The sequence below is a fragment of the Euleptes europaea genome, chromosome 16 (genome assembly GCF_029931775.1).
Source record: "Euleptes europaea isolate rEulEur1 chromosome 16, rEulEur1.hap1, whole genome shotgun sequence".
NCBI lineage: Eukaryota > Metazoa > Chordata > Lepidosauria > Squamata > Sphaerodactylidae > Euleptes > Euleptes europaea.
Genome location: NC_079327.1, coordinates 4,722,536 through 4,794,624, shown reverse-complemented (window position 1 = coordinate 4,794,624; position 72,089 = coordinate 4,722,536).

The window sequence follows — 72,089 nt, the reverse complement described above, 5'->3', positions numbered from 1 at the left end:
ACCAGGTGCCTCCAGGAAGCCCACAAGCAAGACAACTGCAGCAGCACCATCCTGCCTGTGCTCCAAAGCACCTAATATCTTCGACATGCTCAACTGATCCTGGAGAGCATAGTTATGCATCATGACTAGTATTCATTTTGACTAGTAGCCATGGATAGCCCCATCCTCCATAAGCACATAAGAAAGGCCATGCTGGATCAGACCAAGGCCCATCAAGTCCAGCCGTCTGTTCACACAGTGGCCAACCAGGTGCCTCTAAGAAGCCCCCAAACAAGATGACCACAGCAGCAATATCCTACCTGTATTCCAAAACACCCAATATAACAGGCATGCTCTTCTGATCCTGGAGAGAATAGGTATGCATCATGACTAGCATCCATTTTTACTAATAGCCATGAATAGCCCTCTCCTCCATGAACATGTCCACTCCTCTCTTAAGCCTTCCAGGTTGACAGCCATCACCACCTCCTGGGACAGAGAGTTCCACCATTTAACTTAACATGTAATTTAATTTAACTTAACATGTAAATCACTCCCTACATGTAGAAGCTCATAAACAGAGAATAGTCGTTGGCAATATGAAGAATATAATTTGTTTTCCTCACAGAAATTCTGACCCCCTTAAAAAAAAAAATCCTCAAAAATATCTCTTCACAGATGAGATCTGTCTAAAATATTTTCCAGGTTTTTCCCCCAGGTGTTAACAGTGTTGCAACATAGGTGTGTTTTTGGATTATTTGGAAACAGTTTGTGCGGCCCAAAGAAAAGCGAGCGCCGTTTGGCAGAAGGATCTCTAAATTTCGTTCACAGGCATTTCATTCCCTGACTCTGCAGCAGCGCCAATGAGAACATGGACAAACCCGGACAGGTTTTCCTCAAAAGAGCTGCAAAGAATAATGGGGAGGTGGAGGAGGAATTGATTCAAAATCACAGCCAAAGATTAATTGCGTGGCACACGGGCCGGTGGTTAATGGGGCTGGGTCAGTGCCCAAGAACAGCAGCTTTGACAAAAAGAAAAGGAGATTAGTTTTCCCATATTTGTGTCCCTCGGTATAGTGAACACTGTATCCCTGGCTTGGGTGGCCCAGGCTAGCCTGATCTCAGCAAATACTGGAAGCTAAGCAGGGTCAGCCCTGGATAGTATTTAGATGGGGGACCGCCAAGGAAGTCCAGGTTCATGATGCAGTCAATGGCAAACCACATCTGTTCATCTCTTTCTAGCGTGTAGAAGAAGAAGAAGAAGAGTTGGTTTTTATGTGCCGACTTTCTCTATCACTTAACGCAGAATCAAACCGGCTTACAATCACCTTCCCTTCCCCTCCCCACCACAGACACCCTGTGAGGTAGGTGAGACTGAGAGAGCTGTGACTAGCCCAAGGTCACCCAGCAGGCTTTGTGTGTAGGAGTGGGGAAACACATCCAGTTCACCAGATTAGCCTCCGCCGCTCATGTGGAGGGGTGGGGAATCAAACCCGGTTCTCCAAATCAGAGTCCACCTCTCCAAACCACCACTCTTAACCACTACACCACGCCTGGCTCTCTAGTGGTTAAGAGCGGTGGACACTAATCTGGAGAACCGAGTTTGATTCCTCAGTCCTCCACATGAGTGGCTGACTCTAGTTTGGTGAATTGGATTGGTTTCCCCATTCCTGCACATGAAGCTAGCTGGGTGACCTTGGGCTAGTCACAGTTCTCTTAGAGGTCTCTCAGCCTCACCTACCTCACAAGGTGCCTGTTGTGGGGAGAGGAAGGGAAGGTGATTGTAAGCCAGTTTGGGACTCCTTAAAGGTAGAGAAAATCAGGGTATAAAAAACCAACTCTTCTTCTCTTCTCCATCGGGGTCTTCATAAGTTGATTGCAATTTTCCTGTTGCCTATAATGAAGTAGGCCCTGACCATCAGATCTCAGAAGCTAAGCCCAGTTGGTCCGGGCTAGTACTTGGATGGGAGACCATCAAGGAACGCCAGGGTCGCTATGCAGTGGCAGGCTATGGCAGACCACCTCTGAACGTCTCTTCCCTTGGAAACCCTACAGGGTCGCCATAAGTTGTCTGCAACACACAAAGCTGCCTTACACTGAATCAGGCCCTTGGTCCATCAAAGTCAGTATTGTCTACTCAGACCGGCAGCGGCTCTCCAGGGTCTCAGGCAGAGGTCTTTCACATCACCTACTTGCCCAGTCCCTTTCAACTGGAGATGCTGGGGACTGAACCTGGGACTGTCTGCATGCCAAGCAGATGCTCTACCACTGAGCCACAGCCCCTCCCCAGTGATAGCATGTTCCATCAAGTGTCTGGAGCAGCACCCAGAATGCCCTGTCTGCAGTTTGGAAAAGGACTTGGCAATCCAAAATGGCCTCCAATCAGTAAGCTTCCCATGGTTTTAAAAAATGAAACAAATCTAAATGGAAACTGCAGGCTTAAGCAGACAAACTTTGCTTTGGAGAGCAACGTCTGTACACTCTGGGTTGGATCCCATGACTCTGTTCAGCTAACAGCCATTGTTATGAGGTTTCTTTTCATCAGAAGAAGGCTGCTTATGCAGGAGGAAAGCTCTGCTGTAAGCAGAACAGAGTCATAGAATCATCATAGAGTTGAAAGGGACCACCAGGGTCATCTAGTCCAACCCCCTGCACAATGCAGGAAATTTACAACTACCTCCCCCACCCCCAGTGACCCCCTACTCCATGCCCAGAAGATGGTCAAGATTCCCTCCCTCTCATCAGCTGCTTAAGGTCATAGAATCAGCATTGCTGACAGATGGCCATCTAGCCTCTGCTTAAAAACCTCCAGGGAAGGAGAGCTCACCACCTCCCGAGGATGCCTGTTCCATCAAGGAACCACTCTAACTGTTGGAAACTTCTTCAGAGGATTCAGCCTGCCATGCTGGAACTGTTGCCACATAGGAACTGAAATCAACACACAAGGGGGAAAGAAGAAGAAAAAGAGTTGGTTTTTATATGCCGACTTTCTGTACCACTTAAGGAAGAATCAAAATGGCTTACAATCACCTTCCCTTTCCCTCCCAACAGACATCCTGTGAGGTAGGTGGGGCTGAGAGAGGTCAAAGAGAACTGTGACTAGCCCAAGACCAATTACAAGATCACCCAGCTGGCTTCATGTGGAGGAGTGAGGAAACAAATCCAATTCACCAGATTAGCCTCCGCCACTCATGTGGAGGAGTGGGGAATCAAACCCAGTTCTCCAGATCAGACTCCACCGTTTCAAACCACCGCTCTTAAACACTACACCATGCTGGCAATGGTTAGCAAGCCAGTCTTTTGTATGTTTGTCTATACTCCTATACATTCCAGCTTATCAGGTCTGAACCCCCATTCGAGACTGCCCTGTAGTGGTCTTTTGAGAAGTCGGCAGTCCTTTTTTCTGTTGTAGTCAAACACCGTGTTACCGCGTGACCCTGTTTTATAAGCGAAGACGGCAAAGCATGTTTTTTCTCAGGAGTAAGTCTTGTATTTCCCTCCCGACAACACTTCTCTAAACATACTTGGCTGTGTTCCGGTGCCCTGGTGTCAGGATCCCAGCCAGAAGAGGACGGCTTGCTGGATCGGAGGGAGGATGGATTGGCTTGGCAACACTTTTTGAATGGTTTTAATGGAGAGGCATATTGGCAGGACCTTTTGTGTACTAATAATCAAGTTTCTCTGTCCAGATGGATGCTGGAGAGGGCAGCGACTGCGGCTTTTCTTAGCGGGGACAGATGGTCAGTGGAAGGACGGCTGGCAGTCGCGCAATGCATCTGGAGGGTGAGAAGATGCCACCCTTTCCGCACTAGCCTGGCAGTATGAGCAGAAATCCAGACTTCCTAAAGGAATTGTGATTGATGTCCTTCTCATGCTGCGGACCTAAACACAGACAATAGGGAGTACGTCCCGTTGAACTGGCATTTGAGTAAACACAAGTAGGGCTGGCTGTTTGGATGTGCTTTAGAAGAAGAAGAATTTCCCATTTTGGATGATTATTATTAACAACAACAATAATAAGCAACAGGGTGTGCTTGGTTCTGATGGTGATCATTTAATATCCAAACATGCTCCCCTATTCCATATCCCTTTTTCTGTATGCAAGGGAAAGCTTTCCTGCCAATCTGCTGCTTGTCGGACTTCTGGGAGAGAAACGGGGCCAATAAAAATAGCTGCCGTTCCCTTCTTGTGCTAGTATAGCAGGCTTTCTATGCTGCGCTGCTGTGGCCAGCTCCGCTTAACAACTCCTGAGTGACCTCTGCCATAAGCAGCGAGCAAGCTCTTTTATTACAGTAGGCTACGAGATACTGCTGATTGGAATATGCCCTGCTCAGAGTCCCAGGGCTTTTCGGTTTGCTGCCGGGTCAATCCGCCTTCCTTATTTTCAGTGTCTTCCTGGAAGAGAGGTCCTTAGTGGTATCTTCCTCTCCCCCCCCCCCCCCGCCGCCCCATGCCCCTGTTATCAAGGCATTTATAGTGTGTAGCATCCAAGTCTGAGTGAATACCAGAGACCATTTGGTTAGTGCTAGTATTTTTCCTGGAGATAGGGTTGCCAGGTCCCTCTTTGCCACCGGCGGGAGGTTTTTGGGGTGGACACTGAGGAGGGTGGGGTTTGGGGAGGGGAGGGACTTTAATGCCATAGAGTCCAATGGCCAAAGCAGCCATTTTCCTCCAGGGAAACTGATCTCCATCGGCTGGAGATCAGTTGTAATAGCAGGAGATCTCCATCTAGTATCTGGAGGTTGGCAACCCTACCTGGAGAGGAATTAGGGTTGCCATCTCTGGAGTGGGAAATTCCTGGTGGAGCCTGGAATCAGTGGAGTTTGGGGAAGGGGTGGACCGTAGAGTGTTATAATGCCATAGAGTTCATCCTCCAAAGCAGCCATTTTCTCCAGGGGAATGGATCTGTGTAATCTGGAGATCAGTTATAATTCCCGGGAGCTCCAGACCCCACCTGGATGTTGTGTGTGTGTGTTAAGTGCCGTCAAGTCGCTTCCGACTCATGGCGACCCTATGAATGAAAGTCCTCCAAAATGTCCTATCTTTGACAGCCTTGCTCAGATCTTGCAAATTGAAGGCTGTGGATGTTGGCACCCATAAAAGGAAAATAGGTGATATCCCCTTTGAAAGAATGGGGAGCACTTTGTATTCTTTTTGGGGAGTAAACTCTAATGTCTTTCTGAGGCTGTTTTAAACTAAGGATGGACAGGGGCGTGGAAGGAATTTCTTGTGTATTGTCAAGGAAACAGGTAAGGATAGACAAGGGGGATGGAAATGGGCATGGAAGTGTCTGGCAAATTTGTGCTGGGTCCAGTTTATGCCTGTCTTCTTGCTTTTCCAAGTGTGTTCCATGGCTGGTGCCATAAGAACATAAAAAGTGCCATGCTGGATCAGACCAAGGTCCATCAAGTCCAGCAGTCAGTCTACATAGTGGAGGAGGAGAAGGAGGAGAGTTGGTTTTTATATGCCGACTTTCTTTACCATTTAAGGGAGACCCAAACCGGCTTACAATCACCTTCCCTTCCCCTCCCCACAACAGACACCCGGTGAGGTGGGTGGGGCTGAGAGAGCTGTGACTGGCCCAAAGTCACCCAGCTGGCTTCATGTGTAGGAACAGGGAAACAAATCCAGTTCACCAGATTAGCCGCCGCCGCTCATGTGGAGGAGTGGGGAATCAAACCCGGTTCCCCAGATCAGACTCCACTGCTCCAAACCACTGCTCTTAACCACTACACCACGCTGGCTCTCACTCTGACCAACCAGGTGCCTCTAGGAAGCCCACAAACAAGACGACTGCAGCAGCCGCATCCTGCCTGTGCTCCACACCACCTAAGATTATAGGCATGCTCCTCACCTCATATAATAGGCCTGCTCCTCTGATCCGGGAGAGAATAGGCATGCATCATGACTAGTATCCATTTTTACTAGTAGCCATGGATAGCCCTCTCCTCCATGAACATGTCCAGATGGGCCCTGTTAGAATGAGGTGTTTTGCTTGTCCCTATAACCCAGTTTTGTGCCTAGTAAAGTATAACTGTCAGGAATTTGAATGCGGAAAAACTGGCCTAAGCTATTGGGGAGGGAAATAGTATGAGAGGGTATAAAGACAGTCACAAAGAAAAGGAGGGGGAATCAAAAGTGGCGAAATGCTTTTTACTGGAAGAATCTAAGTGTGTATTGACCAAAAACCGTTGCCAGTTTTGAGCAAAGCCTTGATAACTGCAGGCAGAAAGTGGAGTCTGAGTCGCTCTGGACAAAGAATGTACCGTTTCCATATTTCTTCACTTTTTTTTTTTTGCAATAAAGAACGGTGGCTTTGGATTTTCAAAGCCATTTTTCTCAGAGAAAAGTCTTACACAGAATGAGAGAGCAGGAAAATGAACAGCTGAGAGGCTTGCCAGGTGTTGGCAGGAGATGAAGAGAGCTTTCACCTACAGAACAATTATCCGGAGTTCCAGTTTAATTAAAAAAAAAAAAGAATACACCAGTAGAAGAAAGGCCAGTTCGTTTATTTTAATTTTTTAATTTTTTTTGTGCAGAGAAGCCGTCTCTATGAGAAATGGTTCATTGTCCAGTGGGTAGCCAGGTGATGGGAAAGAACAGCACCGCAAAACAGCATGAAGATTAAAAAAGAGGGTGCATAATGTGACAGGGAGAATGGAAATATCAGTTGCTCCCATTGTGGGAAACTTTCCGCCACGTCCCATTTCATTCCCCCCCTTCTAGCTGAGCTTAGGAGTTAGAGCTGAACAAAACAATTGAGATTTCTGCTCTTACGACTCCATTTGCCAAAGTGAAACTTCAGACGCACATTTTGAACGTGAAACTTTCCTTCTGAATACGAATATCGAAGGCTGCCGTATGTTAAATGCCACCATTGGGTAGTGGTACAAAGCGCCATCAAGTCACGGCTGACTTATGGTGACTCTCCCCCCGCCCCCGTGACCATTTTGTATTAGGATCAGCTTAGCATCAGTTGTTCTCCATTTTGTGAGTCTAGCCTGTTACCAAGCAGATAAGACTTGTTCAAGGATGGGACAGCATACCAGCCTAACTGGGACACTTGACTCATCTGTGGGAAGTTGGGAGTGGGGGAATGGTTTCACTCCTTACTCCTAAGAAACTAATTTCTGGCCTAACCCAGTTGAACCATCTAAAGCACTGGTTCCCAACCGGGGGTCCACGGACCCCCAGGGGTCCTCAAGAACTAAATTAAGGTCCGCGAAACAAAGTTATAAACTCATAATAAATTAATATTTTCAATTAAAAGTTCTCTATTATAAAAAAAACATAGTTAAACATTAAACTTAGAATAATATTTGAATAACAGTTATGATTAAAGTTTATTTTCAAATTCTCTGATTTTTATTTTGAACCTTGGGGTCCCTGCACCGAACAAAAAAGTCCTAGTGGTCCCTGGTCAAAAAAAGGTTGGGAACCACTGATCTAGAGACTCCTTGGTAACAACGCTGATTGAACGTCATGAGTCATCTGACTTAGGTTCCCTTGGCCATAAGTTCAGCCGTGCTCATAGTATGGTACCTTCTTTTACCATCTATACTGCTTTTGCACATTACTCTGCTGGTCTACAATGGTCTACTTTTACACATTACTCTGCTGGTCTACAATCATCACAATGCCTCAGTGCCAGCAACAAAGACCTGAACCAGCTTAGTTTGATAGTTACAACATCTGCCATGCAATAGTGTAGTAAGTATATTGAGAAAGACTTTATTTTCTTGCCAGTGTGGCTTAAGAACTCCACCCCCCAGAATCTCCAGGTATTTCCCAACCCAGAGCTACCAACCTTACTCTGTATCCCTGATTGATCAGCAGATAAGACTCCATTGGCCAGGTATGTCAATCTTTCTCCTTTCCCAGGGAGGAGGGGAGGCAAAGAAAATATGGACCAGTTAGCAAACTCTTTCAGGTGGAGAAATTTCATGGCTCCCCCATGAATTAGTGTATGGCCTCTTTAAAGCCTCCATTTCCCTCTCTGTTCAGAACCAGGCCTATACAAGACAGGGAATCCAGGCTGGTTTTATTTTGTTTTTTGAACACCTGCTCATTTCACTCAGGAAGTTTAGCCCGTCCCTTGCAAATGGGAGCCATTTTCTGTTATTAACACAAAAGAGAAGGAAGCAAAGTTATATGTTTTGAATGAAATCTTGCTGCTGCAACTACTGTCAGGCGGGGGGGAAATTGCCTTTCAGCTTTTTCCAGGCAGAAGAAGAAGGGGGTCATAGAAAACGACTCTTTCAGGCGCTCAGTTGAACTGAAAACTGGAGGTTGGATTCCTCTTCCCCCCAAATACAAACTTCATTCTCCGAAGAAAACCAAACCCTTTCATTCCAGTCTGCAGTTCCATGACGGGTGCTTTCACACATCCTGAACAATGCACCCTCAATCCACTTTCGATGCACTTTAATGATCGTTTGTAAGTGGATTGCAAGTAAAATCCAACTGCAAAGTGCACTGAAAGTGCATTATTCGGCATGTGTGAAAGTGACTATAGTCTTGCTCCAGAGTGTATCCTACAGAACAGAGTAACCACGCCTTGGATATCTGACGTTTTGGCAGAAGCCAAGGAAATGGGAAAGCCGGTGTCAGGTCCCAGGGCCAGAGGCAGAGGAGTGTAGTCAATAGCAGTCTGAGTTCAAAGCCGAGGCATCAAGGGAGTCCAGGTATAAATAGCCAAAACGTAATCCAAGAGCGGGGTCCCAGTCCAGTCCAAACTCATAAGTAAGCCAAGGGTTAGAAGCAGGTAAACAGGGCTCCAAGGAATAGTCAAAATCCAGTCCAAAGTCCAAGATACACACAGGGGTCCAAGCAGGTAACTCACAGGTAATATGGAGTGCAAACACAAGTTGTTCCCACATCAGCCTGGCTGCCAGTACTTGCTTAAACAAGCCTAAGAGGACCCAGCTGTTGATTCCTCTGACTCAGTAGTCCTTGCTAGAGGTGCTCATCCTCTTCAGCGCAGACAGCTGACAGGGCTCTTAGAAGGGCTTGCAATCTCGCACTTCTCCTACGCTGGAGGAGGAGGGTTCTGCCCCTTTGGCGCCGCCGCTGCAGCGGTGGTGGGGGGCTGCTGCTGGGCCCCGGGGGAGTCTTCTGCCCTGGGTGGTTGTAGGCCTGGGGCACAGTCATCTGCCTGCGCCTGCTCTGCTTGCTGTGGTTCCTCCCCATCACTGGCAGCACATTCCAGATCTTCTACTCCTGAGGAAGCCTCAGCAGACTGGTCCCTGGTGGACGCTTCAGCAGGCTGACCCATGACAGCCGGTTCTGTGAACGCGCACCTGCCTTTGGCATTCAGAAACTTTGGAGGTCTACCTTAATAATTTAAACGATGCCGGTTTCTCATTAGCAGGGAACAAGCACCTTTTCAGGACTACTTTTATGGGAAGGCGCATAAATCAGGAATTAGCTTCAAGATAAAGTGCGGTTTTGACAAAAGTACATTACAATTAGCATTAACAGTATTGATTGGCCTGTAACACTGTGCCATTTACCCGAGCGATTGGAAAACATCTGCTCCTCTGCAGCTGCTTATTTAGGTGGAGGTTTATGAGTTTTCTATGCTAAGTGTCTTTTGTTAATTCGTATTTTCCCCCTAGAAGTTAGACAGTGGAAGTAACCTGTCCTGTCCCCCATTGAAGGGTTGCCAGTAGCAGAGAGTGATCAATACAAGAACATCAAGGTGGCGTTTTATGTCCTAAAAGTGGTAATAAAAAGGAGGGTGCAACTACTTAAAATGGCTGCTTGCCGCCGTAGAGCTATTGGGAAGGATTTTAAATTCTGTAGAGCTATTGGGAAGGATTTTAAATTCTTAGCAGCAGCTCTTTAAAATTAGGCTTTTAATGTTTGTTTTTAATCTCAAAATCAGGCTCATACTATTGATCCATGAGACGTCTGGCCTAGGGTTGCCACCTGGCTAATTGTTTCAGCTTCTCCCAACACGTTTCACCAGATTAGCCTCCGCCGCTCATGTGGAGGAGTGGGGAATCCAACCCGGTTCTCCAGATCAGACTCCACCACTACAAACCACTCCAAACCAATGCTCTTAACCACTACACCATGCTGGCTCTAATACTGAGAGGCGTCCAGCCCCCACCTGGAGGTTGACAACCCTAAGCTACAAGCCTTATTCAGCATTGAGGTTGCTTGAGGGAAATAGTTTCTCTCAGTCCTGTAAGTGGCTGCTACCAAGAGGACAACCACTCCATTCAATCGGAGAAGGGGGGGCTAGGGGTGGCCATAGGGAAGCCATCCTCCAGGTGGGACCTGGGGATCCCCCAGAATTACTGCTCATCTCCAGACTAGAAGGATCAGTTCCCCTGGAGAAAATGGATGCTTTGGAGGGTGGACTCTGTGGCATTGTACCCCACTAAGGCCCCTGTCCTCCCCAGGCTTCACCCCCAAATCTCCAGCAGTTTCCCAACCTGGATCTCTCAACCTACCCCATGTCCACCACAAGTGGCCATGGGGGGACCTGGCAACCCTACCTATGGATAAAACGCAGTGACTTGTTCCTGGTATGCTAGCCTGGTGAATTTGAACCTGCCTGTGCCTCGTTTCATCCAGACTTCATTGAAAGCCACGCCTTGAGACTCCAAATAGTCTGCCATGGAATTGTTTAGGGCCCACTGGTTTGCTCTCCATCCCTTAACTCAGCACTTCTGGGTGGAGTAACTCCAGAACAGTTGTCGTAAAGGCTGTCTTTCAATCCAGACGTCGAAACAAACTTCTATTCTTATTTATTAATAACAGAAGCATTTACGCCCTGCCTTTCCGTTGTGCGGCACTTCGAGCATCTCATACAATATAAAATCTGCATAACATCATAAAGTCTGACAATAAAAGCGATCACAATAAAATCAAGCAGTAACCGTGGAAAACATCCCCAAATAACAGCAACGTTACCATTCTCGAATGCCTTTGGAAATAAAAAAAGATATTTGCAAAAGGCAAGAAGAGGCATAGCGAGGCATGTTCCCTTGGGGGGGGGGGAGTTGTAGAGCATCATAAAACTGCAGGAGAAAATCACAATAAAGTACAAGATATAGTCCTCCCCCAAGCCCCATAAACCAGAAAAAAGCCATGCCGTTAAATGGGTCAGGCTAGTTCACGGGTAGTCCGCACACCTCTGCTCACTAACTTGGCCTTACAACTCTTTCCTACCCAATTACCCCTGGTAGCAGGAACTTTCAAGTCTCTGTTTTAGGGTTGCCACTGGTGGGAGATTTTTGGGCCGGAGCCTCAGGAGGGTGGGGTTTGGGTTTCCCCCCCATCAAGTTGCAGCCAACTTACAGCAATTCATGACTCAGGTAACTGCCTCCAAAGCCCATGATGCTTTCTCTCTGTTCTCCCCACACTAAGCAAATTTATGCTTTTTTAAAAGACAGATCTTTAAAAAAAAAAAAAAAACCACTTGAAACTGCTACAGGGAGCTTCATGATTATCATAGAATCATAGAGTTGGAAGGAACCACCAGGGTCATCTAGTCCAACCCCCTGCACAATGCAGGAAATTCACAATTGTCTACCTCCCACACACACTCAATGACCCCTACTCCATGCCCAGAAGATGGCCGAGATGCCCTCCCTCTCATCATCTGCTTAAGGTCATAGAATCAGCATTGCTGACAATTCAAACGTCCTCAGAAATATTGGCCAGAGGCCCTGGTACTTGTGCATGTTATTAAGAGACGGAGAGTAGAGTTTGTTCTTTGTAGACTACAGTACCTCATAGGACAGGGGTGTCACACTCCATTTGTTATGAGGGCCAGATTTGACATAAATGTCCCTTGGTCCGACCGGGCCATGTGTACCATAAAATTTAATAAAATTTAACACCCATAACATTTAATGCCAGGTACCGGAAATACAAACTTTACAGAAGACACAGGCAAAGCTAATTAATGCTATTATTTTTTATTTAAAATACAAACATGCTTAAAACAATACCTTACGGTATTTTCTTTTATTTATCAGTCTTTGATAATTGATACCTTGAAACTGGGGGGTGGGATGGGCTGCCTCGTGGGCCGGATAAGAGCCCTCAAGGGGCTGGATCCAGCCCCCGGGCCTTATGTTTGACACCCATGCTGTAGGGTTTTCAAGTCAAGAGACATTCAGAGGTGGTTTGCCATTGCCTGCTCCTGCGTAGCAACTCTGAACTTCTTTGGTGGTCTCCCATCCATATACTAACCATGGCTCACCCGGCTTAGCTTTCAAGATCTGATGAGATTGGGCTATCCAGGTCAGGGCTCCATAATAGAAGAGGGGTTTGGCACAGCTTACAAACACTTCAGACTGTGGTTCTCAGTTTGCTTGTGCATCCCAAACCTCGCTTTGAGTCAAACATAATTCATAACAATACAAGCTTCCTTAGACAAGCTGGAACGTGTCCAGAGGAGGGCAACAAAGATGGTGAGGGGTCTGGAGACCAAGTCCTATGAGGAAACGTTGAAGGAGCTGGGTATGTTTAGCCTGAAGAGGAGAACACTGAGAGGTGATATGATAACCATCTTCAAGTACTTGAAGGGCTGTCATATAGAGGATGGTGCTGAGTTGTTTTTTGTTGCCCCAGAAGGTCAGACCAGGGGGTTGAAATTAAATCAAAATATTTTCTGGCTAAAGATCAGGAAGAATTTTCTAACAGTTAGAGCGGTTCCTCAGTGGAACAGGCTTCCTCGGGAGGTGGCAAGCTCTTCTTCCCTGGAGGTTATAAAGCAGAGGCTAGATGGCCATCTGACAGCAAGGCTGATTCTGTGAACTTAGGCAGATCATGAGAGGGAGGGCAAGATGGTTTGCACCACTGCTCTTTTGTCCCTTTCTTGCACACCCAGGGTAGTTTCAATCACCACATTGGGGTCAGGAGGCAATTTTTCCTCCAGTCCAGATTGGCTAGGGATCCTAGAGGGTTTTTTTTTTTTTTTGCCATCTTCTAGTCATGGAGTAGGGGTCACGGGTGTGTGTGGGGGGGAGGTAGTTGTGAATTTCCTGCATTGTGTAGGGGGTTGGACTAGATGACCCTGGTGGTCCCCTCCAACTCTATGATTCTATGATTCTTAGTCTTGGTTTGGTATATTAGGAATGGCGCTGTTGTTGCTGAGTTGGTCATGAAGGCAATATCTATGTCACTTATCTGACAAGATTTGCAGGGCGTTCCAGTTTATCATAGTATTTTAAAACATGCAAATAGGAGAGAAGGAGAGAGAGAGGACTGATGTCAAAACCGCCTTTCAAACTACGCATTGAAGTATCCTTTCGCCTAGGACCCCTGCATTTGGGGAGGATGGCTGTTCCTCCAGGGGGAAACTCACAGATTGGGTCCCCTAAGTACAATTATCTTTCCCTTCCAGTATAGTTTCTAATGGTCTCTTTCCTGCTTGTTTCAGTGAAACAGTTCAGGAGCAAGAAAACCTCAGGGATATTGTCACAGAAGATGCCTTCCTTGCTGCGTGCATCAATAAAAGGTACTCGATATTGGCTTCCCGTTCTTTAAGAGCCTTTGACGGCGTCTTTACAGTTTTCTGTGGCTCATTTGAATGTGTTTCCATTGCCTGCGTCTGTGTTCTGCTTCATTCATTTAGGAGTCCTCTCTACTTCATGTTTTCAGACTTTCTTACATGTGTGGGAACTTTGTTTCGGTTCCAGCTGTATTGATCTCTTCATGATCCTTCCCCAACCTTCCTCATTTGTCAATTTTTCCCTGCAGTTTGTTTTTCAAGCCATATAAGAGAGAGAGCGCAGGAGAGCAATCTTTGTTCAGACTCTGCCTAAAACCTTCCTCAGCTCTGCTGAAAAGTCTCTGGGATCCAGAACATTTTGCTGCTGCATCCAGTGCTGGATTAGGGCAGTAGTCCTGTACTTCCTTAGGAGTAAATTCTTTCGACTGACATCTGAGCCAAGAACCTGAGCACTGGGTTGTATTGTCCCTATAAGTTTTGTGATGTTCACTGGTGAATTGAAACGGAGGCATCCGCCACGCAGACGTAACCAAAAGGCCACAAAAAAAGGGAGATCTTTGTGCAATTTTCATGTTTGCCTGCTCAGTGTAAAGAGCTCTCTGGTTAGATGTAAAGGGGCCAGAGATAAGGCGATATGCACTTTTATGCATCCTGAATAGTGCACTTTCAATCCCTTTTCAATGCCCTTTAACGATCGTTTGCAAGTGGACTTTGCCATTTCACGCAGGCCATTTATGCAGGGTCAATTTTGATGCTCGCTCCAAGCTGCTTTTTTAAATCTGCCCTTTAAAATGACTATTCACGGTCCCGATGCAAGAGGAGAAAGTCAAACACATTCCACCCCCCACTCGCCGGCTCCTTTGTTCCTTCGTTTTCATAGCCTTTAGCAATGGTCGTTTGCATAGCTAAGCCACGGCTGTGATTTTTCATGGTTCCTTCAGTAAATGCTTCAAGGTGGGGGTGGAAGAAATACAAAGGTCACGTTAAAGGGGCTCTTAAGAAAAGCGAAGCAGGTATGCCCCGGCTTCATAGTGACGGCTGGAATGACGGTTCAGCATGAAGAAATAAAAAAAATATGCGGGGCACTTCAGCCTGGAACACACTGCTAATTACCAAGCATAAAAAGCCGCAGTAAAATCCAGCTGCAAAGCGCATTGAAGTGGATTGGAAGTGCATTATTTGGCATGTGTGAAAGCGCCCAAAATGTTTACTGCTGTCTATTATCCAATGAGCCCTGACCGGGATGGCCCAGGCTAGCCCAATCTCATCAGATCTCAGAAGCTAAGCAGGGCCAGCCCTGGTTAGTACTTGGATGGGAGACCACCAAGGAAGCCCAGGGTCGCTAAACGGAGGCAGGCAATGGCAAACCGCCTGTGTCCATCTCTGGCCTTGACAACCCTACAGGATTGCCATGAGTCAGCTGCGACTTGACAGCTCTTTCCACCACTATTATTCAGTGTGGTATTAGCCACAGATTTCGGCTTCTGGACTGTCTCTTCTTAGAGTGACAATGGCATAGAATTTCTACATTGAGAGCCAGCATGGTGTAGTGGTTAAGAGCGGTGGTTTGGAGTGGTGGACTCTAATCTGGAGAACCGGGTTTGATTCCCCACTCCTCCACAGGAGCGGCAGATGCTAATCTGGTGAACCGGGTTGGTTTCCCCTCTCCTCCACATGAAGCCAGCTGGGTGACCTTGGGCTAGTCACACTCTCTCAGCCCCACCTACCTCACAGGGTGTCTGTTGTGGGGAGGGGAGGGGAAGGTGATTGGAAGCCGGTTTAATTCTTCCTTAAGTGGTAGAGGAAGTCAGCATACAAAAACCAACTCTTCTTCTTCTTCTGCATTGTTTACTTGCAAAGTTATGTGAGAAAGACTGTGTGGTGGAATCAGTTCTAAATAGCATCTCAAGTATTAAGGCTGGGCGTGCACAGCATAAGTCCCCAGGACTAGTCCCCAGGACTAGAAGAAGTGATGGAAATATACCTATTGGTTCTTGTGGGTTATCTGGGCTGTGTAACCGTGGTCTTGGTATTTTCTTTCCTGATGTTTCGCCAGCAGCTGTGGCAGGCATCTTCAGAGGAGTAACACTTTTTGCAGGACAATGATTCAGCTCAAACCCAACCCCTTTCTGACTATATATTACTCTTCCTACACACTTGACACTGAGAGACACTGTCCTTCAGTGTTACTACTCTGAAGATGCCTGCCACAGCTGCTGGCGAAACGTTAGGAAAGAAAATTCCAAGACCACGGTTACACAGCCCGGATAACCCACAAGAACCAATGAACTCTGACCGTGAAAGCCTTCGACAATATTTTGAAATATACCTACCTTGACTTAATTTATGCAGGATGCCTATGGCAGCTTCGCGAATCTTGGCGCAGAATAACGGCCCGGTATTTTTGACTCGTTTTGGTGTGGATGGTCCTGACCATAGGGTGGAATTGTAACCCAACAGCAGAGATGTTTGGGGCACCTTAGAGGAAAACATATATGCATTGCGCCAAGCTGAGCTCCTCAAAGTAATGCTGCTTCACCTAACCAGAGACAAGTAGGTGCAGGGGAGAATTTCTAATGATACGCAGACAAGGGGAACGGCGGTACAAATGCAACGCCGGTTTCCCTGAGCGGTGTGCTCACAGAATTGATGAGCGGAGCCTGCACAGGGCACAGTTTGATACCTGAGATCAATCAGGTTGAGGATCAAAATGTTTTCCTCCTAGCTGGGGCTTGCCAAGGCCACAATTAGTAATTATTCCCTCCAGCCCATGCAAAATCCGACAGCGGATTCTCTCTTAACCTGGCAGAATGTAAGCATGCCGTGGTTGGTGTTACCAGGTTGGCAGGGAAATAATTGGCACGCGCTCCTGTTTTTTTGTTCCAGAGCTGCGTACTGTCAGCTTTTCCGGGGGCGGGAGGGTGGGAGCGCTTCCCCGGGGTGCACACACCGACAGGCAGAGAATATTCAGGGGAGGGGAGGGGTTTTGCTGGCAGGCAGGGTTGATTTTACGAAATTAATTTGTGAGCAAACAAGACGCTTTTGCATGCTGGCGATGGGGCTAATCCATGTTTTCGCACCCTCGCAGGTATGCAAATGTATGTGCCAATTCCTAGAGCTATCCTAATTATACTCACTGGCATGTGCCCGTCATTGCAATGGGTTTACACCAAGAAGAAAAAGAGTTGGTTTTTATATGCCGACTTTCTCTGCCATTTCAGGGAGACTCAAACCGGCTTACGATCACCTTCCCTTCCCCTCCCCACAACAGACACCCTGTGAGGTAGGTGGGGCTGAGAGAGCTCTAACAGAGCTGTGACTTGCCCAAGGTCACCCAGTTGGCTTCGTGTGTAGCAGTGGGGAAACAAATCCAGTTCACCAGATTAGCCTCCACTGCTCATGTGGAGGAGTGGAAAATCAAACCTGGTTCTCCAGATCAGAGTCCACCGCTCCAAACCACGGCTCTTAACCACTATACCACGCTGGCTCTGGGTGTATTTAATGTTGCACTTAGAAGTCTTAAAAAGTTGAATGGGGAATAGAAATACTGCCTTTCCCCAACTGTAAATGCAGCGGCTTCTGAACAAGACGTGTCTTTCTTTTGCTGACGGGGAAAAAATCACTAAAAAATGACGATCATTAAAGAAGCATTTGGCATTTGTGATCAGTTTTTACCTTTATAAGTCTGGCTCTGGTTTTCGCAAAATTCCCAATCAGATTCTGCTCTCAGTTGAATGAATATGTGTTGCCCCAAAAGGTTTGAGAGGACATTTTAGGGAGAATTCACACTTTCGGTTGGTGTGACTTACCCCTCCGGCATTCTGTGAGGTTTCCTGTACACCGCAGTGTTTCTATTTTAACATGTTTGGGGCTAGTTTTGAAAATGAGATGAGTTAATCATACCAAAGGATATAATAGACGGTGCAGTATTTTTTTGCGTGTGCTAACATCCTAGTATTTCTCATCTTGTTCCAATTCTTTGCCCTGAATCAGTCTGCCTTTGTGATATATTTCCCTCTATGTTGTGACCCATATTACTGTTCTTTATCTTTTTCTCTGCTTTTTTTGGTTGCTTCCTTTACCTTCCTTTATCAAACTAAGCTGCTGTTTCTCACTTACATATCTCTTGCTGACCATACTCCAGCTTCCACGCGTTTTGCCCACGTTTTCAAATTTGAGAAGAAACAGGTCCCTGAAAATGTGGGCAAAACACGGGGAAACGCAGAGGGGAAAGCGAGGCGACCTCTGATGGCTGGAAAACAAAGACCCAAAGTCGCCAGAGGGGTGACCTCGCCAGAGGGAAACAGCCCTGCATAAAAGACCCAGTAAAAAGAAAGCGCGCCCTTGTGAGAGCCTCGGTCCCAAGTGTTGTGTGTAGAAGCAGGCTGTGACACCTGTAGCTAGCTGGAGATGACCGTGTGAACTTTCTCCACACCCGCTACGTCTTTGGTCATGGAGTTCTGCAACTGGGAGAGGGGGGATGGCGTTACGTCTAGGGTTGCCAGGCCCCTCTTCGCCACCGGCAGGAGATTTGGGGGGTAGAGCCTGAGGAGGGCGGGATTTGGGGAGGGGAGGGACTTCAACGCCATAGAGTCCAATTGCCAAGGTGGCCATTTTCTCCAGGGGAACGGATTTCTATCGGCTGGAGATCAGTTGTAATAGCAAGAGATCTCCAGCTAGCACCTGGAGGTTGGCAACCCTAGTTATGTCACTTCCAGGGAAAACCCAGAAGTGATATCACACCGCTCTAGGAAGTTTCCAGCGATTCCTAGAGCAGTGTGATGTCACTTCTGGGCAGTGACATAACATGCTCACGCTGACAGCAATTATTAAATTTATTATTTTATTTTATTAGATTGATATCCCACTCTTTCCTTTTTCTTCCTCTGTCTGCTAGATTAGCGGTGTGCAGTGAGGTTTGCTGGTGGGAGCTACAACTTCAGGGAAAGCTGTTCAGTGGTATAATTTGTGTGTTGGGATTCCAGCCACAGGGAATATGTGTGTGTGTGTGTGCGTATGATGGAGAATAAAACAGTGGCTGTGGCTTTTTATGCATGGCTGTTTCCCTCGCCATCACCCCTCCAACGACTTTGGGTCTTTTTGTTGATTATGCATGCCTTTTCCGACTGTCGGAGGTCACTTCGCTCCCCCCTGTGTTTCCCTGCGTTTCGCCCGCATTTTCAGGGACCTGTTTGATCACAAATTTGAAAATGCTGTCAAAACGCTCGGAAACGAGTGGGCAGAGCAAGGCGACCCCTGATGCTCGGAAACGGCGTGCATGATCAAAACGAAGATCGGAAGTTGTCGGAGGGGTGACCTCGATGGTAACAGCCATGCATAAAAGGCCTGTAACATCTTTGCTGCTCTTTAGAAAAAGGTATAAAGCAGATCTTTTGTTAGAGAGCGATCGGCTGAACAGATGTGAAGCTTTATCCTGTGGTAAAACCCAGGTGGTTTCATCTTCTAGATTTGGGGGCAATCCGGCTGTTTTTAGCTGGGACCATATTTTATGCTTGAAGACGGTGCTGTTTCTATTGTGGGTTATGTGTGCCAAGTAATCGTTTTTGCCGGCAACCGCTTTGAGGGATATGGGAAAGCAATATATAAAATACCTTAAACAATAATAAATATGAAATAGACCACTAGGCCTGAGCCGTATTTTTGCCTTTCCTTGGAACGTCCAGGCAGGCATTAGAACTATGAAATTGCAATTGCTTGGTCTGTTATGCCTGCGGACTACCCTTTAAACAAAGTGCCAAACTGCGAGGCCTTCCCCAAGAAAATGCAGCATTGCCTGTGAATTTATGTTAACGTAAACCTTAAGCAGTAAGACTTCTTGTTTAGCTCAGCATCTGCCGCCTAAGAGTTGCTCCGCTCTTTCTTGGGACTTAAGCCTGTTTGTAGAATGCAGAATGGAGAATGTCCTTCTAAAATTGCAAACTGCCCTGTACTAATTGTCTTTATTTAATAATAAGCCCTGTGGGACTTGCTTGCAAATAAGCACACTTAGGATTGCGGCCAGCGGCTTGTATTGATTTTCATGCAGTTAGTGGGAAACTATTTTGATTCCTTGAAGGTTTGCAGCCACCCACTGGCATGAAATAGCTTGCCTTTGTAAAGCCAAATCAGAATAATTTACAAGTATGTTAACATCATCCAGTCTAGGTCAAGGGGAAGCACTCAAGTGGTTCTTCTTCTTCTTCTTCTTCTTCTTCTTCTTCTTCTTCTTCTTCTTCTTCTTCTTCTTCTTCTTCTTCTTCTTCTCCTCCTCCTCCTCCTCCTCCTCCTCCTCCTCCTCCTCCTCCCTCTCCTCCTTCTCCTCCTCCTCCTCCTCCTCCTCCTCCTCCTCCTCCTCCTCCTCGATAAAGACCCTGACACCCCACCTCCCCAAAAAGATTGGCTTGGCAACCAAATGGATTTTGATATTTCTGCAGTCCCTCGAAGTGTCAGGACTTCAGAAGGAAAATAGGGCTAGCTAGCTGTTTGGTTAGCATGTAATTAAAAACATGAATTAAATATGACGAGCTGAAAGGCCGGATGCTAATGAAGCTGAAGTTAAGTTATGGAAATCTGTTCTGAAATGTTAATAGTTGACTGTCGACATCCGCCATCTATTGAACATATGTCCCGCCAGTCTCCATGCATGGCTCAGCACACACAGTAATGCTTCTCGGGCTGAAAGAAGACGACCAAAAGAAGGGTTAGATTTTCGCTTCTTGGCTAGGAGGGGGTCGGTGCTTGTTTTTTGAGGAGACCAGTAGCAAGAGGGCATTGGTGCTAGCACAGACTGGTAAACTCTGGAATGTTACATTTCCTCTTGCGCCTTGCCATAATCACAAATATCCTGATTTTGATTTGCTAGGAAATATGTCCCTTTTCTACTGCTCAGACATTATGGGGTACACATGAACATATGAAACTGCCTTATACTGAATCAGACCCTTGGTCCATCAAAGTCAGTATTGTCTACTCAGACTCTCCAGGGTCTCAGGCAGGGGTCCTTCACATCACCTACTTGCCCAGTCCCTTTAATTGGAGATCCCGGGGATTGAACCTGGGACCTTCTGCATGCCAAGCAGATGCTGTACCACTGAGCCACAGCCCCTCCCCATCCAAACGGCAGGCTTCCAGCCGTACAGACTCATGATGGGAAATTCTTGTGCGATCTTATGTATACATCCCCTCTTCCCTCATCCTGCTATTTTCTGAACCCATTCATAATATTATTGTTTTCCCCTTAAATCTTTGAGGCTGACCTTCAGTGCAAGAACACTTACTAATCAGGGCAGGCAGAGAAAGCCAGGTAATCCCAGCAAAGCTGCCCTCTCGCCCTGCTCCAAGATTTTAATTCAGTTTTTGGAAGTCTGCACGCTTTGCTTTGTCATTGCTGCTGTGGGCATCTTTGGCATCCAGTCAGCTTCAAGAGAGCTCCTTTGCGCCAGCCTGGTGTAGTGGTTAAGAACAGTGGTTTGGAGCAGTGGACTCTAATCTGGAGAACTGGGTTTGATTCCCCACTCCTCCACATGAACAGCAGAGGCTAATCTGGTGAACTGGATTTGTTTCCCCACTGCTACACAAGAAGCCAGCTGGGTGACCTGGAGCTAGTCACAGCTCTGTTAGAGCTCTCTGAGCCCCACCTACATCACAGGGTGTCTGTTGTGGGGAGGAGAGGGGAAGGTGATTGTAAGCAGGTTTGAATCTCCCTTAAGTGGTAGAGAAAGTCAGCATATAAAAACCAACTCCTCCTCTTCCTCCTCTTCCTCCTCTTCTTCTTCTTCCTCTTTGGCTTCAGCAAAGATTAGGGTTGCTGGCTCTGGATTGGGAAATACCTGGAGATTTTGCGGGTGGATCCTGGGGAGGGTGGAGTTTGGGGCAGAGAGGGACCTCAGCGAGGTATAATTAGGGTTGACAGGTCTCCCCTCTCCTCCGGCAGGAGATTTTTGGTGTGGGCATTGCACAGCCACAAGCGGCACAATCCCGTCACTTCCGGTTTACTTCTGGAAGCGCTGCAGTGCAACGGGGCAATTTACCACTCAAATCCCCATTTGAGTGGTAAATCGTCCCATCGTGCTGCAGCGCTTCTGGAATTAAACCGGAAGTGACGGGATCATGTTGCCCATGGCCGCACGTGCGCACAATCCTTGCTGTGTGCCAGCTGATGGATTGGCGGGCAATTGCCTGCCATTCCAAGCCACCTGGCAACCTAAGGTGTAATGCTGTAGAGTTCATCCTCCAAAGCAGCCATTTTCTTTAGGGGAACTGATCTGTGTCATCTGGAGACCAGTTATAATAGCGGGAGATCTCCCGGTGCCACTTGGAGGTTATTTTGACAAGTAAAGGGAATACACAGTAGGAGAAAACCAAACATACTGACCATATACAATCACCATGTACTGTGTACATAAACCAAAAGGACTTACCGGTACCAATTAAACTAGCTTTAAACTATGCGTTATATCATACATAATGATATAACTCATATATATGATATAATGATATATAATAGGAGCATGCCCTTTATATGAGGTGCTGTGAGACACAGGCAGGATGGTGCTGCTGCAGTTGTCTTGTTTGGGGGCTTCCTAGAGGCACCTGGTTGGCCACCCTGTGAACAGACTGCTGGACTTGATGGGCCTTGGTCTGATCCAGCAGGGCCTTTCTTACGTTCTCATGTTCTTATAATCAAGTTATATACCAAGTTTCCAAGTGACGATGGTGTTTTGTTTCAAATTTCAAAGTAACGATAGCAAGGTGCCGTGTAAATCTTAGCAGAAAAAATATCAGGAGAAATAACTTAATACATGATGTAAATTAACACAAGCTTGTCTTAAATAATACAGATGTGATGAGCCGCCCGGCTTGGGTACTCATTTCGCTCAAGCTTTATCAAGTGGTATATATGTTTTTTTTTTTTTTATTCCCTTCATTAATTAGCCATGTCTGCCCAGAGTCTCTAAATTTTGTGGTTCCCTTAGCTCTGAGGCATCAGGATTTCCATTTTTTTTTTTTAAGTGGTTCTTGCTGGGACCTTGCTGTTTCCTTTTCAGAGCCCGAAGAAGGCCAACCCCGGTACGGGAGAGTAAAACCGAGTCGTCAGTATAAAGTAAAAGGAGGACTGAAGTATCCAGTAATTTAGGCGCATGGAAAGAAGGGTCAATAAAAAAGGCTGGCAAATCAGACAGATACAAATTAGAAAGGGATGGCGCTAAAAGGCACCCCTGTTTAACCCCCTCCCCCAGACAACGGGAAAAGGAGCAGTTAAATGACCCTCCCTATTCCACCGCACTTGGGCTATAGAATAAGTATAAAGGTTTTTAATTAACCACAATGATCTCCCATCAATTGCTATTGTTACTTTGGAATTTGAAACGAAATGTTATTGCCACTCGGAAACTTGGCATATAGCTTGATTATGATATAACTCATAGTTTAAAGCTAGTTTAATTGGTAAACCCTTTTGGTTTATGTGCTTCAGTACACGGTGCTTGCATACGGTCGTGATGTTTGGTTGCCACCTGGAGGTTGGCAACGCGAGCAAAGATGGATGCCTTGTAAAAACTCCAAACGTTTGGCCACCACACTTGTCCTGGCAAATGTGAAGGTGCCCTTGCTTGGTCGAGAGAGGAGAAGTAGAATGGACAACCCTTGGAGATAGTTTGGGAGGGTAGCTGTGTTGGTCTGCAGTAAAAGAGCTAGATTCATCAGGGCTCAGAGACTCCATTCCTACTTGTATCTGATGAAGGGAGCTTTGACCCTCAAAAGCTCATACCCCCAAAACCCTCTTGGTCTTTTACATGCTATTGGACTTGACTCTAGCTCTGACAACTCTCGGGGGACCTGTCGTAGCTCTCTGGTAGCGTGTGGAAGAATTGTGCAAAAAAGGGGAAATACTATTACAGTGTTGAAGGACTGAGAAGGGGTTAGGAGGAAAATTATAATGTCAGTGACAAAAGTCGAGTATGCAATCACTTGTTGATTAAAGGCTGTTGTTAGGAAAGGGAGACCTAAGCCTTTCCGTGAAAGTGTATCTGTGTTTTATTTTTTTTGCTTCTGCATTTTTGAAATATTCCCTGCCTCGAAGCGCAACGAAAGTTACATATTTATAAGCCTGGGAGAGACGAGATGGAGGCTGAACTCTGCTCCAGACTCCAGGCTGTGCTTCCTGCTAACACGGTATTGTAAAGCACGAGTAATTCCCGTTGACTTAAGTGGGGCAAGTCAAGGGTGCATTCGGCCAGCTCTCAGAGCCTGAGAGAACGCCGGTTGAATATACGGATTCTTCAGGCAGGGCAAAGTTTCTGAAAGCAAGTTGACAGATGGTTAAAAAAAAGGGGGCGTGCAGGGAACACGGACAACGAAACAGCAGCCCTGACGGTGCTCAGAAAAGCTTTCCATGGTGCCAGTTTGCTCTTTTTTGAGCCCAACGCCTTGAGGAATGGATACTTCTGCATGCAGCATGCTCAACAGTCGATCTTGCATTCTGCCCCCTGAGAGTAGCAGGTCTGTTGGCATGAAGCGCACTGATATCGACTGACATGCGTCTGTGTTAAACCAAAATTTGAAGCAGTGGGTTTCTCTAATCCGATACACCGATCATTTCCTCATCTACTATGTGCCAGCAACCCTAAAAAATCTTACACGCGTTAACTTCTCAATGTACAGAAGGATGGCGGTGGTGGAAAATGCCATCAAATCACAGGAGACTTACAGCAACCTTGTTGGGTTTTCAAGGCAAGAGACATTCAGAGATGGTTTGCTATTGCCTGCCTCTGCCTAGCAACCGTGGACTTCCTCGGTGGTCTCCCATCCAAATATTAACCAGGGCTGACCCTACTTAATATCCAAGATAGGACAAGATCAGGCTAGCCCGGGCCATCCAGTTCAGGGCATACAGAAGGACAGATCTGTAAAAATTAAGAGTTATCAAGAAGCCTAAATACCCTTTTCCCATGCCAATGCTAGTCTTCGCTTAGGGTTGCCAGGTCTCTCTTTGCCACCGGCAGGAGATTTTTGGGGCGGAGCCTGGGGTGGGTGGGGCTTGGGGAGGGAAGGGACTTCAATGCTATAGAGACCAATTGTCAAAGGGGCCATTTTTTCCTGGGGAACTGATCTCTATTGCCTGGAGATCAGTTGTAATAGCAGAAGATTTCCAGCAAATACCTGGAGGTTGGCAACCCTATCTTCGCTGTTGTACACAGATAGAACCTGGAAACGGCAATCTTCTTGCAAACTGGAACCTGTGTTCAGTTTATAGGAGGGTTTTTGGCCCATTTGATTCAAAGCCATTCCTTTCAGGATGACTATAATAACTCCTATGCTTGGACAAGTACACTGACTGGCACAGTTGGACGGGAGCCCTCTGCCTCGGTAAGAAAAATGAAAAGCAGAATTGTCTGTGAAAACCTTTGCCAGCCGTTCATACGGATTAGTGTCCAGGGAGGACAGAACTGCGGTTTTGAGACCAAGAGCCGCGTTACCTGCAGGGCCATCAAGAAGAGTTTGCAGGACGTCGCTCCAGATCGCTCAGAAAGCAAGCAGTAGCTCCAGCGTTTAAGCCTAAAGATAGGGGGCTCTGTAGGACAGCAAATGGGAAAAAAAGAAAAGAAAATGCCTGTGTTGATTTTCCAGCATAGCGTTCCCTTGAAACAAATGCAATCTTCCTCTTTTCGTGTCTTGGTTACAGTAAGCTTTATTTTTTCCTATGTAGATGACCAATGGCAAGGAATCCCTTCCCATACACACACACCACCTGATAACATTTATGAGCAGTATGCTTGCGGAAGCTGCAGAATCCTTTATTTTTGATGGCACAAATGATCAGGCGTGAGAGACGAAACAGAGGAGCTTCTAATCAGAATGATTCACAGTAGATGAAGCCCTGAACCTCATTACACATATTACGTTTTATCGCCCGTCTTCCCAGTGTCGCGGTTCTCCACCACTCTACATCATTTACAGTGCTAGACCAAGCGTATTAATATATTGTTTCAGGGGAATAAAAACAGCGCTTAGTATATGGCCAGCCTGCACCGGCTAAAATGCAAATGCCCAGCCTTGAGGTTTGCTCCGGCTTCTTTTTTCAAATGGTTCGTTTCAAAGAGTGCTGGTTATTTCTAAAACCCTTGTCTGCCCAAGGCCTTCATACTTAGCCAACTGCATCTCCTGGTATGCTCCCAATCCCATATGCCAGCTGTATCCCACAGGCAGCCAGCTCTGATAGTACTCTTCTTTAGTATGGGGTTGTCAGGTGGGACCCTGAGATCTCCCAGAATTACAACTGATCTCCAGACCACAGAGATATTCCTCTGGAGAAAATGTAGGGTTGCCAGGTCCTTTTCCCCCACTGGCAGGTTTTTTTTGGGGGGGGAGCCTGAGGAGGGCGGGGTTTGGGGAGGGGAGGGACTTCAATGCCATCAAGTCCAATTGCCAAAGCGGCCATTTTCTCCAGGTGAGCTGATCTCTATCGGCTGGAGATCAGTTGTAATAGCAGGAGATCTCCAGCTACTACCTGGTGGTTGGCAACCCTAAATATAACCCACTTTCTTAAAGGCTGCAGAAAGATCCAGCATGATCCATAAGATCATCAGGAGAAAGAGCATTTCATGGAACCAAAGGAAATAGATATCAACTTTTTATTGATGCTCTTCAACAACATGGGCCACTTTCCCCTGCAACTTGCAATGGTTTTCAAGTCTCCTTTTCATTACCCTGGTCATAAGTATGTGCATCCATCTGCTTATTCACCAATCCCTAATATATATTTTGATCCCGCAATTTCCATTATTGTTTTAGGAGACTACTGGCTAACACAATCCATAAAGAAGCGGCAGTCTTTTTAAATTACCCCCTGTTGGCTTTTAAAAAAAAAAATCATTTCTAAGGATGTGCTGTTCTACACACTGGAGATGGGACAAAATCATGTTGAGAAACAAGCTGTTCTTTGATGACAAATTTGGCACAGGCGTTAGGTGTAATAAAACAATTTTTTACTGCTGTTTAGGAATCATTAAAATTTAATCCAGAGCTTCTGATCTAGAAAATGTATTTCCAATAATATCCAGGACTAGATAGTACTAAAAATTACAATTTTCTGCTGAAGTAATCTAAATTCTGTGACTTGTATAAATTATAGGAATTATTAGGCAAGCTTGCTCCTTTTACATAATTTATTCCACCAATGATACTGTTTTGCATAATTTATTCCGACTGTGCTACTTCGGGGGAGAAGCAAGAAACTGCATCGGGCACAGAAGCCCTTTCCCTAGCAAATGGAAATCTTTCAGAGTCACCCCATTGGCTTTTGAGATTTTTGCACTCTTTCAAGCATATTGTTGTATCCATAAGCCTTAGGTTTTCCTGTTGCCAGTTTTTAAACTGGAGATGCTGGGGATTGAACCTGGGACCTTTTGCATGCAAAGCAGATGCTCTGCTGTGGAGCCAGAGCCCCTCCCCAATGATGCATCTCTACTTTGGGCTACAGAAAAAGAAATGGGGCAAGGCAGAAGCTGAATGCCATGTCTATCGGACTCACCCACGAGGAGACATACCTCCCCCCAGCCAATACTCCCCCCTCAATCAAGTTTAGGAAAGCACTTAACATAAAAAGCTGCTGAGGTCTTTGAGAATCCAGTTGGCAATCAGAATTCCTGTAATTGTGGGATTTAATATGATTGTTGTAAGTAGGGTTGCCAGGTCCCTCTTCACCACCAGTGGGAGGTTTTTGGGGCAGAGCCTGAGGAGGGTGGGGTTTGGGGAGGGGAGGGACTTCAATGCCATAGAGTCCAATTGCCCCAGTGGCCATTTTCTCCAGGGGAACTGATCTCTATCGGCTGGAGATCAGTTGTAATAGCAGGAGATCTCCAGCTACTATCTGGAGGTTGGCAACCCTAGTTGTAAGCGATGGTTAGTCTATGACCATTTATACAGGGCTGTTTCCCTGTGGTCACCCCCGTTGACTGATCCAATGCTTTGTTTTGATTATACGTGCCTTTCCCGACTGTCAGAGGTTGCCTCGCTCTCCCCACGCATTTCTGTGTGGTTTACTCGTGTTTTCTGGATGCTGTTTTACCAAGAATCCAGAAAACGCGGGCAAAATGTGCAGAAATGAGCGAGGTGACCTCTGACGGTCAGAAATGGCATGCATAATCAAAGCAAAGACCCAAAGTAGTCAGAAGAGTGACCATGAGAAGAAGAAGAAGGGTTGGTTTTTATATGCCGACTTTGTCTACCGCTTACGTAAGGGAGACTCAAACCGGCTTACCATCTCCTTCTCTTGCCCTCCCCACAACAGACACCCTGGGAGATAGGTGGGGCTGAGAGAATGTGACTTGCCCAAGGTCACCCAGCTGGCTTCGTGTGTAGGAGTGGGGAAACCAACCCAGTTCACCAGATTAGCCTCCGCCGCTCATGTGGAAGAGTGGGGAATCAAGCCTGGGTCTCCAGATCAGAGTCCACCACTCCAAAACACCGCTCTTAACCACTACACCAAGCTGGATGAGGGAAACATCAATGCATTAATGGCCTATGTCTCCTAACAAGCCCAGCTCTCAAAGAGCGGAATTTGCTGTTGGAGGTTTCTTTGCACCACTGCAACAATTTGCTGCTTTCTCTCTACTGCTTTAGTGACTCTCTCAGGCCTGTGAGACCTTTCAGCCAAGCACAGAGCCCTCTCCAGCCAGCTTGTGACGTGTGCAAAAGTGTCTTCATCCTGAGCACGTCCTACCCCTAGAGGTGTGTGTGGAAGGGATCGATAGAAAGGTTACCATAAAATCAGTTACCAAGAAGGTTTGCAGAAAGTGACAGAGATTGGAGAGCTACCAGAATCCGTCCCCTATATGCTACGTAAGCAGTCTCGAAATAAACACTAACTAGCAAAATTTGAAGTGTGGTTAATTTTATAAAATAAAATACCTAATTTTGCTAAGAATATTAGCTGCTTCCTAACAAAAGATCTCAAAGTGACATAGGTCTTTTATGCATGGGCACTTTGATTTACTTTCTCTGCTGGTTCATCTCGGTTTTCCGATGGGGTTATGCATGAGTTTTCCATCCCTTAGAGATGACCTCGTGCCCAGCCTGCACAATGTCTGGGTATTCCCGATCCTGTTGTAATGCGATTTTTCGATCTTCACTGAGATCAGCCTAGGTCAAATTGTCCCCATTTCCATGCATAAGCCAAAGTGTGGGAGAGAGGAGCTGGGTGTGTGTGTGTGTGACATTTTTCTCACAGCCATTTTATTACAGCCAATGACAAAGCAGCATTTTTAAGGGGCGGGGACTCAGACGTTTCCGAATTTCTGCTGGTGATTCTACAGTACTCTGGAAACCCCAGGACTTTCTCCAGGGCAAACAACAACATGCATAGCATTTTTAGGATTCGGAACAGAAAAGTGTGGGTCAAGAGAGCCTCGAACTCCAGGTAAAACTCCCATGCATAAAAGATAGGGTTGCCAGGTCCCTCTTTGCCACCAGCAGGAGGTTTTTGGGGTGGAGCCTGAGGAGGGCGGGGTTTAGGGAGGGGAGGGACTTCAATGCCATAGATTACAATTGCCAAAGCAGACGTTTTCTCCAGGGGAACTGATCTCTATCGGCTGGAGGTCACTTGTAATAGCAGGAGATCTCCAGCTAAAACCTGGTGGTTGGCAACCCTAAAGTACCTCTCTTCAACAGCCTCGGGAGGAATGGCTGATGGTTAAATAATCAGGGAGTATCTTGCTCTTCTAGACAATGGTACAATTTTGGGAGCTGCCTCCAAACTCCTCAGTTGCTGGGCTGCGTATATACTAGGGTTGCCAGCTCCAGGTTGGGAAATACCTGGAGATTTTGGGGGTGGAGCCTGAGGAGGGCAGGATTTTGAAAGGGGAGAGATTTCAAAGGGGTATAATGCCCTAGAGTCCACCTTCTAAAGCAGCCATTTTCTCCAGGTGAACTTATCTCTGTCACCTGGATATCATTGTAATAGTGGGAGATCTCCAGCCACCACCAGGAGGTCGGCAATCCTAATATATACTGTAGTTCTGAGGGACGGCAGTGAAAGTGAAGAATGGCCCCGGGTGCAGAATTTATCTTCCTGAGAATCATACATTTCATGTTGGGAAGAAGCATGTTTCTAGCCTTCTGATGATGACTTTATCACAAACAGATTAAGCTGCCCACCTTTTGCCGTCTGGTTCACAGTTCCCATGTTTCGCTCTCCTTTAGGAGAAACAGGATTTTTTAAACGAGAGTGCCCACCGTAAAGAAAACAGCCCAACCAGGCAGTTATTGAGCTAACGGAGATGGACAGTTGGATAAAGTAGATGAGAAACCCACTTGGAAAGTAATAAGTTTGTCGGAAGCATATTGCCAATGCCCTGGTATGATTGCTTCAACTGCAAACGTCACGTCCGTGGTCAGAGAGGTCTAGTAATTATTTTTTGGGAGGAAATAATGCTTCTTCTCAAGGACAGAACCAGTTCGACTAAGGTCCTGGTATCACAAACTGCTTTTAAAACATTTTTAAATGTTTTAGGTCCACGGTTCTTGAAGAATTGCCTCCTCTCTGGAGAGAAAGTAGAAGATATAACTCCAGTCCGTACACATGATGGGAAGGGTTCTCCATGTGATTTCTACAGATACCATTAAGGGTGATCAGGGAAGGGAAATTTTTCCCAGTCATGTCTGATTAGTGCTCAAGATTATATCTATCTATCTATCTATCTATCTATCTATCTATCTATCTATCTATCTATCTATCTATCTATCTATCTATCTATCTATCTATCTATCTATCTATCTATCTTCTTTAAAAGAGGAATGAGCCCTGTGAATTGCATTATTATAGGAATATTGAGATGATTGCCTTTAAACATTCACTAGATTTTCCCACGATTTGATGGATGGATGGATGGATGGATGGAAGTAAGTTCCTCTTCACTTTTGATCCTTCTCTGGGACTGAGTAATACTTACCTGGAAACCACACCTGAAAGAAGAAAAAAACCTAGAATTGGTATCTGTTGGACTTTTTGTCTTTAGGACAGTGAAACTTGGAAACCTTGGAATATTTGTGTTTTATGCTTTAGAAATAGGACTTTTTATATGTGCTTGTCAATGTTATTGTATAATATAGTCTGTTGTTTAGCTATACTTTGTATGGTTGATCTGTGTTAGATTGGAGTAACTACATTTATATACAGAGGTGTCTATTTTGGCTTACTAGCCTCCAGTTACTAGCTGGAGATCTCTCTCTATTGCAACTGATCTCCAGCCAATAGAGATCAGTTCCCCTGGAGAAAATGGCTCCTTTGGCCATTGGACTCTATGGCATTGAAGTCCCTCCCCTCCCCAAACCCCACTCTCCTCAGGCTCCACCCCAAAAACCTCCCGCTGGTGGTGAAGAGGGACCTGGCAACCCTAAGGAAGAAGAAGAGTAGGTTTTTATACGCCGACTTAATCTACCACTTAAGGAAGAATCAAACCGGTTTACAACCACCTTCCCCTCCCCACAACAGACACCCTGTGAGAGAGCTCTAAGAGAGCTGTGACTAGCCCAAGGTCACCCAGCTTGCTTCCTGTGTATGAGCGGGGAAACCAACCCAGTTCACCAGATTAGCATCCTCTGCTCATGTGGAGGAGTGGGGAATCAAACCCGGCTCTCCAGATTAGAGTCCACCGCTCCAAACCTCCACTCTTAACCATTATACCACACTGGTTCTCTGCTGATAAGGCAGCTTCGAGTGTTCATATGTTCAACTATGTTTGTACTGATGATTAAACACCCAGACTATATGGCTACATAATGTATGCCTGTTGTTAGTAAAATTTATTGCGAGAAATAACTGTGTCGCTGTATAATTAAAAGGATGTACATGGAAAAGCTGTTAACAGCTTGTGTGGGGGCGGGCCGCCCAACCGATCTGTGAAATTGGAGGTTCACCTCTGCAAGATGGGATCATACTCACCTTGAAAGATGTTTTGCTGTTCTCTGGTTATTTTTTTTAATGCCTGGAGTTGAATTTTTAATTGCTGCTTGTTAATTATAAATGGTCTATATTGGTCCAGTTCCTACATTGCAGCCAAACTTTCTGTTTCCATTCCCAGATTAGTCAGGGATAGGGGAAAGGGCAAGAGGGGAAACTTGGCAGATAAGAACATAAGAAAGGCCATGCTGGATCAGACCAAGGTCCGGCAAGATATGTGCTTGATGGGCACGTTATCCAACCCAAACACTTAACACATATCTACACCACACATTTACACTCTAACTGGCATTTCTGTGCACAGCATCTCCCTCCTGATCACATTATGGACTCATAGGCTTGGAGAGAGCTTTCATTCTGCATAAGGCAGGATGCTCCCTCACAGTCACATCCCTGGCTGCTTTGGGGCTTTGCTTGGATTACACATGCCTTTCCCAGCCCTCAGAGGTCGCCTCGCTCTCCCCGCGCATTTCTGCGCATTTTGCCTACATTTTCTGGATGCTGGCTGAAACATAGGGTTGCCAGCTCTGGGTTAGGAAATACCTGGAGGTTTTGGGGGTGGAGTCCGAGGAGGGCGGGGTTTGGAGAGGGGAGGGACTTCAGTGCCATAGAGTCCAATTGCCAAAATGGCCATTTTCTCCAGGTGAACCGATCGCTATCGGCTGGAGACCCGTTGTAATAGCGGGAGATCTCCAACCACCACCTGGAGGTTGTCAACTCTACTGAAACAGCATCTACAAAACAAGGACAAAACATGTGGAAATGTGCGGGGAGAGCAAGGCAACCTCTGATGGTTGGAAAAGGCATGCGTAATCAAACAACGTCCTGAAGCAGTCAGGGGGATGACCACAAGGGAAACAGCCTTGCATAAAAGGCCTATCTGTTCTACTGCAGACCCTCTGAAACTGATCTGCCTAAGGTCATAGAATCAGCATTGCTGACAGATGGCCATCTAGTCTCTGCTTCAAAACCTCTCCTTCCCTGGAGGTTTTTAAGAAGAGGCTAGATGGCCATCTGTCAGCAATGCTGATTCTATGACCTTAGGCATATCATGAGAGGGAGGGCCCCTTGGCCATCTTCTGGTCACTGGGTGTGTGTGGGGGAGGTAGTTGTGAATTTCCTGCATTGTGCAGGGGGTTGGACTAGATGACCCTGGTGGTCCCTTCCAACTCTATGATTCTATGGTTCTATAATATTGTATTCTTAACCCTCAGTGTTGGGAAATGAATGATTAATTAAATGGCTATCAAAATTCATTTTTCCCCTTTAAAAAGAGAGAGAAAATGAAATGCAAAGATGCTAGCTTTAAGATGGGCATCTCTAAGCTGCCTTTTACATTACATGCCACACAATGTGTGTGTGTGTGGGGAAACCCACCAGCATTACAGTTTGAAGGAAATTGATATGCAGAATGAGGGGGGAAACAGCGGTGCGTGATTACTTTTGTGCTCCCTTCTGCTCCATGCTGACATTCTTCGGTTCCATTGAAGTATGCCAGAAAGTTGCCGTTGTTGACAGTGCCGCCAAACTCCCTTTTTTTGCCGCTGAATAAAATCAGCTATCTTTCAGCAATCTGTGACCGAGGGATGAGCTGACATAAAAGACAAATGAGGAAATGTCGACACCGACGGGCGATTCTATCCATAGCGTCGTAGATTCCGGGCAGGTGCTCTTGGCGAGACGTCGTTCTTCTTGAGTCGCTAATGCATGCGAACGTTACGCCTTCAAGACGTTGACCATGGCTCAATGCACAGGGGCAGGGAAAAAAGGGAAGATAATTTTCTTTTTTTTTATTTCCGGACCTGTTTATCTAGCTGAGAAAATAACTGCTTTTAGAGAGAAGACTTTTTCCCTTCTTGTCTGAGTAAATTCGGTTCCAATTTTGTGTTGGCCACAAGTCAAAGATAACAGCTGTATACTTGTGGGTTCACTGAACTTTGCGCGATTGCTGGCCGCATTTGCCGACTGGAGGGAATAACCAATAATTAGAACATTTCGGGTCATCTTCAGAAGAACAGAGTTTTCTCGGGCCATGTGATAGCCCCCCTTCCTTTCTCTCCTTGATTTCCCTGAATGTGGATCTGGCGGCAATCAAGAACGAAATGGCATGGGGCTACTGCTGCGAGCTTAGCGAAAATAGCAACAGTACCACTATTTCCAGATGGGGTATCTGCTGTATTTAGTGACTTTCATGGCTACAAAATGTCTCCAGTGCCCTTAGGAAGCATCACACAATGCCTCCCGTGACTGTATTTGCCCGGTCTTTCTGCCTCCCTAGCTCAGGTTTTGGAAATCCATGTCTCTGTTAAGCTAAGCTTGAATGAGCATAACTTATATGTCCTGTCCTTGATTCCCACCCCCCAGCATTATGTTGATTTGATTTCCTGGCAGGAATGACAGGTGTGGGGTTCATGGACATCTGTGACCCTACCCTTAGCAGCGCCCTTATCCCTCGAGGGTTTCCAACCTCCAGGTGGGACCTGGAGATCTCCTGGAGTTACAACTAATCTCCAGATGACAGAGATCAGTTCCCCTGGAGTAAATGGCTGCTTTGGAGAGTGGGGTCTGTGGCATTATACTTTTCTAGGATCCCTCCCCTCCCAAATCTCCCCCTCCCCAGGCTTCACCCCCAAATCTCCAGGGATTTCCCAACCCAGAGTTGGCAAACCCTATGACTATCATGCCTTTTTCTGTCCTGATTGGGCTTTAGATAGGGTTGCCAGCTCCGGGTTGGGAAATACCTGGAGATTTTTGGGGTGGAACCTGAGAAGGGTGGGGTTTAGGGAGGTGAGGGACTTCAGTGGGGTATGATGCTACAGAGTCCACCTTTCAAAGTGGCCATTTTCTCCAGGTGAAGTGACTTCTGTTACCTGGAGATCAGTTGCGATAGCAAGAGACCTCCAGCTACCACCTGAAGGTTGGCAACTCTAGCTTTAGAGTCTCAGAACTGGGGGGTGGAGGGGGTTTGCAGCACCGGGTTGTTCCTCCTCCTCTCCACTGTCTCTCTTCTGTTCAACCTGGAGGGGGGGAGGGAGAAAGACACAACAAAACTATCTTCCATCAACAGACCTTGGAAATCAGTCTCCACAGTGATTCCCCTTCTATTGGTGTTTTCTGCCAGCGGGTTACTGGTCCTCCTCTCTGGTTTTGGTGTTGTGTGTTTATGTGCTTTTGTTGGGTTATTATTTTTTAAATTTTTAAATGCTGTTTTTTTAAATTATCAAAATGTTTTAATGTTCTCAACGTTTGACAAATACTAATATAATAAGAGAGTTTACTGAAAATATGGCTAACGCATAAAGACTGAGCCCAACACAGATGTTATATACCTCTCCAACTGAAGCCTTTCTTGACCCACAGGAGAGACAGAAGGTTGAGTTTCTTACTTACAAAGATATGATTACCAAGAAAAATCAAATCAAATCATGGCAAATGATTAAAGATGAATGGAAGACTATAAATTGGTCATTATATAGCCAACTTGTATCAAGACTTAAGAAAAACTGGAAAATGATAAATAGGCCAAGTACTGCTTTTAAGTTAATTATATTAAAACATAGATTACAGCTTTTCATAGATTACAGCAAAGCTTTTGACTGTGTGGATCATGAAAAGCTATGGCTGGTTTTAAAGGAAATGGGTGTGCCACTACATCTGATCGTTTTGATGCGCAACCTGTACTCTGGACAAGAGGCCACAGTTAGAACAGAATATGGAGAAACGAAATGGTTTCCAATTGGCAAAGGTGTCAGACAAGGATGTATTTTATCTCCCTATCTCTTCAATCTATATGCAGAACATATAATTAGGAAAGCTGGATTAGATTTAGATGAAGGTGGAGTGAAAATTGGAGGGAGGAACATTAATAATTTGAGATATGCTGATGACACTACATTATTGGTAGAAAATAGTGAAGATTTGAAACGATTACTGCTGAAAGTTAAAAGAGAAAGTGCCAAAGCAGGACTACAGCTGAACATCAAGAAAACAAAAGTAATGACTACAGGAGAATTACACAACTTTAAGGTTGACAACGAGGAAATTGAAATTGTTGAAGACTTTCTATTCCTTGGCTCCACCATCAACCAAAAGGGAGACTGCAGCCAAGAAATCAGAAGGAGATTGAGACTGGGAAGGGCAGCCATGAAGGAGCTAGAAAAGATTTTGAAGTGTAAGGATGTGTCATTGGCCACCAAGACTAGATTAATTCATGCCATTGTATTCCCTATTACTATGTATGGGTGTGAAAGCTGGACAGGGAAGAAAGCTGATAGGAAGAAACTAGATTCCTTTGAAATGTGGTGTTGGAGGAGAGTGTTACGGATTCCGCGGACTGCCAAAAAAACAAATCAGTGGGTTATAGATCAAATCAAGCTTGAACTGACCCTGGAAGCTAAAATGACTAAACTGAGGCTGCCGTATTTTGGTCACATTATGAGAAGACAAGAGTCACTGGAAAAGACAGTCATGCTAGGAAAAGTTGAGGGCAGCAGGAAAAGAAAAAGACCCAACAAGAGATGGATTGACTTGATAAAGGAAGCCACAGCCTTCAGTTTGCAAGATCTGAGCAAGGCTGTCAAAGATAGGACATTTTGGAGGACATTGATTCATAGGGTCGCCATGAGTCGGAAGCGACTTGACAGCACTTCACACACACACACACACACACACACACACACACGACCATATATAGATTAATAACTTTTTAGCTGCCTAAGTACAGTGAAAGAAAAAAGTATTTGATCCCCTGCTGAATTTGCCCGTTTGCCCTGGGTGGTATTGGTCTCTCATACAGAGTGTGCATGCAAGTATCAACCCGTAAAGAGTTCTGTTGGGACTCAAGTGACACTCAAGTTTTAAAATAGCTCTCCTCTTGTACCGTGCATCATCTGGAAATATACCACTTACATGCCCTCCCACCATTAATACCTGACACTTCGGAGAAATTAAGTGTCAAATCTTGGTTTGATGCAGGAGTATGACACTGTGAAACATGGAAATGTGAAAATTAGACAAGCATGAGCTATGATCCATGTGATCTGAGGCAGGGGGGGAATCACAAAAATCACCACTGAACCTTAAACATAGCGTCTAATTAATGAATGCTTTATGGAACAGAGCTTTTTTTCCCCAAGCAGCTGAACAGAAGTAGTTGTTTGCCTTCCATCTGTGTCCACTGACCCCTGAAAACTAGAAGGGGAAAAAAATAGTTCAGGAGACATCCGTCCCATGATGATAGTTTTGCCAATGTCCATAAAGCTTAGTTGTGGTACAAGAGAAGAAGGCGCCCAGCGGACTCCAGAGAATGCATGATTTACAGAAACTAATATTACATCTGGAGACAAGACTAAAAAGTTCAATCTATGTAATTAAATTTTGAATCGAGATTATGAGGGAAGAGAGAAGCGGCATAACGACAGGGTATTTGCACATTAATATTGGTATTTGCAACTGATGTAAGTGCATGAACGCTGCTGTGAACCCTTCGGAACAAAAATTCCATTAAAAATGAAAAGACTGGCAATGTGAACAATTGTTATTTCCAAGGGTCTGGTGAATTGTCCGGCTTGTCTGTGTGCATGTAGTCATGGGCACTGGAAATGAAGGCAGGGTGACGGGCACCACTTCACTAGTACGACTCTACTGTCTTTGACTTGCGATCTTGGGCACACCTTGCGAACATGTTGAACTGGTGTCAGGTGTCAGTGATGGACAGCTGCCTTCCAAGGAGTGGTCCCGGTCACAGAACCCCCGTGATTGACAGGGAGTTCGAATAGGATTCTGAGAATGGCAGTTGGAGAGTTCTGACAGTTGAGAACTGACAGCTGACTCAGGGAGCAGTTAACAGACAGAGCTTGGAGACAGCGGTGTGAGCTGCAAGCTGTCTGGTGGAGGATTCTCCTCTGGAGTGAAAAGGAACACATTTGGGTTTTGAATCAGGAAGGATCCATAATCACTTATCTAAGGAAACAGCTCTAGGTTTGATGGAGTGATCCCTAGGAAAAGCTCTGTTGAAAGGAGTGATCACAGGCCAGTTTAAAGGGGAAACTGCGGAACTGTGTTAATGTTTGTAACTCCTCCAACTAACGAACCACTGTGTGGTTCTAAAAATCTGAGAAATTTAAAAAAAACTCATTTAGGAAATGGATGGCACTTCTTAGATTTTTGTGCAGATCTGGGGGCTGTGGAAGGTTGCCAGGTACCTCCTGGTTACCAGTGGGGGATGGGGTGAATTTAGGGCAGCAAACTTGCTCCAAGGACACCAGCATCCTAACCGTGGTGATGTCATTTCCTGAGTGCATTGGAAAGTGACGTAATAGCATTGTTGACAACCACGAGGGTGCTCAGGTATTTGCACAAAACGCTATGTCAGAGGCCGTTTTTACCACAGAATTTTGCCCAAATGCCAGAGTTCCCCACAGTTGTCAGTGACGCAATGATGTCATTTCTGGTGCATATTGGAAATGACATCACCGCATTTCAGATGCCGGAGGCCTTGGAGTAAGTTTATTGCCCGAAGTTCCCCTGCTGGGTGGCGAAACGGCACCAGGGGGCTAGTTGCTAAAACGGGGGATCCCCCATTACCAGCGGGAGGCCTGGCAACTCTATTGCTGTCCCACATTTGGATAAAAATCCCCCCTATCTGAACATGGCTCCATTGTGTTGATTTTTTAAAATCTGCATTCTAGGGCCATTGTTCAAAATTAGACATATGATGGTTTTGTTATTTTATGAAAACGTTGGATTGTATGATTATGCTGTGATGGTTTTTACAATTTTGTTATTAGGTGGATTTATTCGCATGTATTTTATGATGTGACATTAATGGTTGACTTTATTATTTTGCTTTTGTGGTCTGAATGTATTTTTTTCCTGGATTTTTATGATGTATTCCCTTTAGGCCAGTTTCGGTTCTAGAACAGCAATATATACAATTGTTTTAAACGAATAAGCATGAATATGTTCATTATTTTGGGAGGTGAAGGTGGAGATGAAGGAATGAATGAGCCAGTCAGTACTGATGTGAAAATCTGGCTGAGTTTGTCTGTGTGTGGAGGAAGACAATGAATTATTTATTTCTTGCTTATCACCTCTTCCAAGGAGTTCTAGATAATTATACAATTATCCCCCCTCCCTTTAACTTACTGCACTCGCAACAGGACAATCCAATAAATGCACAATAACATCACTTTTAACCTCCCACCAACTGTGAGGATAAACTGGGATGAGAGAGAGAGAAATTGCCCTTGGTCACCGAGACTGCATTCGCCCCGCACTTCTAACCATCAATGCACAGAAGGCCAGCTTGGTGCCAGTAAGCCGGTTTGATTCTGCCTTAAGTGGTAGAGAAAGTCGGCATATAAAAACCAACTCCTCCTCCTCCTCCTCCTCCTCCTCCTCCTCCTCCTCCTCCTCCTCCTCCTCCTCCTCCTCCTCCTCCTCTTCTTCTTCTTCTTCTTCTTCTTCTTCTTCTTCTTCTTCTTCTTCTTCTTCTTCTTCTTCTTCTTCTTCTTCTTCTTCTATAGCTGCCTTCTACTTGGGAGAGATGTCTGGAACATTAATGCATGCAGACATTGGGGGGGATAGTTCTTACTTTCAGGCAATCAGTCTTTTTAAGTATCTGAGTGAGGCATGCTTTCAGCTGTAGTTCTGAAAAGTGGGCTTTAGCTAGTAGACTTTTGAGGGAAACTGACTCTAGAGTTGGGTGTTGACTCTAATACTGTTTGTGGATAGTGCCGTCAAGTCACAGCCAACTTATGGCAATCCCATGGAGTTTTAGAGGCAAGAGACGTTCGGGGGTGGCTTGCCATTGCCTGCCTCTGTATAGCAACCCTGGACTTACTTGGTGGTCTCCTGTCCAAGTACTATCCAAGGCTGACCCTGCTTAGGTTCCGAGATCTGACGAGATTGGGTTAGTCTGGGCCATTCAGGTCAAGCTGACTCAAATACTGCTCCAGCCTATTGTTTCCTGTTTTCCATCTTCAGTTTTTCATAAATGGGATGTTATCTTAGTATTAGCTGTTGGCACGAAGGCAGGGTTGCCAACCTCGAGGTACTAGCTGGAGATCTCCTGCTATTACAACTGATCTCCAGCCGATAGATGTCAGTTCAACTGGAGAAAATGGCTGCTTTGACCATTGGACTCTATGGCATTGAAGTCCCTCCCCTCCCCAAACCCTCCCCTCCTTAGGCTCCACCCCAACAACTTTCCCGGTGGCAAAGAGGGACCTGGCAACCCTACATGAAGGGGACTTTGTACATTGCCGGTGTGTTTTTACTACATATTTACTTTGCAGTGCCTGTGTGCAGAATATAGGGTCTTTCAGGTTGCCATATTAGCAAGTGCTAAATTCAGTCTCTTGGCAAGACCAGATTCACTTTCCACTTCCATTTCGATTTGGCTCTTATTGGCAGTCAGTTCAGTTCAAACGTTCCTCATGCTCCTTTTGTGGTTATAATAAAAATTGCCAGTTGATTATGCACCTTCTCTGTGGCTAGCTCTTCATGATAGGTAACCCCTAGTATAATTCAAGGCAAACTTATTCCCTGTTCCCTGCTGAAAATATAATAAATTGTAAAACTTGCCGCCCTGCCCCCCTCTTCGCCCCTAAATCTTCCAGCAAAGACAGGCATAGCCTTTGTAATTAGATCCCAATGGAATTTAAACTAGATTCTATTTTAAACGTACAAAGTTTTTCTTTACATCATGTTGATTTTAAATCGGACTTCCAAAGCTATGTGGGGAAAAATGCATGTACATGTTGAAAAAAAAATACGATTCCCTTAATTTTCTGGCGGCTGCACTATTCTTTTTGTTACCTTTAGCACAGCGTAAGGCCCAGTGTAGTACTTGCAGACATGATTTGCTAAATACAGGTTTCCTTTGTTAGTTCTTATTTTCGGCTCGGGAAGTTTAATTTAGCAGCTCAGAATCTGCTTGTGGGGTGTTCCCCCCACACTTTCCTATTGAATTAAAGTCTTAGGCAGATGTCGCAAAGGGGAAATGTTAACATTTTGAGGTGAAAGAGTAAGAATTAAATACCCTCAGTGACACCCACACTCGAAATTACTGGGTGAGTCGCTGATGTGATTGTGTTTCCTGCATGGAAGCAATCCCAGAGCAGTGACTCATCAGAGATGCAGTGGGCAGCTACCTCTGAGGTAGGGTTGCCAGGTCCCTCTTTGCCACCGGTGGGAGGTTTTAGGGGTGGAGCCTGAGGAGGGCGGGGTTTGGGGAGGGGAGGGACTTCAATGCCATAGAGTCCAATGGCCAAAGCGGCTATTTTCTCTGGCCAAACTGATCTCTGTAAGCTGGAGATCAGTCGTAATAACAGGAGATCTCCAGCTAGTACCTGGAGGTTGGCAGCTCTACTCTGAGGTGATTCTTCTATGTCCCACCAGTAGAGGCCAGTGCACACAACAGCCCTATGAGGAAGCATGCTGGCCACACCCTGTCTGTACAATCTAGGGTTGCCAGGTCCCTCTTTGCCACTGGCGGGATATTTTTGGGTCGGAGCCTGAGGAGGGCGTGGTTTGGGGAGGCAAAGGACTTCAATGCCATAGAGTCCAATTGCTAAAGCGGCCATTTTCTCCAGGGGAACTGATCTCCATCAGGCATGGAGTAGGGCATAGAGTAGGGGTCACTGGGGGTGTGGGGGGGAGGTAGTTGTGAATTTCCTGCATTGTGCAGGGGGTTGGACTAGATGACCCTGGTGGTCCCTTCCACCTCTATGATTCTATGAACACAATATGTCAATCTTGTATCAAACTTCTCGTGTGCTGACCTGACAAGAGTTACATCAGTTGTCTTGGTTGATGACTTGTACTGCATCTGACCTTATGATCTACTGCTCTGACTTGGATAACCCAGGCAAGACCGATCTCATCAGATCTTGGAAACTAAGCAGGGCCAGCCCTTATACTGTAAGTGTTTGGATGGGAGACCACCAAAAAATACCAGGGTTATTACGCAGAAGCAGACAACAACAAACCACCTCTGAACGTCTCTTGCTTGGAAAACCCTATGGAGTCACCATAAGTGAACTGAGACTTGACGGCAAAACAACAACAGGAAAAACTGCATCTGAAAATCTGCCAGAATCAACTATTTCCAGCGTGGTGAAGTGGTTAAGAGCGGTGGACTCTAATCTGGAGAACCGGGTTTGATTCCCCACTTCTCCACATGAGTGGCAGACTCTAATCTGGTGAACCAGGTTGGTTTCCAGGCTCCTACACATGAAGCCAGCTGGGTGACCTTGGGAAGGCGATTGTAAGCCGATATATATATATATATATATATATATATATATATATATATATATATATATATAGATATAGATATAGATATAGATATAGATATAGATATAGATATAGATATAGATAGATATATAGATATATATAGATAGATATAGATATAGATATAGATATAGATAGATATAGATATAGATATAGATATAAAAAATAAAATAAAATAAAATAAAATTTCTTCTTATGGCTTTGAGTACAGGAAAGTAATTCCTCAGACAGATGTCTTGGAAGGTCAGCCTTATTATCATTCAGAACCGTGAAATGTGACTAGCATTTTGGCAAGGGAGCAGTCACAGGCTTCCTCCGCTTGTCTAACTGGATGTGGAGATGTGGTTCATCATGCTCTGGTGTTGTCCTTTGCAGATTCTTTTTGATAATGATAACAAAAACTGTGTCTCATCATTGATATCTTGATCATATTTGCAGCACTCGTCTGACAAATGTGTCTGCTCGCTCACCCCAAGCCACCGCTTTGGGAAGCTTACCAATTACAACTATTAGTGCTTGTCCATCTATAATGAGACATAATGACTGATCATGAAGACCAAGATCCTTAGGGCAGGCAGTGCGTTCGGTTTGCGTATCTGAAAGCGCACGACGTTTCCCCTTCAAAGTATGCCGTCCATTTCAGTGACGGACAAAAGGTACCAGCATAAGTTCATGCTTCAGAGCCGTAGGAAAGTCAAATGGGCGACAGGGTTGACAAGCAGACAAGGCATAAACTCCAGCTAACTGGCTCTGCATATTTCCACAATACATCAGGAATTTCAGCCCCCCACATACCTCCAGTGACCCCCTACTCCATGCCCAGAAGATGGCCAAGAGACCTTCCCTCTCATGATCTGCCTAAGGTCATAGAATCAGCATTGCTGTCAGATGGCCATCTAGCCTCTGCTTAGAAACCTCCAGGGAAGGACAGCCTACCACCTCCCGAGGAAGCCTGTTTCGCTGAGGAACCGCTGCAAGCACTGGGTCATTCCTGACCCATGAGGTGAAATCACATCCTGACGTTTCCTAGGCAGACTTTGTTTACGGGGTGGTTTGCCAGTGCCTTCCCCAGTCATCTTCCCTTTAACCCCAGCAAGCTGGGTCCTCATTTTACCAACCTCGGAAGGATGGAAGGCTGAGTCAACCTTGAGCCGGCCACCTGAAACCGACTTCCGTCGGGATTGAACTCAGGTCGTGAGCAGAGCTTTTGACTGCAGTACTGCAGCTTAACACTCTGCGCCATGGGGCTCTTGAGGAACCGCTCTAACTGTTAGAAAATTCATCCTAATGTCTAGATGGAAACTCTTTTGATTTAATTTCAACCCATTGGTTCTGGTCTGACCTTCTGGGGCAACAGAAAAAAAAATTGGCACCATCCTCTGTATGACAGCCCTTCGAGTACTTGAAGATGGTTATCGTATCACCTCTCAGTCATCTCTTCTCCGGGCTAAACATACCCAGCTCCTATGATGAGCCAGGAGTGTTTCACAACTGGTCTAGGAATCAGAAAAGGGTGGACTACCCATGCATTGCAATTAGGCACGGGGAGACGATGTCTCAGCTGTCTACACCAAGGTAGATTATACCTGAACGGAGGGGGAGAGTGAATCTAATTAACCGAAAGTTTCCCCTGAGGCAGGTTCTTTAAATTTTAATGAAAGTGCAGCCTGAATTTTATACTGTATTATTGTCTTGTTACTTCTGGGTGTGTGCGCACAACTGAAAACAGCTATTTTTTTGATACTTATGAAAATGAGGCAAGTTATTTTGCCTTTGCTCTGCATTTATATGCGCTCGCTGACATTTCTCTCTTTGCACTGCTTTCTCCTCTTCCTTTCTTGTTTCCCCCAGAAATAGATAGATGGTAAACTTAGCGGGAGGGAATTTTTTTCATCACTTTTTTTGGTTCATGTTACTCAGCAGCATGGCGGTGCCATCGAAGCAATGGCCGTCACACAGAGCCACACGCAAAGTCAGTATTGCGTTCAAAGCGGCGAAGGACCGGTGCAATTCTTATATGATTTCCTATCACAATGCCTTTCCAGTTGCCGCTCAGGTGAAAATTAAATTTCCTAATGAGTTATGACAGTCTTAATGAGACGCATGGAAAAGGTTAGGCATTTAAGGAGTGAAACCACACCCCCGTTCCAGTGGCGGCAGATAAAGAGGTTTGCAGCTCATTAGCAAAAGTAACTCTAGCTAATGTATCATGCCCTCATTATACAAGTGACATTTCAATGAATTGTTTCAGTACCTTTCACATAATATTAGTGAAGTGTGTATAATCGAGGGGGGGGGGAAATTAATGTTGGACTTCTTGCTGCGGTCCTTGCGGTCAGGTCGCTTTTCAGACAAATATGTAAAATTTCTTGTGTATAACACCAGCCTTAGATCTCACTTGAACTCTCTCTGATCGACTTACATGTGGGTCTTGCCAGTGGATGTTTTGTATGTTTATGTAACAGCAGGTGTGCCTGGCTGCTGGGTATCCAAAGAACCGCTGTATCTTTTTCTCCCCTTCCACATGCCCCACCGATTCCACCTTGTGGCTTTCCTTTGCTACCATCCAGGTGGTAGCCTGCACCATGAGAGGCAGGGAAGGCAAGTCCAAATGGCGCCTGTTGCTCCCTTTTGACGTCTTCTCTCTAGTTGCCTTGACTGCTGCCACCTGATGGCCATCTTTTTTCCTCACCTCTACCTCCACCCAATGGCCTTTAAAAATAACTTTATAGGTTTGCCACGAAGGACCAAAACTTCATTGGATATGAACAGTCCTATGTTCTAGAGCATCTGCTTGGCATGCAGAAGGACCCAGGTTCAATCCCCGGCATCTCCAGTTAAAGGGACTAGGCAAGTAGGTGATGTGAAAGACCCCTGCCTGAGACCCTGGAGAGCCGCTGCTGGTCTGAGTAGACAATACTGACTTTGATGGAACATGGGTCTGATTCAGTATAAGGCAGCTGTATGTGTTCATGTGTCTCCTATCCAAGTACCAAACGGGGCCAACCTTGCTTAGCTTCTGAGATCAGACAAGATTTGGCTAGCCTGGGCCTTCCAGGGCTGGGCACACATCGACTACTCCAATTAAATCTCTTTTTGCAGCATGGAAATATACAGGGACCAATCCTTAAGCTAGTGTGGCCAGCACACCAGAATAAATGAGGCATGTATGTGTAGAACAGCTTGAGAATTACATGGCACATCTGGCAAAGAACAGTCATCAGCTGTAGCAGACCTTGCTCACCCCAAGATCCTGAGGTGGAGGGGTAATAATCACAGCTGGTAAATGCACACAGTTGCAGAGAAGTGACTTGCAAAAAAAAAAAAAACAGGGGGAAAAACCCAGCTGTTGCTGTTATAACAACCTTTCAGATATCCATCTCAGCATTCGTATCTTTGAGCCTTCTCAGGCTATGCCAGTCAGGAGGAGGAAATCCTGTCACGCCGGACAATCTTCTGGTGCTCTTTAAGGGCTTAGAAATTGCTGGATTAAATTCCAAGGAAGCAGTCCTAGGTACACGTTACTGCATAGCAAGTAGCCAGGCATTGGTGTGAGAGACTGGAGAACAGTATGATGAGAACTCTAAGGCCTTATAAACATGTGTGTGCATGTGTGTTAGATGCTGTCAAGTCGCTTTCGACTCATGGTGACCCTATGAATCAATGTCCTCCAAAACATTCTATTGCTACCTTGTTCAGATCTTGCAAACTGAGGGCCGCGGCTTCCTTTACTGAGTCAATTCATCTCATGTTGGGGCTTTCTCTTTTCCTGATGCCTTCAACTTTTCCTAGCATCACTGTCTTTTCCAGTGACTCTTGTCTTCTCATAATGTGTAGGGCTGTAAAAAAAAAAAAATTCGGTACAGTTCGGATTCGGCCGAATTTGGCCCTTGTGGGTTCGGTACGTGCCGAAGTCCGAACTCCCCCACTTCGGATCCGTTCAATTCGGCGGGAATTCAAAGTTCGGAAACAAATTCGGCCGAATAAAGCCATTAAAAACACAACCGCGCCTTTCCGCGGCTCTGGGGGGGGCATTTTTGGGCTTAGAGGTCCCAAACTTTTGGCAGAGCTTCAAAGGACGTTTATTGAAAGACTCCCCAAGTTTTGTAAAGATTGGGTCAGGGGGGGCTGAGATATGGGCCCTGAAAGGGGTCCCCCCACCCTTAATGTTGCGCATCTCTCAGCAGAGCTTGCCGCCCACGCACAAAGCTCCCAGCCCGACAACAGCGGAGAAATTAGCAACCCAACTGCAAACACAACCTTGTTAAACAACACCTTTGCAACACACAACTGAAACCTCCCCCCTTAAACCAGGGAGCGAGAGACTCGAGGGGGAACACACACCCCAGGCAGAACCGACGAAAGCCCCCTTTGGCTTCCCCTCCACCCACAGAAACTGCTCCCTCCCCACACACACACAGACTCTGCTTTCCCCCCCACACACACACATACACAGGAGAAAAATCATAGATTAAAGCCCCCAAAGGGGTCTTACTGTGGCTGTCTTCTGTTCCATCAGGACGGGCTGTAATCCAAGATGATTCCAATTAGGCACGGAACGTTTTGCTCTGGAGAGATGCACACAGGATCGGCTCGGCTGCCCCATTCATCCCAATAGGGGAAAGGGGAAAGCCCATATCTTGGGACCCCCTGACCCAATGTTCACAAAACTTGGGGGGTTCCTTAAGAAGCTTAATCTAAAGTTCCAGTGAAAGTTTTGTGTCTGCACCCCCAAAAATGCGCCCCCTGCAGCCATGGAAAGAGAAAAGGGGGGGATATTTCTGCCCCCACTGAACCCATCTTTACAAAACTTGGGTAGTATCTTAAGAATAATTCACTGAAGCTATGCTAAAAGTTTGGGGGCTATATCCCCCAAAAAGCGCCCCCTGCAGCCACATAAATGGAAAAAGGGGGGAGGGAAAAGGGGGAGAGCCCATATCTCGAGACCCCCAGATCCAATGTTTACAAAACTTGGGGGGTATCTTAAGAACACTGGTCTGAAACTCCGCTCAAAGTTTGGGATTTGTACCCCCAAAAATGCGCCCCCTGCAGCCATGGAAAGAAAAAGGGGGGAGCCCATATTTCGGGACCCCCTGACCCAATGTTTACAAAACTTGGGGGGTACCTTAAGAAGCTTCATCTGAAGTTCCAGTGAAAGTTTTGTGTGTGCACCCCAAAAAATGCACCCCCTGCAGCCACAGAAAGGAGCGAATGTGCACAAGCACCCCCCACACACACACGAGGATTTCGCTCTCTCTCTCTCTCTCCCTGGCCGGGCCGCACATCAGCTGATTCCTCCAGTACTCAATCCTGACTGATTGGCCAGAAGAAGACCCAGCTTGCCCACCGATTGGCCGGGGGAGGAGAATGCTGCTTACTGACGGTTATGCTGCTTACTGATGGCCGAATTGGCCGAATTTATTCGCGAACTCCCGAACTCACTGAATTCGGCCCCCCGGTTGCCCGCCAGTTTTGAGTTCGGATCCGTCCGAACAGAAAAGCAACGAATCAGGGGAAATTCGGTTGATTTTCAGTTCGGACCGAACCGAATTGAAAGCCCTAATAATGTGACCAAAGTAAGATAGCTTCAGTTTAGTCATTTTAGCTTCTAGGGAGAGTTCAGGCTTGATTTGAACTAGAACCCACTTATTGGTTTTTTGTCGGTCCAGGGTATCCCTAAAACTTTCTTCCTGTCAGCTTTCTTCATTTTCCAGCCTTCACACCGATACATAGTAATAGGTAATACTATGGCCTGAATTAACTTGATCTTGGTTGCCTGTGACACATCCTTACACTTAAGAATTTTTTCTAGCTCTTTCATGGTTGCCCTTCCCAGTCTCAACCTCCTTCTGATTTCTTGGTTGCAATCTTTCTTTTGGTTGATGATGGAGCCAAGGAATAGAAAGTCTTGAACAATTTCAGTTTCCTCATTGTCCACCTTACAGTTGAGTCATTCTCCAGTAGTCATTACTTTTGTCTTGTTGTTGTTCAGCTGTAGTCCTGCTTTGGCACTTTCTCCTTTAACTTTCAGCAGTAGTCATTTCAAGTCTTCACTATTTTCTGCCAATAATATAGTATCATCAGCAAATCTCAAACTGTTAATGTTCCTCACTCCAATTTTCACTCCACCTTCATCTAAATCCAGCTTTCTTTATGATATGTTCTGCGTTGAAGAGATAGGATAATAAAATACATCCTTGTCTAACACCTTTGCCAGTTGGAAACCATTCTGTTTCTCCATATTCCATCCTCACAGTAGCCTCTTGTCCTGAATATACTGTAGGTTGTGCATCAGAACAATCAGATGCTGTGGCACACCCATTTCCTTTAAAACCAGCGGTAGCTTTTCATGATCCGCACAGTCAAAAGCTTTGCTATAATCTATGAAAAACGGGCTTGTTTCTTCTGAAATTCTCTCATATGCCCCGGTAACCAACATAAAGTCACAATATGATCTCTAGTGCCTCTTCTTTTTCTGAATACAGCTTGAACATCAGGCAAATTGCCGCATAAAAAAGCATTTTAAGAACAAAAAACGGCGCAATCTGAAAAGGGGGGCAGAAATCCAAGGATTAGTTTTAAAATGCCTTTCTCCTGCTCAGAAAGAGCTCTGAGGAAGCAGGAAGCAAGAAGTATTTGAATCCCCGCCTCTGGACATGCTGCTTTGTAATTGGCTTTGAGGGAAAATAATCTTCCATATCTCACACTTTTCCTTATGCATGGGGATTTCACCCAGGCTGAGCTCAGGGGAGAGGGAAGAATCGGGTTAACAGAGGGACAGGAAGTCCTGGGATTTGTGAGGGCTGGCCGCGAGGTCATCTCTAATGGATGGAAAACTCATGCATAACTCCAAGGAACAACTGAGACAGTTCGGGGGTGAACGTGAGTGAAAGTACCCATGCATAAACGACCATACTCTGCCTAGCAAACACTGGGATATGATGTCACCCCATGGGTCAGTATTGACCCGGTGCTTGCACAGGGGACTACCTTTACCTTTAAGAGAGAAAGAGAAAGATTCAGGGCAGCCATTTTCCGCTGTAATACCTACTTCTGACGGGCCACTAATAATAATAAAGTTGGTGGGGACAAAAGAGACCCTATGGCTAATCCAAAAGGGCTCTTCTTATGTTTGCACAAGGTGGACTGCAATAATTCCCACAGCTTTTTCCCCCCGAGTTATTAAAATGTTCATGACCGTTCCGCACATCGCATACAGTTCAGCCAGTCTTTGGCAGAGCCCTCACTCCCACGATATAGATTGATAATTAGGGTGCCCTGAAAGGATTGTGCATTTCATATTCATCATGCATTCTTCTTTAAAGAGCGACATGAAGAAATTAATTTCTACAAGCTACAATAAGGATGTTTTCTCCTGGGCTTTTAGAATATTTTCCCAGAAATGAAAGCTAAATAGATAAGTGATTTAGATTTGTCTTTGCAGTTCCTCTGTAACTGAAATCCGTTACAGTTAGGATGTACAATATGTCTTGTTTACACTACTTCATGAATCGCCAGGAAGAAGAAAACGATTTAAACATCCAGCTAAAAATAACGGTGAAGGGGGAAGACAGGCAAGCAAATGCAGTTTGAAACAACATGTAACTTATTTTACTAGAAATCAGTAGGAAGGAAGATGAGCCTGTTTTTAAAAAAAAGTTATACACACACACACACACACACACAAACTTATTGGACATAAACGTAACTTGTATACAAAATATAAGACAACCTTTTCTTCATGGCATACACGGGAAGGGGAAAGCTAGTGTTGCTTTTCTGTAAATATGGTAACAACTAAGGGCGTGCAAATCAACATGCCAAACCGAAAAAACACAAAAAATACCTTTACGGTATTTTTCGGGGTTTTTTGTAATGAAAAAATGGCGGCAATTAAAGGGAGCTGAAAAGTGGATCCCCGATTATTCAGGGCCATTTTGGCCCCGCTGCTTTGGCCCCGCCACCATTTCTAATGGACACAATTTTTTGGGGGGGGGCGGAATCCAGATATCCCTAATATGGAGGTTTGGGAATATCCGGGTTTACCGGAAAAATTCAGGCACATTAAACCCGAATCCGAATTTTACCGAATTTTTTTTGCACAGCCCTAGTAACAACCACACTAAATTCAGCACATTTGTATGTATCAATTAAACCATATCATAGTGTTTTAAATATGTTAAAGGGTGCACCGACCCCCTGACTATTGAGAGTTTGTGTTAGCTAGTGTGATAGGGAAGCTGCAATTTATGCACACTTTTCAAAAGACAGAAACGCAAAGACGGGATTGTCTGAGAATATTGCGCAGATACAACTCTAAGCCATAAACAATGGATAAACACAAATCTATTAGTGCTTTTAGACATTACAAAGAAAAGGTGACCCAAGTTTCACTCCTCTCAGTTAAACATTTGGAGTAGGGGAAAAAATCCTTTTCAAAATGAGAAAAGCTCTTAAAAATCTCAAGTGCGTCAGCCGTTTTGCGGTCAGTTATAATGGCTATTTTCAGGCTATGGATACACTTTGGCAAAGCTTTCCCCTTAGTTAAAAGCTTATGTGCTTGATCGAAAGAAAATAAGGACAGAGCTGTGCCATTAAAGATCGCCGGGAGTATGAAAACATAAACCAGGAAATGTGTGAAGTCTGCAAAGAAGTCTCTTTTGTGCTTCCAAGATTCAGGTTTCCGGACAGGAAAGGTCACGTTCGTCTGCATAATGCAGCTTGCTGTTCAGCAGAACAAAAAAAGGGCAGGCACGGGCATCCTCCTGAGATGAAGATTCAAAAGGTGATTTAAATCATGCCAAAGGGAAAGGCCTCCAGGCCCAGCAGTCATTCTTGCGGGGGTCTTTTTATCTTTTCCTTAGCGACTTCCCAACCTTCTGCCTGTCTAGGAGGTTTGGGGGGGGGGGTTGGACAGGAAAGCTTCACACGCACCGGCTGTCTGCATTTTCTAGTATTTGACCCTATGAAATCACTGCCACATTTTTTTTTTACACTTGTGAGGATGACATTTTAAAACTTTTCTTGTCGTGCATATTGGTAGACTTCAGTTTTTAGCCACCACCTCCAGCCCCAGGGGACTCTAGAAGTTTCCAGTGAAATCCTGAGCAGAATTACATCTTTCTCTGCCCACTGAAGGGTATAATGTTCCTTAGGATGGCACTATGAATTAGGGTTGCCAACCTCCAGGTACTAGCTGGAGATCGCCTGCTATTACAGCTGAACTCCAGCCAATACAGATTAATTTACCTGGAGAAAATGGGCACTTTGGCAATTGGACTCTACGGCATTGAAGTCCCTCCCCTCCCCAAACCCTGCCCTCCCCAGGGCCTGGCAACCCTAATGCTGGCATCCCTATTTGGAATTCTGAAACAGAGTGGTGGGCACAGCCATAAGATGGATGCCACTGGAGGCAGAGTCTGTCAAGATTACAAGGCTGTCAGATTAGTTTGACAGGTGCAGGTTAGATCAGATGGATCTAGTAATGATGCAATCAGCCTGGAAAGTCCCTGGAGAGCTAGAGGGAGCTGGCCTGATCCGGTCATGACCAGGAGGCTGATGCAATACAGGAGCCATGTCAGGATGACTAGGCATCTACTGTGATTGGTGGCTGCATCCACCAGGTGTATATAATGGAGTGAAACTGAAGCTCTGTGTGGGATGCTATGAGCGGGGAGTGTGTAAGAAGTATCTGTATTATATCTTTGCACTGTGAAATAAACTACACTTTTCTAAGTAGCAGAGGACTTTCTGATGGTGTAATCCGCTGGCTTCCACGTCAGTGTCTGGGATTTTTTTTTTTCAGTCTAGAAAAAAGATGGATAAGGGAAGACATAATAGAGGTTTATAAAATTGCGCATCAGGCGGAGAAGGTGGACAGAGGGATCTTTTTCTCCCTCTCGCATAATATTTTAACACAGCTGCACCCAAAGAAATTGTTGGGAAATAGTTCCAGGATAGGCAAAGGGAACGACTTCTTCGCTCGATGTGTGATTAAACTGTGGAATTTGCTGCCAGTGGAGGTAGCGATGACCTTGAACGTAGATAGCTTTAAAAGGGGGTTAGACAGATTCATGGAGGAGAGGTCCCTCGATGGCTAGTAGCCTCGGTGACGCAAGGGAGCCTCCATCTACGGGGCAGCAAACCTCTTAATAACAGGGCTAGGAGAGCCTCAGCCTCTATGCTCTGTTTGTTTGACCCTTCAGGTCAACTGGCTGACTGCTGTGTGAAAACGTATCCTGGACTAGATGGACCACTGGTCTGATCCAGCAGGGCTCTTCTGTCTGTCTGTCTGTCTGTCTGTCTGTCTGTCTGTCTGTCTACTGTATCTATCTACTGTATCTATCTGTCTGTCTGCCTGCCTGCCTGCCTGCCTGTCTGTCATCCATTTTCCTTCCTTCCTTCCTTCCTTCCTTCCTTCCTTCCTTCCTTCCTTCCTTCCTTCCTTCCTTCCTTCCTTCCTTCCTTCCTTCCTTCCTTCCTTCCTTCCTTCCTTCCTTCCTTCCTTCATGGCTGGCTGGCTGGCTGGCTGGCTGGCTGGCTGGCTGGCTGGCTGAGAGGTTTGAATACCTAGTCAGAACAGAAAACAGAAAACAGAACCTTTATTGGCATTAACAGTAACAAAACAAACATGTAAAGCAGCTAGATATAGATCTAAAAAAGAATAAATACACAGTTCATCGGTAAATATTATAATAAACAATTAAATGAGGGTTCCCCTCCTTCTTTCTCCCTCCTTTAGGACCTTGGCCAGGAACTCGGCTACTTGAGTGGTAACTTCAAAGCTTTTGTCAACCAATAAATGGGCTATGTTTCCAGTAGTCATTGCAACAGTAAATTGAGGAAGGGAGCTAATTAAGCTGCATCGAAGCTGTGTGAAAAGTGGACAGTACAAGAGAATACGTTGTATTGTGTCAGGTTCTTTGCATTGACACCTACAATATCTTGCTTCACGTGGTATTCCCTTGTATCTACCACTAACAACAGCTGAAGGGAATATATTAAATCTGGCCAACAAAAATGCTCTACGGTGAGAGGGTATAGTTAAGTTAAAAAAATACTGGGCCATAGAGTTTGTTTGATAAGAAAGGCCTAAAAAACGAGGGGAGCAGATACCTTCAGCACCGGCTTTTATTATTTGGGAATCACTGTCCCATATCCTTTTTTGGATTGACCTAAAAATATATAATTCACTGGAATTGGACAAGGAATCAAGATCAATCCCGAGTGATCTGATCCTATTTAAGATAAGCCGAGACCATCTAGAAACAGTTGAGTCAGTATGTAAAGCTGCCAATAAACTACTTGGGGGGGATCGAAAATGAGAGCGTAACCAGTATTTGATAGTAGTGATCCAAGCACCAGATTCTATCGTGTGCAGTCCCAGCTCAGCGCACAGAGAGAAATAACAAACAGAGTTTGTGACGCCAAGGATGCGTCTCAAAAAAACTGCCCTGAGACGCTCCACTTCTTTATTAAAACCCTGGATCCAAACTGGGATTCCATACAAAAGTTGCGGGATCACAGTGGCTTGGAAAATCTGTAAGGCGGCCGGAACAAAATGGTTACCCTTCTTATAGTAAAAACGAGTTATTGCAGCCATCTTATTTTTGGCCAAGGTTAGGGACTGATTACGGTGTGCAATCCATTTTAACTTATAATGAAAAGAGACCCCGAATACCTAGTCCCAAATTTGAGGCATTTGATTACATCTGTGGCAGTGATTCTGCTGGCTTTCAACCTTTCTTCTTGCTACTTAGTGAAATTCCACCTATCAAAGAGCTGCCGGGACTTCATGTCAGTTTCATCTACTGTAAATCATTGTGAAAAACCACAATATCAGGTCTCGGAGGTTTTAGATATATTAACATTCTAGTAAGATGCCGAAAGTCTTCTTTACCGGAAAGAACTTGATAGAATTTGACCTTTCTAATATGAAAATCAGATCTTTCTATTCAGGATTTTATAATGCAGTGAAAATGGGATGGGACATGGCATGTGCCAGGAGCATTCTAGACAATTTCCTGTAAGTATATTTGCACTTGGGCTCTGTTTGATTATTTTATGAAATTTATATTCACCATTGCTATTGTATTGTGCTTCCTGCTGAATCTCTGCGATCTATAACTGGCAATTCTAATTTCCGTCAATAAATGCCAACAGACAAATTGAGAACCTAATAATACCCACACCCTAAAAACCAACAGCAATAACAGCAGACTTAAAGAAGAGCTACTGACAATACAAACAAATCAGATTAAGGCATATACGAAGAATCGTCATTAGAAGCCTAAAACTGCATCACAGGGCAAAATTCATTGGATGCAGTAGTCAAAACCCCTGTGTAAAGAACTTAGGAGAATAAAAAGGTCTATCAATGGCTACTAGCCCTGACCTGGATAGCCCAGGCTAGACTGATCTTGTCAGATCTCAGAAATCAAGCAGGGTCGACCCTAGCAAGTATTTGGATGGGAGACATCCAAGGAATACCAGGGTCATGATGCAGAGGCAGGCAGTGGAAAACCTCTTCTGAATGTCTCTTGCCTAGAAAACCCTATGGGGTTGTCATAAGTCAGCTGTGACTTGATAGCAAAAAAACCCAGTGGCTACTAGCCATGGTGACTAAAGAGAACCCCCATATTCAGAGACAGTATACCTCTGAATCCCAGTGCTTGGAGGGAACGTAAGGGGAAGGCCTCAGCCTCTCTGCCCTGCTGTTGGAACTGGTTGGTCACTGTGTGAGACAGTATGCAGGACTAGATGGCTCACTGATATGATCCAGCAGGGCTCTTCTGATATACGGGAACCAGACTCCTTTCGGCCTGAGTAGGCCTTCCTCAGTGGTCATAAATACAAAAAGTTATAAAAAAAACACATCAGGAAATAAACCTTACGAAATATTTTTATCTGAAAATAGAAAACCATAAGAAAAGGGAGACAAAAAAGAAAGCCAAATTAATCACCTGGTGCTTGATAGGATGTAAACCTGGCACCAGATAAGCCCTTGAATTCCAAAGTAATGGCGCCACTACTGAAAAGGCCCTGCCTCTAGTGCACACTTGCCTAGCTTCACTACACGGGCCCTGCATTAAAAAAGCAGTCTCTCTCTCTCTCTCTCTCTCTCTCTCTCTCTCTCTCTCTCTCTCTCTGTGTGTGTGTGTGTGTGTGTGTGTGCATGTGCGCGCGCACGAAGCAGTTGTCCCCCTGACCACATTCTGGAACTAATCAGCTAGGTAGGACCCACGCCACTGTGACGCACTGCATTTATGCCCCACTAGTAGAGATTTGGCTTTGGGGAGAATAATTCTACAGAAGATCCTTTAGGTTCTCCATGTTCCATTTCAGCGGGATCTCAGCCTGGTTGCAGGGCCATATTTGCTTCACACATCGCTTTCCAGGACTTAGGGTTGCCAACCTCTAGGTAATTGTAAAAGGCTAAATAGAAGCACTGTACACCATGCAAGTTGCGAACAAATCTATTCAGAGGAAAAGCCTCTAAACAAAAGAACAATATCCATAAGAATTACAATCCAGAGCAAGAGGTTGTGAATTATTCACAATTCAAACATCCATTCAGGTAAGAGTATATATACAACCAAACAACAATATTCTTCAAGCGCATATGCGTTTACAAGTTGTAAGTCCAATAATGGTAAGTATCAAGCAGGGCAAATGAATGAGTTTCAACGGAATGAGTTTCAACCTCCCCTCCCCAAACACCACCCTCCTCAGGCTCTGCCCCAAAAACCTCCTGTCGGTGGCGAAGAGGGACCTGGCAACCCTACCAGGACATCTTTCTCCACCTAAAGAGAGGATGAAATTTTATCTCTAAAACAACCCTATGGGGTACAGGAGAACGAGAGTGAATTATTGGCTTGAGGTCACCCGGTGAGCCTCATGGCTGAGTGGGGAATTCCTACCCAGTTCTCCTCAGATCTAGCCTCATATTCTAACACTGACTCCCAGGTCCCAAACCTGGAAGATGCTGCCCCATCCATTATCCAAAATCTTTGCTCTCTGCACCATCATTTTGATGAGAAGGGCAGTCTTTTCCAGGCTGTTCTTCTTCCACTGAGAAGAATGGCTGCCCCTAATCACTATTATTCTTTTTTTTCTCTTCTAAGCTCCAATATGGGAAGTCAGACATGCTGGGGGGAAAGCGCTGAACAGAAATGGAGCAGGTTATTTTAATGACCCTTGAATGACTGATATTTGCTGAGTCTTTAACAGAGTCAAAATAAAAGCTTTTTTGACAGGAGAATTAGCAAACTTGACAAGGTAAGTTTCGCACGCTGCTGATATTTTATTGTAGTGTAGAGATGATTGGAAGTGAGGGATGAAAGACATTGAGCAAAATATGACTGATGGCATTGGGCAAAATAGTTGACTAGGTAGGAAAGGGAGCTCCTAGGACAGGGGTCCCCAACAAGGGTCTGTGGGTGCCATGGCACCTGCCAACCCCTTTCCAGGAAGAGAGTGAGGTAGGGTTGCCAGGTCCCTCATTGCCACTGGTGGGAGGTTTTTGGGGCAGAGCCTGAGGAGGGTGGGGTTTGGGGAGGGGAGGGAACTTCTGTCACAGGCCTCTTTTTGCCCCTGAGATAGGTTGCCAACCTCCAGGTACTATTAGCAAAATTAGGCGTACCGACAACAACAGTATTAGCAAAACCAAAAAGGGAAAATTATCAGCAACGCAGACCACTGACATATGCTAAATCACTTTATAGAATGTAAATACTGTTACTTAAGTCTCACATCTATATACTAAGAACAGGCTGGTTGTATCTGGTTTTGGACATTGTTGGGCACAACCAAGTGTAACTTTATTGTGTAGTGTTTGGGTTTCTTGTATATATTTAGCCTGTTCTTAGTATATAGATGTGAGACTTAAGTAACAGTATTTACATTCTATAAAGTGATTTAGCATATTTCAGTGGTCTGCGTTGCTGATAATTTTCCCTTTTTGGTTTTGCTAACCTCCAAGTACTAGCTAGAGATCAGTTCACCTGGCAATTGGACTCTATGGCATTGAAGTCCCTCCCCTCCTCAAACCCCACCCTCCTCAGGCTCCGCCCCCAAAACCTCCTGTCAATGGCGAAGAGGGACCTGGCAACCTGACCCTGAGGATTCAACTGGATGATACGTGTGACATAAGAAGAAGAGTTGGTTTTTATACCCCGCTTTCCTCAACCTTTAAGGAGTCTCAAAGCAGCTTACAATCGCCTTCCCTTCCCCACCTACCCTTGTGTGGTAGGTGAGGGTGAGATAGGGTTGCCAACCTCCACGTAGTAACAAGAGATCTCCTGCTGTTACAACTGATGTCCAGCCGATAGAGATCAGTTCACCTGGAGAAAATGGCCGCTTTGGCAATTGGACTCTATGGCATTGAAGTCCCTCCCGTCCCCAAACTCTGCCCTCCTCAGGCCCCACCCCAAAACCCTCCTGCCAGTGGTGAAGAGGGACCTGGCAACCTTAGGCTGAGAGAGTTTGGAGAGAGCTGTGACTAGCCCAAGGCCATCCAGCAGGCTTCATGTGTAGGAGCACGGAAACCAACCTGGTTCTCCAGATTAGAGTCCGCTGCTCATGGGGAGGAGTGGGAAATCAAACCCAGAAATCTGCATACTACTAGGAGCTTGATGGGCAGGAAGAAGGGAAACAAGACATTGAATGACAAGACAGTGAAAGCTTCCCCCCCCCCCGATCTCCCGTCAAGGAACGCTTTTTTCTCCCCAGATCCCATTTTCAAAATTACAGAATGGGTTTTCCTCTCCAATGCAATTAATTCTGAATCCCTTTCTTTGCTTGGGACAGCAAGAGCGAGGCCCAAACCATCAGCCAGCTTAATGGCTGACAGAGTCCAAATCAGATTTTCATCAATAGAGTAAGCCTGTTCGTTTCTGTAACAGGCAATCCATACCTAAGCCTGATAAATCATATCTCTGGTCAATGATACAAGTTATTGTAAGAGCCATGTGAATTCTATAGCTTCCATCCTGATTTTTTTTTCCTTCGCATGACCTTGTTGTGAGACGGCAATTTATTCAGAAGGGAAGCAATCACTATTATAGTCTCCTCTTTAGATTCATCAGAGCCCTCTGTGGCCCCCAGCCTCCAATTATTAGGTATATCCTGTAACATACAGGACAATGCAGAAAAATCCCCTTGGCTGGAAGATGTAGCACTAACGGTACATACTTTAGGCTTAGAAGGAGATGTAATGAGATCAGGATTATTTCCCATACGTACAGTTCTGGAAAATGATGTGTGCTTCCACCACCCAGCTTTGTGAATGGTTTTTTGGATTTCTGAAGAGAGAGTTTATTTTAGTGTGAACCTAACAACGACTCATGGCACCTGAAATACTTAATAATTTTATTGTGCATGCGTCTCATGAGCATTTTGACTAGCATTTATTTATTTGCTTCATTTATACCTCACCTTGCTCCCCAATGTGGACCCAAAGTAGCTTATGGCCTTCTGCATTTAGGTAGGAAAAATCAAATGCATAATTATAGGATGGGGGAGAGTTGTCTTAGCAGTAGTTCACAGTGGGTAGCCATGTTAGTCTGTTTGCAGTAGTCAAAAAGGGCAAGAGTCCAGTAGCACCTTAAAGACTAACAAAAATATTTTCTGGTAGGGTATGAGCTTTCGTGAGCCACAGCTCACTTCTTCAGATACAGCTAGAATGTGAATCCATCGGTCTTTAAGTAGAGGAACAGTGGAGAAATTTCTCCACACCCATCTCTCCCCTGGACATCACAGACTCTTTTGCATATCACACCTAATCCAATCAAGCCTGCTATTCACATTTACATACTGTTCCTCTACTTAAAGACCGATGGATTCACATTCTAGTTGTATCTGAAGAAGTGAGCTGTGGCTCACAAAAGCTCATACCCTACCAGAAAATATTTTTGTTAGTCTTTAAGGTGCTACTGGACTCTTGCCCTTTTTGACTTAGCAGTAGTGTGTGTGAAAAGGATCTTGGGGTCTTAGTAGACCAAACACTGAACGTGAGTCAGCAGTGTGATGTGGTAGCTAAAAGGGCAAATGCGATATTGGGCTGTATCCACAGAAGTATAGAGTCCAGATCACGTGAAGTGATGGTATCGCTTTACTCTACTCTGGTTAGACCTCACCTAGAGTATTGTGCTCAGTTTTGGGCACCACAATTTAAGAAAGATGTAGATAAGCTGGAACATGTCCAGAGAAGGGCAACAAAGATGCTAAGGGGTCTGGAGACCAGGTCCTGTGAGGAAAAGTTGAAGGAGCTGGTGTTTAGCCTGAAGAAGAGACGACTGAGAGGTGATATGATAACCATCTTCAAGTACTTGAAGGGCTGTCATATAGAGGAGGGTGCCGAGTTGTTTTCTGTTGGCCCAGAAGGTCGGACCAGAACCAACGGGTTAAAATTAAATCAAAAGAGTTTCCGTCAAGACATTAGGAAGAATTTTCTAACAGAGCGGTTCCTCGGTGGAACAGGCTTCCTCGGGAAGGTGGTAATTTCTCCTTCCCTGGAGGTTTTTAAGCAGAGGCTAGATAGCCATCTTTCAGCAATGCTGGTTCTATGACCTTAGGCACATCATGAGAGGGAGGGTATCTTGGCCATCTTCTGGGCATGGTGTAGGGGTCACTGGGGTGTGTGTGTGGGAGGTAGTTGTGAATTCCCTGCATTGTGCAGGGGGTTGGACTAGATGACCTTGGGGACCCCTTCCAACTCTATGATTCTATGATTCCTCTCCTCTAACTTTTCCTCACAACGACCTTGTGAGGTAGGATAGGTTGAATGTGTGTGACTGGCTTAAGGTTACCCAGCAAGCTTCCATGGCAGAGAACGGATCTGAACCTGGGACTCCCAGATCCTAGACCAACACTCGTAACCACTACACAATACTGGCTCTCATGGCTTGAGGCCAGTGGAAACATCCGAAACAGAAACATGGTTTCATAGGCCCACACTCATGTTTTGCAATCTGGATCTATGGTGGAGTCTCCAACCTTTTTGAGGTTGCAGGCACCTTTGGAAGTCTGTTGTGACAGGGTGACACAGCCACAAAACGGCTGTCCCAAGAGGTGGAGCCAGCCACAAAATGGCTCCCACAGCATACCTTCAGTCACACAGTGAAGTTCCTTTTGCTGTAGTGGGAAGCTGCTGCCCAAAAAACCATTTTAAAAATCTGCACAGCCAATCAGAAGCCTTGCTGGGGCCCTGCCCACTTTCTAGAAACACTTGGTGGGCACCATAAAAGGTGTCAACAGGTGACACAGGGACCGCGATCTATGGGAACAAATTTAACCTGCTAAGTAAGGGTCCCCAAACCCTATCTTGGCTCAAGAACAGGTCGGGAGTGCCAATAAAGTCACTTCGAAGACTCAGTAGACATCTGTCCATTGTAAGAATATTCCACATTCATGGGTTACGCATCTCACGCATAGCAAAACTGTATTTGCAAATGAGGACATCAGTAGAACATCATTCAATCATCTGAGGAGGGAAACATTTCTCATCCAGGGAGAGGATTGTACTGAGAAAGATTCAAGTATCTTTCAAGTGCTCTCCTCATTCAAAAGTGCACGAAAGGCTTGGGAAATGGGAGGGGGGGAAAACGGGTCTTAAAATTTGCTGCTTCTCTTCTTTTCCCTTTGGCTGTCAGAAGGGTGAGAAGCAGCTTATTCCTGGGGTCACTGTGGATTGATTTTGTGTAGCACACTAAAAAGAACCGAATGAGATTTTCAGAGGTTTTGACTCGCCATGACTTGCTCTTAAAGATTTCCATTTGTACTATTGATTTTTTAATATATATTTTTTTCTTCTTCTTCCCTGTGCTGAGAAGGGCTTGTCATTTAAGAAACAAATGACAAAGAATTCTGTCAGGCAAAATGGACTCCTCGCCATCCCTTCAGGGACCTCTGTCACTACCCATCGTCGGCGAGGAAATGTTACCTTTGCCTTATTCTAAGGGGTTGGTTCCATTACGAGCAACAGGCGTTAGGGTATGATGTAAAACCTTAACGTTTCCGGGGTGGGCGTGGCATCCATGCAACTGATGGAGATGTTCTGTAAACATGAAACCGGTCATTCATATTTCTGGCCGCTGCCAAGCTTGAAAGCACAACAGAATCTTTGCTGTGTCTGGATCCTTAATGTAAATTTTGCCCAAGAGGGGCTGGGTTGTGCTTTTCGATGCATCCCTTAACTGGAGAGAATCCGACATTTTCCTCATCTCTGTCGGACGACCTTCTGTTCATGGGGTTGGTTAAAACGAAAAGCGACTTCTGTCACTGGTCCCTGGGTGCCGGGGCCTGCAAGCTGCTTCAGAGGTGACATATTCCCCCTTGATGTAGGCAGGCTTGTGACTATGCCTTCGCTCTCTTTCTCTTTTTCCCCCCCTTTGGAGTGTGCTGAAAAGAGCTGATCTCCAGAAAAGACAGAGTGTACCTCTAAGGGCTCTTGTCATGGATAGGGGCACCCATTTTGGAGAAAAAATTAGCATCGTTACAAGTACTTCCAAGGGCAGATGGTATTGGGGAAATGTTCGTTAAGGGGAGACCTGTTTATGGCTTTTAGCTAGCTCAGAAAGGCGGCAAAGGGGTAGACAGAAAGTGGTTTCTTTTTACCTACAAATCGGGTACCCTATTTTGGTGGACACCCTAAAAGGTTGTGCAGGAGCAAGAACAAGTGAAAGATTTATCCAGAATTAAAGCACAAGACATCTTACCTGGGGGGAATACTTTACTTCTACACATCCATACTGCCTGCACCCATGGGTGTCCAAAAGGTAGGGTTGCCAGGACCCTCTTTCCTACCAGCGGGAGGTTTTTGGGGAGAAGCCTGAGGAGGGCGGGGTTTGGGGAGGGGAGGGATTTCAATGCCATAAGAGTCCAATGGCCAAAGCAGCCATTTTCTCCAGGGGAACTGATCTCTATCGGCTGGACATCAGTTGTAATAACAGGAGATCTCCAGCTAGTACCTGGAGGTTGGCAACCCTAGAAGGGATGTTTAGCAGGAAGCAACCCTAATGCAATGCTGTACAATATTGTTGTTCGTTTTCAGGAGCGTCAAAATGTAACTCCTTCTCAGTACTGTCTTTCTTTACTCAGTGGTTTTGGTCTTCATTGTTCTTGGCATCACTTGCCTTCCATTGTTATGGAATCTGCTCGTGGTGTCCCATGACATTTAGTTTATGTCACAGTGGTACACCAGGTAGGCTTTCAGAGTGGCCATAATGTTGGCCTATCACTTGGATTGCCAAAGCTGACCTGAACAGGTAGACAGTGAGGGCTGGTGAGGACAGTGAAGGAAAAGTAGCACAGAGAAGAATTGGCAGCCAGGCAAACAAAAGGAACCAAGCAGTACTAAACAGTAAATGGGCACTGGCCATGCATGCAGGGCTGTTTCCCTTGCGGTCACCCCACTTTAGCAAAAATCTGGAAAACGTGGGCAAAACATGTGGAAACGCACGGGGAGAGCAAGACGACCTCTGACGGTCGAAAAAGGCATGCATAATCAAAATGAAGCACCAGAGCGGTCTGCGGGTTGACCGCAGGGAAATAGCCCAGCATAAATGGCCCTTGAGGTATACCCTTGTTGAGCTATGTTGAATATGCTTGCTTTAAAAAAAACCCCTAAATATCAGAATTAGAGAGTATCGAGCACAGCCCTAGTAAGAAAAGGCAGATGTGGGTGGGTGCATTGGTAAATACCATTTAGCTCTTTCATTTTCTGTGTGTTGTGGCGATCAACTGTTTTATTAGGTTTGCTGCCTCTTTACAATTCTGTCGTATAATATTCTGGAGGGAGGCTTTGCTTGACCAGCTTTGCAGAATTGTTATGAATTCTGCCAGCTGACCCCTCGCTGGGGTTTTAGCCTGTACCGCAGAGTGGGCTGGATAAACTACAAAAGGAAGCAGAAGATTAAAAAAAAAATACAACATTCATGAGATTATAAAGAGAGAGAGAGAGAGAGAGAGAGAGACAAATTGATGAGGGGGAGAAATGTTGCGAAGGATTTGGTGACGAAATGGCTTTTCTTCACCATATGGAAATGAAAGGGTCCCTGGACACAAGCCGGACCCAAAGGCAGCTTCTGCACCGAACAAAGTCAATGATCACCATGGCAACCAAAACAAATAGCGACCATTGCCTTCCCATCCAGAAAGGATAAAAAGTGCCATCTAAAACTAATTTATGGCTTGGGATCAGACACTTCACATGAGAGAACTGGTCCATAAAGCACACAAGGAGAGTTATTTCAAGGAAAAAACAAACTAAAGTCCTAATTTTGTTTGTATGGGAACTTGGTTAGAGCATGCTGATCTGCTCTGATTGTAGGGTTGCCAGGTTACCCTGGTTTTAGGGTTGCCAGGTTACCCTGGTTGTAGGGTTGCCAGGTTACCCTGGCAACTGGTAGGGGGCTTACTGGCAGCAGGGGAGGCCTACACCAGCATCTTGGCGTCATTGAGGGCAATGACGCTACATGACTTATGGTGCATGCTGGAAATGAGATCTTAATTTAGCTGGCAGTGTGGGGATGCCCTGGTCTTTGGGCAAAAATTCTATGGTAGAAGCCATTTTTACCATAAAGTTTCTGTCAGAATAACCTGCGTGTCCCCGCATAGCCAGCAACATGATGATGCCGCTTCCAGTGCGTGCTGGGAGTGATGTTGCCGCGTTGCCAGTGATGATGTTGAGATGCTAGTGTAGGCCTTCCCTGATGCCATTAAGTCCCTCTGTCAACCAGCTGACTGGTGGCCCAACTGCGGGGAATGCCCCACCCACAGTGGGGGGATGGCAACCCTGTTTGATTCTGTCCTGAGATATGTGCTGTGGAACACAGGCAGGATGGTGCTGCTGCAGCCATCTTGTTTGGGGGCTTCCCAGAGGCACCTGGTTGGCCACTATGTGAACAGACTGCCGGACTTGATGGGCCTTGGTCTGCTCCAGTATGGCCTTTCTTGTGTTCTTATGTTCATATGATGCATACTTATTCTCTATAGTATCAGAGGAGCATGCATACACTATTAGGTGCTGGAGAACCCAGGCAGGACAATGTTGCTGCAGTCATCTTGTTTGTGGGCTTCCTAGAAGCACCTGGTTGGCCACTGTGTGAACAGACTGCTGCACTTGTTGGGCCTTGGTCTGATCCAGCAGGGCTTTTCTTATGTCCTTAGAACTGTTTGTGTGTGATCCCCCATCTCCTCTGGTGGAGGTTTTTGGGGCAGAACTGAGGCAGGGATCACGTGCTTGCGGCCGCGATCGCATCACTTCCAGTTTACCCCTGGAAGTGCTGCCTCACAAGGGGCCTTCCACCACTCAAACCCTTGGCTTGAGTGGTAAAAGGCCCCTTCCAATGTTTGAGTGGCAAACGTTTGAGTGGTAAAAGATCCGTTGCGATGCGGTGCTTTTGGGTGTAAACCAGAAGTGATGTGGTGTAGCGTGCAGGCTTGTGTGCATGCTTGCCCGCCGACCCTCAGCTGGTCGGCGGGCAGCCAGGTGGATTGGCAGGGTTTTGCCTGCCACCACCAGGCACTTGGCAACCCTAGGTGTAATGCCATACAGTCCATTTTCCAAAGCAGCCATTTTCTCCCGGAGAACTGATCTCTGTTGTCTGTAGAGCAGTTGTAATTCTAGGAGATCTCAGGCCCTCCTTGGGAAAGTGGCAATCCTGTATCTTTAAAGCTCCAACGTAAATGCGAGATTTGTGATAGTTGTTGTCAGAGTAACCTCTCAGACTGGCCTGTTCCACAAGAGGGCCATATCTTAACTACTGTTAGAAAACACACCACATTTTATCGTGGTTTTTTTCTTCTTCAAAGGATAGGAGAAAGATTTAAGTTTGCAGATATGGAAACGTGCACCAAAACCCCAGAAGTGATTTAATGCCAAAGCATATGCGACAAAACAAATCAAAACAGAGATAAAATTCCCAGATAAAACCATGGCACACAATACAGATACTTAACTGTGTTATTGTGCAGTAGGGTTGAGGTATCGTATTTCTCCTCAGAAGTATTTTCATCAGATAGGTAACCAGAAGGAGCTCAAACTCGGATTATGCAACATTTTCTTTATATTCATAGTAAAGGTATTGTAGAATGATCCCTAGAACACTGTGTCTGTGTGTACACATGAAATATAACTTACAGCGCAATCTTATGGAGAATTACTCCAGTCTAAGCCCATTGAAACAAATGGGCTTAGACGAGAGTAACTCTCCTTAGGACTACACTGTTACATTTGGAGTTGAGCTGAACAATCTGGGCTTTGACAATTTGCATTGCAAGCACAGTAGTCCATTTTAGCTTTCAGGCTTTCTGAAATGCTGCCGCTAACTGGTATTGCATAGGTCCAAGGAATGGGGGCGCATTTGGTCTAATTATATTTCCTTTTCGTTTATGGGAATTTTGAAGATCACCCATCTTGTCAGATCTCAGAAGCTAAGCAAGGTCGGCCCTGGTTAGTACTCGGATGGGAGGCCACCAAGTAAGTCCAGGGTAGCTACGTAGAGCCAGGCAATGGCAAACCAGCTCTGTTCATCTCTTGCCTTTAAAACCCTATGAGGTTGCCCTAAATCGGACTAGATGGACCACTGGTCAGATACAGCAGGGCTCTTTTGATGTTCTTATGAAGGCCTTGGCCTCTATGACCTATAGTTGGGCCTCTGGAGTAGCTAGTTGGCCACTGAGTGAGGCAGGATGCTGGACTAGATGGACCACTGGTCTGATCCAGCAGGGCTCTTCAGATGTTCTTAAGAAGGTCTTGGCCTCTAAGCCCTGTTGTTAGACCACCAGAGAAACTGGTTGGCCACTGTGTAAGACAGGATTCTGGACTAGATGGACCACTGGTCTGATCCAGCAGGGCTCTTCAGATGTTCTTATGAAGCCCTTGGCTTCTATGCCCTGTTGTTAGACCTCCAGAGGAACTGGTTGGCCACTGTGTGTGATACAGGATGCTGGACTAGACGCTGGGCTCTGATGTTGTTGATAAGGCCTCTTGCTCTCTTTCAATTTCTACTTCGGTTGGGAATTCAATGAGGCCTATATACTTTTGAGTGATAAATACAATGCAATTGTTTTGAAAGGTTGGTCTGTAGGACAATCTCTGTTCTCTATGCTAATGGCGCTCTTGTCATGTTTGCTAATCCTTTGTTTCAGTGCCCTGGGATTCTTTCATATGCAAATTCACCCACAGGGACATTTGCACATGTACATCGCATAATCAGTTTGGTATGTGCTGCGTTTATTTCGATATTTTTCTGGCTTTTGGAGAGATAATAAATAGCGTTTATTCAGTGCAGCATATCACCTCGGATACTTGTGCTGTACGCCGCACAAATTGGAAAGATGAGGGCGGCGGACTGCTTCTGACAAAGATTTGTAGGAGCATTAGAAGTCAGAAAGAATCTGGTTGTTTCCTTTTTCTGCTTAATTTGCAAGTCCATGCCCCCCCCCTTCCCCATGTAGCACACAGCTGTGAATGTGGGTTTGGGGGAAGATAATTGGGCGTAGCGGTGTTCTCCCTCCTGGGAAATCAGCTCTGCCACCATCTTTGTTTGCATTTGATATTAGTAGCCTCTTTCTGCTTCCCTGAATGATGAGTAATTCCAGAAGCAGTGCTTCAGGGGTTGGTTTAGCCAGCATGGTGTAGTGGTTAAGAGTGGTGGTTTGGAGCTGTGGACTCTGATTTGGAGAACCGGGTTTGATTCCCCACTCCTCCACATGAGTGGCAGATGCTAATCTGGTGAACCGGGTTGGTTTCCCCACTCCTACATGAAGCCAGCTGGGTGGCTTTGGGCTAGTCACTGCTCTCTTAGAGCTCTCTCAGCCCCCCCCCCACCTCACAGGGTGTCTGTTGTGGGGAGGGGAAGGGAAAGTGATTGTAAGCCAGTTTGAGTCTCCCTGAAGTGGTAGAGAAAGTTGGCATATAAAAACCAACTCTCCTCCTCCTCCTTTCTACTTCCGTGAATGATGAGGAATTCCAGATGCAGTGGTTCAGGGTTTGGTTTAGTTTTGGGGAAGAATTTGCTGGCAATTCAGGGTGCTATATGTGACAACGATGTATTTAGAAGAGATGAGACCAAGGGAGCAGGGAAGTACCCAAGCGATGGTAGGAGCGTCACTTACAAAAAACAAGCACTGCCCACTTAGCCACGTTTGGCAACCAGAGGAAGGTGGGGGGAGGTAGATCCATACTGTGGGGGCGGTGGCATTCACCCCCATACCCTGGAGTTTCTGGGTGAGTGCTAGAAGGTCATCCCAGTGTGATGCTGGAGCTTCTGGATCATGCCGGAAGGGACATCATTGCACTGCAACAAAGATTGCCCCCTCCATTTTGCTGGTCCACTTCCTCCCACCAACCAGGTGAGCGTCGGTGGGCATTGGCAACAATTACTGGGAGTTTCGCTGCCTGGTGAGCCTATACTTAAAGATCCCCAGGACAACTTCTTAAGAACATAAGAAAAGCCCTGCTGGATCAGACCCAGGCCCATCAAATCCAGCAGTCTGTTCACACAGTGGTCAACCAGGTGCCTCTAGGAAACCCTCAAACAAGACAACTGCGGCAGCATTGTCCTGCCTGTGTTCCACAGCACCTAATATAATAGGCATGCTCATCAGATCCTGGAGAGAATAGGTATGCATCATGGCTAGTATTCATTTTGAATAGTAGCCATGGATAGCCCTCTGCTCCATAAACATGTCCACTCCCCTCTTAAAGCCTTCCAAGTTGGCAGCCATCACCATGTCCTGGGGCAAGAAGTTCCACAGTTTCACTATTCTTCCAACCACGTGCAGAACTTGGAGCTATTTCTCCCTTGTTAGCTTCTGCTTTCTAGTCCGAAATACCTGCCAGTCTCTCTCTCTCTCTCTCTCTCTCTCTCTCTCTCTCTCTCTCTCTCTCTCAATGCAGTATCTCAGTCATACTCCATCCAGAAAGTATGACCTAGCTTACAATAGCCCCGAACTGTCAAGTCTCAATTTAGAAGCATCAACTGACCGTTTGCAAGTAATCATGTACAAAAGTGGTCATTGGGCCGGTGTTCATTTTATGAGGTTTAGTCCAACCAGGAATCTAAGTAGTAACCATTTGAAAGGCATTATGTCAGCCTGCACAGAAAAATAAGTTCCATTTCAGAATCTACAGCAGGTCTAGCAAAAGATAGGTTCATTATCGATTCTCCGGGTGTACAATTGCAGTGCCTCTCTGATACAAAAGCATTTAGCAGTAGAAGGTCAGGGGATACCGACTTCCAAGAATTTACTGTGTCAAGGTCTATCAGGGCCAATCACATTCCCTTTCTGAAGTCTTCCTAAAGACACAACGTAGTGAATTTTATCATATGATATCAGAAATCAATTTGGGAGCTAAAGGGATTTTGACCTGACATGGTTGGAAGATCAGGAGAATGAAAATATATCTACCATTTTCTGGTAGTCTCTGCTGTAGCTGGGTAGACAGAGAGAAATAACTGATAAAGCTTCAGCCTCGATCATAGTTCCTAAAGAGCAGGAAGTTCTTCAAATGAATCATATGAAAATAGCTCCGAATAGAGCCGTGTAGAGCAGCCATAGTGGGAATATTCGTTGGGAAGTATTTGATGGCTGATTTTGGCCTTTTATGCATGGCTCTTTCCCTCACTGTCTCCCCTCGGAAGGTTGGTTTTGATTATGCATGCCATTTCTGACCGTCAGAGGTTGCCTCGCTGTCCCCCTGTGTTTCCCCGTGTTTTGCTCGCGTTTTCAGAGACCTGTTTTATCTCCAATTGGGAAACGCGGGGAAACGCAGGGGAAGAGCGAGGCGACCCCTGACGGTCAGAAACAGCATGCACAATCAAAACAAAGACCTGAAGTCATTGGAGGTGTGAGGGCGGAGGAAACAGCCATGCATAAAGGCCTTTGTTTCCACCTTTTCGTCCCCTGCAAGATAACAGTGATAAGATAGGGTTGCCAAGTCCCTCTTCACCACCTGCGGGAAATTTTGGGGGCGGAGCCCGAGGAGGGCGGGGTTTGGGAGGGGAGGGACTTCAATGCCATAGAGCAGGGGTGGGGAACTTTTTTTCTGCCAAGGGCCATTTGGATATTTATAACATCATTCGCGGGCCACACATTCTGACCCTGCCCCCTTTAACCCCTCCGCTGTCGCTACTTCCGCCCTCAGCCCTCTTGTAGTACAGAGGGAACGCGATTCTCCACAGCCCGGGTGGGAAAGGGTTAACACGGTTTCTTGGGCAGTCCTAGCAGCTCCATAGCTAATGACTCTTCTGCAAGGGGGAAAGAAGGTTCCTTTTCTCGGCAAAACAAACTCACATCCGCCTTGAATAGAGGCTATTCCTGTCCGGGGGAGTGGGCGGATCTGAGCTAGAGATCTGCCAGGACCCACGAAGGGCCAGACCAAATGATTTCGCGGGCCTTATATGGCCCCCGGGCCTGACATTCCCCACCCCTGCCATAGAGTCCAATGGCCAAAGCTGCCATTTTTCTCCAGGTGAACTGATCTCTGTTGGCTGGAGATCAGTTGTAGCAGGAGGAGTCTCCAGCTAATACCTGGAGATTACTCCAAATCTAACACATTTATACACAGAGGTGTCTATTTTGGCTTAATACCTGGAGGTTGGCAGCCCTAGTTCCTAATATAAGAACACCTATAATACAGCACCTAATATAATAGGCATGCTCCTCTGATACTGTAGAGAATAGGTATGCATCATGACTAGGGTTGCCAGCTCCAGGTTGGGAAATACCTGGAGGAAGGCGGGGTTTGGGGAGGGGAGGGACTTCAATGCCATAGAGTTAATTAATACCACTTCTACACAGAGTGCTCAAGAGTAGTATTGTTTTTAATGTTTCATGACACAGTGCTTCGTTTCTTGAAGCTGTAATCATGGTAGCAATCAAAAAGAGAAAGAAGGAAGGAAAGAAAACGGGAAAGTGATGACATACCGTTCAATCAAGGCATAGGGCTAACCACAGTGTCTTTGGAAAGGATGGAGACAAATTGGTACGGGTTTAAAATTGCTGAAGTAATCTTTCTTAGATCAATGGTTGCCTTTGATTGTCTCATAGCACTTTCTGTGTGAGAACCTGTTGTTTGGTGTGCCTCACTTTGAAAACTGGAACTGCACATTTTTTTAGGTTGATTAACTAAAGCTTTAAGCGTTTGATCAAGAGGGGCTACTTTTAATCAGTCAGGGGAAGAACTTTAATTAGAGGAGCTGTGAGTTTAGGGGCACACATTTATTTGTAGAGTTATTTTTGGCGCCGGTGTGCTACTGTCCTGGGGAATGGGGAGAAAAAGATAATTAGTGGTGAATTTCATGCTGAATTAATAGACATCGGGTTGGATCCAGCCAGCTTTTTTCACTCAGTCTCACCTCATTTCCCTCCTTATGCCAGCCTTTGTTGCACATGCCATTCAGCCAAGCAGGTCCCATGATCCTCAGCACAGGGGGTCAAAGAAGATCTTTTCCTCCCTGGAAAAGCCGGTTGGATCCAACCCATTGTGGCTTCTGTGCCTTCAACCTGTTGAAGCAATCTGGGTTTCCCACTAGTTTGTGAACTACCTGGTATTATTCTGACTCATGCACTGTATGAGCTTATGGTTCCATGTAGGGTTGGTACACGCAGCCCCACAAGTTGTGGGAACTGCTGTTGTCCAGGCTGTTTGGTAGGACAAGTTGTAGCAGGCCACTGACCACACGAACTTGGGCCAATATCTCAAAAAGACACCTATGCTAAAGGGTTGGTAACATATACACATTTGTCATTTGTTAAACAAAGATTGGATAAAGAAGCAGATGGACTTCTTGACTTTTGTCAGGGAAGGAACTGATTATGTTTAGCCTGGAGAGGAGATGATTGAGAGGTGATATGATAACCATCTTCAGGTACTTGAAGGGATGTCATATAGAGGATGGTGGAAATTTCCCTGTGATAGAGGAAATTTCCCTGTGAGTTGAATGGCCACATGAACACATGAAGCTGCCTTATACTGAATCAGACCCTTGGTCCATCAGAGTCAGTAATTGTCTATTCAGACTGACAGCAGCTCTCCAGGTCTCAGGCAGAGGTCTCTCACATCACCTATTTGCCTAGTCCCTTTAACTGGAGATGGCAGGGATTTAACCTGGGGACTTCTGCATGGCAAGCAGAGGCTCTACCACTGAGCAACACCCTCTCCCCTAAGAGCCAGTCTTCCCTTGGTTGTGTTTTCAAAATGATAGGGGTGCCAGCTCTGGGTTGGGAAATTCCTGGAGATTTGGGGGTTGGAGTCTGGGGAGGGCGGGGTTTGGGAAAGGAGAGGGGCTTCAGCAGGGTATAACGCCCTAGAGTCCACCCTCCAAAGCAGCCATTTCCTCCAGGGAAACTGATCTTGGTCATCTGGAGATCGGTTATAATCCCAGGAGATCTCTAGCTACCACCTGGAGGTTGGCAACACTAAACAAGGCCCAGGAGTTGCTGAAAGTGTTGTTATTTTCCCGTTTTGAAGACTTGTTGACCTTAGTTTAAGTGGCTGACAAGACTGATTTCTTGTCCCCTCATTGTTCTAGCTGAGATAAGCAAACTAGCGTCAGATGGTCAGACAAACAGCTTTGTGCTATATCTCTTTCCTTTTTTTATGGCTTTGAAAACCGTAAACAGGAAGCTTCAATTCTTTGAGATCATGTAATATAATCCTGGAGCTTGTGGCCTGTATTGGAACTGGGTCTTGTGGCGGCGAGACATGGGTTTAAATCCTTACACAGCCATTCTTTTCTTGAAGGGGGTCTTGGGAGTGAATTAGGTTTGCTAGGGCGGCAATTGATTTTATAGCTTGAAGTCTGGACTCAGGGAAGCCAGATATTCGCCTTGCAATTTATACACAGCGCTTCTGCCGTGTAGTTTCTTGCAGCCATTAAACTCGAGGAAAGACACTTCCAGGTTCTGAATCAACAAATGTTTACAAACATATTAATTACAACATAGCAGGAGCACAGTGGATACTAAGGTACGAGCACGGCAGCATACCGTCACTGAAATGCTGAAGTTATAATTCTTATTCTCATTACCAAAGGCAGTTTTATTAGGAACATGTCCTCTGACGTATCCGTAAGTGTTCACTCAAGTGTACGCTGACCTACTGGAGGAGGAGGAGGAGGAGGGGGAAGAAGAAGAAGAAGAGGAAGAGGAAAAAGAAGAAGAAGAAGAAGAAGAAGGAGTTGGTTTTTATTTGCTGACTTTGTCTACCACTTAAGGGAGGCTCAAACCGGCTTACAATCACCTTCCCTTCCCCTCCCCACAACAGATACCCTTGTGAGGTAGGTGGGGCTGAGAGAGCTCTAACAGAGCTATAACTTGCCCAAGGTCACCCAGCTGGCTTCATGTGTAGGAGTGGGGAAACAAATCCAGTTC